This window comes from Bombus fervidus, chromosome 18 (genome assembly GCF_041682495.2).
Source record: "Bombus fervidus isolate BK054 chromosome 18, iyBomFerv1, whole genome shotgun sequence".
Taxonomy (NCBI): domain Eukaryota; kingdom Metazoa; phylum Arthropoda; class Insecta; order Hymenoptera; family Apidae; genus Bombus; species Bombus fervidus.
This window is the reverse complement of record NC_091534.1, coordinates 3,020,856-3,092,944: the sequence shown is the minus strand read 5'-3', so window position 1 is coordinate 3,092,944 and position 72,089 is coordinate 3,020,856. Positions and strand designations below refer to the sequence as shown.

The 72,089-nt window shown below is 40.4% G+C and overlaps 1 protein-coding gene across 1 annotated transcript; it reads right to left on the bottom strand.

The window, feature by feature from the left end:
• Positions 1-19,857: 19,857 nt before the first annotated feature.
• LOC139996361 (fatty acyl-CoA reductase 1-like) lies at positions 19,858-60,074 on the bottom strand. Its single transcript, XM_072020697.1, has 7 exons — positions 59,946-60,074; positions 58,359-58,630; positions 57,953-58,269; positions 57,606-57,853; positions 57,187-57,370; positions 27,238-27,421; positions 19,858-19,983 (listed from the first exon to the last, which is right to left on the bottom strand). The coding sequence occupies exons 2-6, from the start codon at positions 58,602-58,604 to the stop codon at positions 27,334-27,336; spliced, it is 1,083 nt and encodes a 360-aa protein (XP_071876798.1). The 5' UTR covers positions 58,605-58,630; positions 59,946-60,074; the 3' UTR covers positions 19,858-19,983; positions 27,238-27,333.
• Between the last annotated feature and the right edge of the window lie 12,015 nt (positions 60,075-72,089).

Sequence of the window (72,089 nt, the reverse complement as noted above, 5' to 3'; positions counted from 1 at the left end):
AAGGTGGTTTCAGAGAGCTTACTACGTAGGACAAACTTCGCATAACTTTGTAGAAAATATTAGTATTTTAATTGTAAAGTGTTAAGGACTATAATTATTCCGCAAAATAAAATAACATTTACTATTTGAGGAATAATACAAGAAGAATCAATTTCTGGTTGGGAATGTCTTTTATAGTCTTAGAATTGAAAGAATAGGGTATTCGTTCTAAGAACTTTGTGGGTTTAATGGGCCATGTTCAGATGATAAACTGACTAAAAAGACTTACTTTATAAACAATCGACGAAAACAAAAATTATGTTGTAATGTCGAAAATCTGAATTCCAGGTGATGTGTATTTTATAGGAAATTTTATTTAGGAATGTGAATTTTCATGAAAATGATGTAACGTTTTACAACAAAACTTAACGATATAATTCAGAGAGATTCAATTACCTAATTAAATACTTAAAATATAAAAAATTATATATAAAAACATACACAGTATGTACATATATTGGAATTGGAAGAATCAAAAACGTTTGTAATCACAAATTACAAAAATTAAAGAAAATTATACCAAGTAGTAAGAACTAAACATAGATTAGAAAATTATTTACTATTCAATAATTGAATATCGAATGATTGATGCATATGCTGAAACTTTCAAGGAACAGATTCTTCATGTACTTTATATCTTGTGTATAGCGGTGGACGTAAACAAGCACACGAGGTAAAGGAATATTTTAATTTAAAATGTTTCCAGAGTTGCTAATTTGAAATATTGCGCCTTCACCACCCCTTTTGAAGATATCGTATTCTATCGGAGACAGGAGATCAAAAGTAGTCACGAGACAAGATAATATCTCGCTAATAAATAGAAAAAAGGCAGCCTCTCTGTCGTAATACAATTTGCTATATCATTAAATACAGCAACTTTCGATCCACTTCTTTAGCTTTGTATCGACGTCATGGGATGCAAGAAATTGAATCATATTTTATTATTGAATTCAATTAGTATCGACAAAATACCTCGTTCTGCCAGATATTATTCCGTCATGAAACCCCGTAGATCATGAACAAATTAACCTCTTACGTAGGTATTGACCTACGTCATCGAGTACAAGGTCCTCTAATGGGGATTACATTAAGCTTTATGATGCCTCTTTACTAATGAAAAGGTTTGCTTGACTTTTACCCACAGCATACTCGCGGTTGTCCAGTCCTTTAATGCGTATGAAACGTTGACGAGTTTGGCAATTTTCATATGATAACCAAAATTTATTTTTAATACAATGTGCACCATTATGAATACATATATAAGGCATATGAGGTGTAGATATGTAGTGGTTAGTTGGGGTGATACTGCTACTGCTGGTGTAGATGTCGCTGCTGGGCTACTGCTGCTTTTCTTCTCATTTCCATATTGTGAAAGAAAAATCGGACTACGGTCGCCGGCATTTGAATCCGAGTCCCGAACGTTCGTAACCTAAGGTGCTAACCACTGCGCTGCTGTCACGTAAAATAAAAAAGAAAGGAAATCGAAAATGAAAAATAATAATAAAAAAAAGAGAACACTTATTTCTTAACACTTTGTTTACACTGATTACAATCTACTTCCGAACTCCAACCGTGACTTTCCAAGACTGATGCTCTTACAACTTGACTTTCGGTGGGATCCGATTCTTTTTCTTTGTCACCGCTCCATATCCCCACTATCCACGCGTTTGTAAAGCATCCGCGACATTTGCCACGCACCCCTTTTCTTCAACATTCGGCGAAAGGACCGATGGCACCTCGCTTCGGCGATATACATTGTCGTTGAGTACCGCCACATCTTTATTTCCGTCATCAGCGCATCGGTTCCGAAGCGCGGTCTGATCTCGTGGATGAAACGTGGAATTTTATTTATCAGTCGTATTGATAGGCTACCCATAAGGTTATATTAACGAATTAAAACATCAAAGATACAGCAGTTTGGAACTTCAAAATAGTGCTCCACCTTAGAAGGCTGTGGCATGTTTTTGAAATCATTCGATTCAGTAGTTTGCCTTCTTTCAAAAATAGGGAATGGGAGTCGAATTAATCGAAATGGTTAACAACTATTTCTGATAGCAGCAAAAAATTATTTTTTTTTAATATAACTCGAGAAATCTGAGATTCGACATCTAGAGCAACACATAATGGTTACGAAAACTGACGATTAACACCAGATCCTAACAATTGTCTTGCCAGTGACTATCGGAGCAATGGTTATCCCAAATCCTTTCCCTATCCAGTTTCCTTTCTAAAGTTCCTATCCCTGACCTTCGACATAGGGTTCTAGGCGTGGATGCTGACAATTTCAGGAAAGCGGAACATGTAAAAAATTCCACGTTTGCCGCGAAACGGAGCGGGACGGCGACGAGGGCTAAATACCCACACGGTGCGGGTTTGAACGCGAACTTCGCTGATTAATAACTCGCCGGACCTGCGTCAGCTGCTACTTAGACATGGACATGGATGGGTCCTGGCCGCGAGGCCGGCAGGAGGTGTCTTTGCTCGGAGCTGCGGTTACGGCTTTTCCTTTTTCTTTCCTCTAATCTTACCTCATTCCACCCTCCAAGCCCGCAGTGGCTGCGGATACGTTAGTGGATCACAGTATGGGAGTGCGATCTCGAGAAATCCGAGCCAAAAATACCGTACTGAATTGGTGATATCGCAGGCCGGGAGTCTCGCCTTCATCAGTCAGACCGCGAGGATGACAACGTTTATGAAAAATTCCTAGTCTTATGCTATGTGTTGTATAGGGTACTTTCCGGTCGATGACATTAGGGGTTAACTAATGGGTGTATCAGTCATTTATGGCCAACCTCAGGCTACTTGATGGTATTAGCCGTCGGCCGGCAAGCGACATTATTGGGCGCGTCGCGCTTTCCGCAGGAATTGGAGAATTACGAAAGCTTCTGCCAGGGGGAAGCCGAAAGACGCAATTGATGAATTCCACAAGAACTAAAAGTACAACCAGGGTTCGAAGTAGTGATGGCGACAGCAGCCATACGATAAGGGAGACGATAAGGACCAGAAATGAAGCGACCTCGGCGAAGGCGATATTTCGTTCTTCGATCCCGGGGCGCCGACAGAGGGAACTGCTGACATTGGTGTGCCCTGAGTCGGAGCCTCGCGGAGGCGAATATTATGGGAAAACGAAGAGACCCTCCCTCCGGTGACGTCGTTCTTCTCGACGATATTCAATGGAAACAAAAGGAAGGTCCTAGCCACCGCTTCGCAGCTGTCAGAAGAATTGGCCCTGCAAATGAGAGGCACCTCGCATAGCAGACATCGAAGCCGAGATGATCCGCTGCGCAGGGGAAATAGTAAGGATAGCAGCCAAATCTACGAACCTTAAAGGTATGAATATTAACACGTTGATGCCGGTGTGCGCTATCGACGGGTCACACGTGTCTGTCCCGAGGCGCGGCGGTGGGTCACACATGTATTTCACAAAATAGGTAGTATAAAATAGGTTTATATTATATAATCTCAACATTATTAGCAGACATACAATAGTAAAAACATAAGTTTGGCAGAGTGTCGGTTGGCGCTTACAACGATCACAATATGTTGTTACGTTTTTGGCTCTTTTCGCGGCATACTCTCTACCTTTTACTCTACAAATACGTTTATAATATTCTTTACAACGCCGATTCGTTTTGATACGACTGTAGGAAATGTGAATGTTTTTTGGGCAGTGCTATATTTTCACTTGGCATTTCTTCTCTCTGGAGATTCACTATATTTAAAAAATGATAAATAATTTCTTCGCGAAATTAAAAAATTTTCATTCTTTTAGTACCCCATTTTCCATGTACATATCTTGCATTTACGAGGCAAGTCCCGCATGTTAATTCTATTACAATTTTTTTATACCATTTTACGATTCTGCGCAAACTGCTATAATATGATGACACCTGATCTGATAGATCAACCCCCTTTTTAGCATCATTATAGAAAAAGACAGTTTCTGACTTTAATTTACTACTTTTCCCCTAAACAATAACATACCTGTGATTTCTTGAAGTAGCTAGCATAGATACTGGCCTTTTGTCAGACCATTTTAAAAATTTAACTCCACTTCGATTTTGAAGACTCATAAAACCACCCCGTTGCTGTTTCTGTCTTGCCTGCGGCTGTAGAAAATTTTTATTCATTTTTATAATGCCACAAATAAATGTGCTTTTTTGCACAAGTAACTCCGCCAAAGGGATACTAGTATAAAGGCTATCGTTAAACAGTACGCTGCCTTCAAATAATAATTCACCTTACAATGTCATTACTACATCATGCGCATGTGTTTTCACTATTCTGATTGAATTTTTTCCGGTATAAATATGAATGTTAGGGGTGTAACCGTCCGAAAGACACAGTTTATAAAATTTTATCCTATACTTATGCCGCTTGCCTGAAAGATATTGGCGAAAAATGAAGCGTCCTCTCCAGGGAACCACGTGTTGGTCAATTACAATATTTATATCATTCGCTGAGGTTGGCCTAGTGGGCACAAAGATGAGGGGAATGTTGATCCATGGAGTCATGCTAGTAGTATTTGGTGTCAAGGGGAGGGAGAATATATCTGGTCTCGCTGCGCGACTGGCACAAGTCCGATAACCGGCCATGGTGAGAGTGGTTACAGCCTTTAGGTGGATGGAGCTGAGGACGATCGGAATCGACGTTACTATCACCAAGGAAGACAAGGAAGGAGGACAGTCAGAAGACAACGTCGGTAAGTTAGATAGACAAGAAGATAAACGCAGATAAGAAAAACTGGAGTGGTAGCGGAAGGAACGGGATAGCCAAGAAATTGAGGAGGGCGTCCATAACTGAACAAGCGGGTGGACAGAGATCAGGGAGCTCAAGCCCTATCGCAGATGCATTTAAGAAGGAAAGAAAAAAGGAGAGAAACAAGAAGAAATAAAAGTGGAGAAAGAGTCTCTAGAGGATTTTCAAAAAGTAAGAAACAAAAGAGAGGTCTCCTTTACATGGGAAAATGGGAGATGCAGACGCAGCAAAAAAAGCAAGGAGAAATGCAAAAAGGTAAAGATGCAGAAAACAGACAAAGTGACAGACATTATGGTAGCAGTTAAGAAAGACACAGCGGAAGTAAAGAAAGATATTAGTACAGTAGGTCTTCGATTAAAAGAAATAACAGGAGAATGGAATAAAAAGCAATAAACACGAGGAAAGAGGCAGAAATAGAGATAAGGATACAAAAATTGGAAATTAAAAAGAACCAGAGAAGGATCTGTGGGAAAGATTAAATCAGATAGAGCAAAAAGAGGAAGCGCGCCTGTGAGAAGAGATAGAAGAAATAACATAATATTTAAGGAAATGATATGTCAATAGATGGAACGCCAAGGAAAAGAGTAAAAATAGCAATAAAGCAAAGTATGCAGGTCGAAACTGAAGACGTTGTGTTCTAGATAGGAAGAGAAAGCGGAGGCAGCATAATAATAAAATCAAAGAATTGGCAACAAAAGAAAGGAATGATGACGAAGGAAAATAGGATGAAGAGGCAAGGAAACAATTTACATTGGCAGTGACTAAATAAATAATTCAAGCTGGTGAAAGTAGAAATACAGAGGAAAGGAAAATAATTATATAAAATTCTAGATAATACTGCATAAAATCTGATGAATACTAATGTGTAGAGTAGAGATACGAAAAAAAAGACGGCGGAGAAGATGGAGAAAATTATCGGAAACGTAAAGAAAGAACGGGTGCTGATTGCCGAGGATTTGAAAATAAGGACACGAAAGATAGGTTTCTTCTGAAGCGAGGAAGAAGAGAAAGAGGAAACGAGAAAATCAAAAGATACTGTAGGATCTTATACTAAAATTAGTTTGTTTACAGTAAATGGATTGTACAGATGTTGATTAAACAGGAAACGATGCTTGTTTAACGTGAACTAAATGCAACAACGTACTATAATTAAGACAACTAGACATTTAATTTGTAACTCTTGTCACCACGGACGCTCTTTCTTACGCGAACCACACTCTCTCAACAACGCTAGCAACACTTTCTGACTTCTCAACTAACTCTGACTGGCTTCTTCATTGACACTGACTGTTAATTCGTCTTTCTCCCTTAGCATCGCTTTGTCTTTTCTCTTAGACCCATCACGCACGTGTTCCGCAACCGCTCGTAGCCAGGGTCACGTAGGTCTTTTCCACGAAACTAATCGATCGAAGGACCGACGATACATTGATGGGGACCTGTCGGCATTTCAGCTTTCTCGCGACATTGTTTATAGTTCGCCCGATATCTCTTAGACCTTTCGTCCACGATACTACAATACAGTAAAGGACACAGAAGGAATAAACCTGTTGGAAATGATGGAAGAGAACGGATGAGAAATTCTAGACGAAAATATGGACAGAAACGAAGTAGGAGATTACAATTTCATCGGCGAGAAAGACAGTTCAGTAACCGATTACGTAATAATAGGGCCAATGACACACCAAATTATAAGTGACGGAACAAAAGATAGAATAGAATCAGACCACTTACCGATGAGGGTGAAGAAATGTGGAAGAACTTGCTCGAAAATTCAAAGTGAAGAGCAATGGAAAGAAAGAAAGGTGTGGACGGGAGAAGGAGTAGAATAAACTTCGAGAAAGAAGAAACAAGCGAAATGATGGAAGAAATGATAGGAAAAATAAAAGAAGCGAAGAAAAGAAGAAGTAGGTTTGGAGGAGTGGTGTCAAAAAGAACATGGAAGCAAGGGAAGAGAGAAAGCACTGTTCTGGATTTGTACTTATTTCCCACCGACTAAATTTATCGGGAGAGCGTGCCCTGAAGGGTGAAGCCGGCACGACGGCTGGTGAACGAATGTCATAGAATAAAAAAAAAATTCGCCGACGGAAACTTATACCTTTTTCTCGTCCATAAAGCGATCGAGATCCTATCGCCAGAGAGGGAATTACTCTCTGTTACCGCATTGTTGCGATATATCTTACTATACGCAAATAAAAAATCTTCGATATTTATTTTACTCGCTCAAGAATGTCACATGCCCAGAAGCTGTAATAGCGTAGACGAAACATCCTGCATGCCACAGCTATCGAAAAAATAACCAGATAGTAATGGAATAGTCGCCTCTGATATACACCCGACGATAATCCTTCAGAGGGACTAAAACCTCAGTATAAAAACCCTACCAAATTAGTGCTCGATATCTTTTTCTGTTATAGCACTCTGAACCGACACTCTATTGGATTCGTATAATAAACTTTATTATCATATCTAAAGTTCAATTTCTCCATCGTAATTGTAAAACGTTCGAAATGCAACGCAAGAAATTGTCATGTAAACTTGAGACTTAGGTTATAAAAACAAGAAAGTTGAGACGTAACACAACTATTAACTTTCTTTCTATCAAACTTTATTATGAATTTAATGATTGAATTACAATTGAATATACACTGAGTTGACACGTATAAATCACAGTTTACTCCAACAACTTTATATAGAAGTTAGTTACGCTAGTGCGTATGTATAAGTTAAATACGCGACTGGTCTAAGGGAAGCGTGCACACGTGTGTCTAGTGCCCAGTGAAGTTCACAATAAGTGACGACCTTCTATCGAAAGTGAGTTGAAACAGAAACAAACCAAGTGTTCTCTAAACTTACTCGTGGAAAATCAAACACTTCAAACCTCTAATTCAAATCATAGCCTCTCGACTAGTTATTTCAATTTGAATTAACTAGCTCGAAGATGGCCCAAGTAACCAGATCAGGCCCTCACGAACAAAACTACAACCGCACCGTTCTACCTCCTCCGTGGCAAAAGGATAATATATTCCACCTTTCAAACCATACCAACAGCATCAAAAAACGTAAGCTTGATTCAGTCAAAAAAAAAATGTAAATACTAGTCAGAACGAACCGTCAACAAGACACATTATCACCCACATCAGAACCGCAATATTAGAATCTACAGACAACTCTATGAACGTAGTTGAAACATCAACAATTCGACACACACAAAAAAAAACCCTCCTCCCCCACCAATCTTCATTGATGACGTTATCGACATTCAAACAATGATAAAGTTCATCGAGAAAGATATTAACAAAGAGGATTACGTACTAAAAATTAAAAACAATCAGGTTAAAATCCTGTCAGCCAACCCAGACTCCTACTCAAAAATAACAAAGTGCAAAATGCAAACTTCTACACGTATCAACTGAAACAAGAAAGACCTTTTCGTGTGATACTAGGCAACATCCACCACTCAGCTAACTTAAATGAACAGAAACTTGAACTCTTAAATCACGGCCATGAAGTAACCAATATTAGCAATATAAGACACAGAATCACAAAAAAACTCGCTATCCGTATTCTTTATCGACCTAAAGCAAAAACCAAATAACAAGGAAGCCTATAATATCAATCGTTTAATGAACTCGGTAGTAAAAACTGAACCACCTTTTATAAAAAAAAAAGAGATGATTCAATGCAAAAGGTGCCAAAAGTACAGCCATGCGCAAAAATATTGCAACCACAATTACCGCTGCGTTAAATGTGCAGGTATTCACCCTACAGATCAGTGCACTAAATCTGCAGAAACCCCAGCGAAGTGCATCCTCTGCCTAGGAGAGCATCCTGCGAACTATAAAGGTTGCACAGTCTACAAGACCTTGTATAAAAATAAGAACCTAATCAGCAAAAATGCACTACCGCTTCAATCTCTTATGCACAGGTAGTTCAAGGAAATCAAAGCAGTCCGAAAGTCCACAGTGCTTAACCACAAATTAGCGTTCACAGTTCATAAGACATGAATAACTTCAACAGGCTTGAAAAATTAATCGTGAAACAAATAGAGCAAATTAATAACTTGCTATCATTGCTTACAATCATCGTGGACAAATTATCACTCTCCGACGCAAAATAAAACCAATGCGCATAGCTCTTTGGAATGCTAACGGTCTAGTTCAGCATAAATATGAACTAGAACTCTTCCTAAAACAGCAAGAAATTGACATAATGCTCATATCTGAAACTCATTTCACCGATAAAAATTATCTGGAAATAAATGGTTATAACTTGTACCATATCCAACATCCCATTGGAAAGGCCCACGGCGGCACCGGAATTATGATCAAGACCAGCATAAAACACTATGAGCTTCCATCATTCCAGAATGACTACCTCCAAACCACAAACGTAGCTATAGAAGATTGGCATGGTTCAATCACCACATCAGCAATATATTGTCCTCCTAGACATTCTATTTTCACAGAAAACTTCGATAAATTCCTCGAAGACCTAGGCAATAGATTCATAGCTGAAGGAGACCACAACGCTAAACATACGCAATAGGGTAGCAGACTTATCACAGTAAGAGGCAAAAACATTTTGAGATCCATAAACGCCAACAGACTTAACTACCTCAGTACAAACGAACCTACTTACTGGCCCACTGACACTAACAAACTATCTGACTTATTAGACTTTTTCATAACTAAAAACATCTCGCCAAGATACATCCAAATCAACTCTTCTGTGGAACTTTCTTCAGACCATTCACCCGTCATAGCAACAATTAATTCAACAATTATCGAAAACCAACCTAATGGCTTTATTCATAACCAACTCACAAACTGGCAGCTCTTTAGGGAAGTATTCAATCATTCAACATCAGCCTCAATATCCGTAAAAACAAACGAAGATATAGAAGCAGCCACGGAATATTTAAACACCAGCACAATAAACGCGATCCGTTCTTCTACCCCTACTAAGCATTTTGTTAATAAACATGAATAACCTCATTACGTAATAATAAAAGTGGCAGAAAAACGTAAACTTAGAAGAGTATGGCAGAGTCATAAAACGCCCGACGATAAGCGCAAGCTAAATAATGCAATAAGAAAACTCACTGAAACCCTTAGAAACTATAGAAACGACTGTTTTCAAAAATATCTTGTCAACCTATCTCCCACAACTGACTCTAACTACTCACTAGTTGGATGGAAGGCATCCAGGAAACTCTCTCGTCCTCCGCTAACAATTCCTCCAATTCGCTGTCCGCAAGGTGGATGAGCACGTAGCCCTACACAAAAAGCTAACTTGTTTGAAAACTACCTAACTAATGTCTTCAAACCGTATTGCTCCACTACTGCCGCCGAAATAACGGAATACTTGCGCTCTCCCTTCCAGGTGTCTCCTCCTATTGAAACTTTCTCATCTCTGGAAGTTATTGCATTAATACGTCGCCTAAACCCCAGGGAAGCATCGGGATATATCAGATAAGTAACAAAGATATCAAGGAGCTTCCCAAAAAAGGGATTGCTCTCATTACCTCTATTTTTAATGCAATGCTTCGCCTTGAATACTATCCTAAGTCCTGAAAAATATCATTAATTACCCTTATCCCTAAACCTGGAATGCCAATACACGAAACTAGCTCTTATCGCCCAATTAGTCTTCTACCCACTTTGTCCGAACTATTTGAGAAGATGCTAACGAAACGACTCCTTCCACTCTTAGAGGAAAGTTTTTTGTTGTAAACAATGCCGGATCATCAATTCAGCTTTCGGAAGCAACATTCTACGATAGAGAAAATTCATCGTCTAACTCATAAAATCAGAAGAGATTTAGAAAAGAAAAAATACTGCTCTGCGGTATTCCTGGACATTCAGCAGGCGTTCGACAAAGTGTGCCATGATGGACTTTTGTTCAAACTAAAGAAAATCTTATCACACACCTACTACTCTATCCTAAAATCTATATCTAACCAATAGGCTATTCATGGTTAAATACGTAGACGCCATAACCGCAACATTCTTAATAGAAGCTGGCATACACCAAAGCGGTGTCCTCGGACATCTGGTGTTCATCATCTACACTGCCAACTTACCAACCTCAATAGAAGTAACCACAGCGACATTTGCTGATGACACAGCATTATTAGCATCCCACTCAGACCCGATAATTGCCTCCTCATCACTCCAGTGTCACGTCAGTTCGAGATTATTTTACGTTCCGCACGTAAGGTGAGAGATTCGTACTCCAATTAATAACAGTTGATAGTTGTTTCACAATTTATTATAAAACTGACAGAGTAACGGTACAGAATGTCACAGTAACAGAACAGAAATAGGAATGGAATGGAATGGAATGGAATGTCGAGTGCTGACTTAAGAGGATTTTTATATCAAGGTTTTGGCTCCTGTGGAGGGGTTATCGCTGGATGCCGGCATGTGGATATGCCGTTACTGCCTAATTGTAGTTCTGATGGCTATGGTATGCGAACTGGTATGCAAAATATGATTATTCCAAGATCACCGTGACATCTCCCCCCTCCTTAGCTTCGCTTTGCTCCGCTAAAGCGTAGGGCTCTGGTAGGGCTTCCAAGTTGAATGATCCCCTCATCTTCGATGATATTTTGGAAGGTGACCGTCCTTGGTACTGTTGATGTTTCATCGATCCTGTTTACGCGAGCAGTAAGGCAGAGTATTTTGATACATACATTTTTAGGAATTACTCGACTTACAATGATTTTCAATTTGTAAAGGTACGAACGTCGATTCTTCCAATTTGAATACAGCAGTTGGACAAGTTTTGACTGACCGTTGATTATTAATTAATTTGACTTTACATTTAGGTGAACTGATTCTATTGAGGCTTGGTTGTGTTCTTTTACAAATGTGGATGATTGTCGTTCTTTTACAATATTTGTTTAAGTAGTGGCTATCGACAAAGGTGTATTGTTCTGAGTTAGTTAGTAGTCCGCGTTTGCTTCTGTAATGTAATAACAATTTCAGTTGATGCGTTGGGTTTTGGGGATTTCTATACTTGATTTTTAGATTGTTTATCTCTGGTATGTGAGCGCAGGGTGGTTTGCGTTGGCGGTCTATTAGCTCGATTACATGTTGTAATTTATTGGTTTAATAGATTGGGTCGCTAAGGTCCACTGTAAGGGTGGTATCTACTTGTTCATTGTACAAATAGCAATCATCTATGTGTTCTAAGAAAACGTTGGCATAATTTAATGGTCTTACTACTAGATCGCTTTGAATGTGTTCGAGAGTTAAAATTATTCATGTTATGGTCTTTTAAAGGTATGAGAACGAGATATTTGGTTAATTGGTCTTGGATAGATAGGATAAATTGGTTGCCTCGTCTGGTTTTGGTTAGGGGTCCGAATATGTCCATTGCGGTTTTATCATTAGGGTTAACGGGTGTGTCAGTTATTACGGGTTGCTCTTTGGCCCTAATACGGTTTAATTTTTCTCGTTGGTAGGTTTCGCAGTTTTGTATAAATTCTGTGACGTCCTGCTCTAGGTTTGTCCAGTGATGATGTTCTTGTATTCGTTTCACGGTGCGGTGTATACCTAAGTGTCCTACTATTTCGTTATGATTCTCGCGCAGTATAGTTTGTTTTTGTTCGTTATCGTAGTCTACTGGCGAATCTTGTCCAAATACCAGATTAATCTGAGGGAATCTGGTTGTTAGAAACCTTAACATGAGTTGAATGTTTACTTTTTCTAATGTGCCGAAGCTATTGTCATTTATTCCTATATGCAAGTGTCCAGTCTGGTTAATAAAGTGTTTAGTTGCAACCAGTGCTGTTCGTTAAAGTCTCCTAATTCGGTCTTTGTAATTTGTCTAAAGCGTGGTCTGTTAGGTTTTTGAATTATTGGAGTTGGGGTGATATTTGTTTTCCGGTCGATATATTCGTCGTAATAGTTCGGGTTTTCTAGATCGGATTGGATTTCTTCATTGGTGATAGGATACAATCGGGATAGAGCGTCTGTAGCTGTATTTTCCTTTCCCTTTCTGTATTCTATTTCATAATCATACTCCTCGAGTCTCAAGCGCCATCGCACGAGTCTCGATGAAGGATCCTTAACATTTGTTAACCATTTTAAAGCTTGATGATCGCTTTGAATCTTAAATTTTCTACCAAGTAAATGTTGCCTTAGTCTTTTGATTGACCATACTATTGCTAGTAACTCCTTTTCGGATGTGGAATAGTTTTTCTCAGGAGGGTTTAAGGTTCGGGATATGTAACATGTTTTTTCAAAGTCCGGGTATTGCAGTACAGGGGCTTCACAGAGTTTTTGTTTCAGTGTGTCAAATGCAAGCTGTTGTTTATCAGTCCAGTGGAATGGAGTGTCTTTCTTTATGAGGTCCGTCAGTGATTTCGCGATTTTGGAAAAATTGCGTATAAATTTCCTATAGTACCCAACGAGTCCTAAGAATGATCTTATGTGAGTCGCGGTTTTTGGTATTTTAAAATCCTTCACGGCCTGGATCTTTTCGGGGTTAGGCTTTACATCTTTACTACGTGTCCTAAATATTCTAGTTCTGGTTTTAAAAATTCGCATTTATCTGGTTGTATCTTTAACCCTAAATTTTGTAATCTGTCTAATACAATAGCTAGATTTCGGTTGTGTTCTTGGATGGTGCTTCCGAATATTATGATATCGTCTAAGTATACAAAGCAGTTATTTCCTACTAAGCCCCGTAGCGCGGTATCCATCATGCGTTGGAACGTTGCCGACGCATTTTTGAGTCCGAAGGACATGCGATTATAGTGAAAGTGACCTTGTGGAGTTGAAAACGCAGTATATTTTTTTGATTTTTGTTCCATAGGTAACTGGTGAAATCCAGATGAGAGGTCTAGAAAAATTTAGCCTTGCCTATTTGATCGAGTATCTCGTCCGCATTCGGTAAAGGATACGCGTCTTGGTCTGTTTGCTCGTTTAACTTCCGAAAGTCTATAACAATCCTCCACTTTTGTTTACCTGATGCGTCTAATTTTTTTGGAACTACCCAAATTGGTGCGTTATATGGACTGTCCGATGGATCTATGATGCGTTTGTTTAGTATGTCGTTGATTTGAGTCTCGATTTCCTTTTTATGACATTCGGGCGGTCTATAAGATTTGACGTTTATGGGCTTGTCTGTGAGTTAATCTATCGGGTTTTTCTATTTCGTTTGTAATGTGGCAGATTTGCTTATCAGAGTTGATAAAGCATACTGTGGTGGGCTTTCCTCCGATGTATTGTCCTATGTCCTAACGCCAACCCGACATATATATATATATATATATATATATATATGTATATATTATATATATGCTGAGACGTGGATTATTCACCGATCCCAACCACGATCGGGTCACGCCACCGTTCGCGCCTATGATCACGTATGCCACCTTCTTTATATTGATAAAATAACGGACCGAAGGCGAATCAACGTTTCTAGAACTTACTGCTTGATGACAACTATGGGCTTGTCGCTACATTGTATATATTTCGCCGGTCCTATAAGACGATCTGTCTGCGATACTGTAGTACCACGACGACGGTTAGCAACACGGCCTATAGTAAGCCTAACAGCTATTAAAAAGTTTCGTTTTGTTTTTATCATAAATGATAATTATATATAAACACCGATATGCTGAATCACGGATATAATAGGCGATTGCGATGTCGTAGGTAGCATTGATAATCATTTCCACGTAAACACCGCTGTCTTACAAACATTCTCGCTGAGGTTGCAATTTGACATTGCGCAAAGCACAGATTCATACAGCATCACAGCTTAACTCTACTCCTTTGGATCGGTAAATATCTGCAAGAAGAAAAACTTTATTTTACATTTTTGTGTTGTCTTCGCATGTAGAATAACCTTCTCTTAATTGTCCGCTCATACTTAATATTTAATTAATCAAATTGAGGTATATTTGACAAATTTTACGTAGAATTATCTCCTTTTCGATGGTGCTAGTTAGTTTTGTTAGTAGCAGTAGAATATAAGCAGAATATAAGTACATTACAAATAAAGTGAGTTCAGAAGCTAATGGAAGTTTAACATCTTTCCCGAGAGAACGATTGAGTTGGGACCCATGGTCACTTTCAGATTTATAATACTCGCGCTGAACAGAATACGATGCAATAAAAGAATTTCGTCTTGAACTTTAAGGTGAAAGTCAAGGTGCGGGTATTTTCTTTACAGTTCTTCACCGATTCGTATATGTAGAATGACGCTATGATGCTCGCGACAAATCATTTTCGAACACCAGGTACATTTTCAAAAGATGTAGCGAAATTAGTCCTTAATTATTATTTTCACTATTAAACTATTTAACCATTATACTATTGATATTATATGATTATACTATTATACCATTACTCTTATGTATTAGGTTTACTCAGAATTGAAAAATTCTTTGATATTTCGACATAAATAATATAGCATGCAATTTAAAAGTAAGAAGAAGTTGGCTTTTAAATCTTCAAATCGCCACGACCTACATAAAAAGAGTACATGCACCACATAATGTGGCGTTTCAAGTTATACAAATCATGCAGAAACACATTTTTTCATACGACACATACTTTACATGTTATTAGAAATATTCGAATTGCGTAGACCATCCTGTACATTGATATTTTGAATTCTCTGTACAGTAATTCGCGGATGCTCGTGTTCAGCCAACTCGCTGTTTATCGAATGTTTCTCAGTATATTGCAAGATATTTAATGTTTCGTATAACATACTTTGCAATAGTTACTCACTTATTATAATACGACTTATTATCGCAACAGTTTCTTTTACGCGGATACATATTCGACTATGTATCAGTTACGACCTCTCGGGTCTCCAATTAAGACTCTATAGATCTATTGCCGGAACTGTTTTTATTTAATAATTTCTCAATTTTTCTTAATGATCTTATCTGAATTATCTTAATCTTTTTGATCTTCTCGAGAAACAATTCTGATCGGTTTCTATATGTAAATTGTATTACAATTTAAATAGTAGGACAGTCCATAAATTTGGCTGTCGAGACCTTTCTTTTTAATATTTTTAAGGTTTAAGCCAATACTCCCTATCTTTTTGCGTACTCCCGCACAAAATATTTTATTTATCCAGTAACACATCTTCAATTCTGGCTAGGAAATTGTTATTTAACACATCATTTGTTATCGACTAATGTAGATTAAAATCGATTATTCACTTAACTCGAAACCCGCACTCGCGAAAATATATGAGAATAGCAGCAATGTAATGTGTACGCTTAAATGTTACTACAGTTAATTGTTACTACAGCTAAATGTTACCTATCTATGAAATGTTACTAGAAGTATAATTGAACGAAAACACGAAGCGATTTGGTTGTCGTCGAAGAAGTTTAAATTTGCCCTCGTAATAAGGAGAAGACGATCGCTGAAAAAGCAAGCCACGCCTTCTTGCCTAACGAATTTATGTCTCTGCGCGATCCCAAAGCAACGATGTAAGCAACCACACCCGGTACAAACATAGCTTTTTTGTTTCTTAAATAACTGATATACTGGTTTATGCTTACCTGGAACTTAATTACAATTGTAGCGGCACATGAGGTAGAGGACAAATCATGTTGTTGTTTTGCCTCAGAGTATCAAGATCATTAAGATACACGTAATGTAATAATAAATAAATTCCGGGCAACACAATGTCAGCGCTACATGCAACCGTCGAACGAAGACGATTTCAATTTTTCCGACTCTCCCCTGACCAATATAAATAAACTGACGCAACCGAAAAGAGTTCAGTTACAACCAGTTATCTATCAGTTATTAATCAGTGTCTACGAGTATCTACGAGTATCTATCGAGGATCTATCGAGTATTTATCAGCGATCTTATTTGGCGACTTATACACGGTACGAGCGTCTCAGCCAATCTTACCCGTATATTAAATTATTTATTTATTTTAAATATATTCGACGGTTTCAACAACGAGCAATCTCGTCTAATAAATCTCACGATCAAACATCCTCTACACAAGTCCTCTACACAATGCAATTTTTTGTAATTTAAAATTATTGTAGCGACAGTCGACAGGAAAGAACTTTCTAACGGCCTTGTTGACACAAAGTATACAATCATTGACAGACTATTTTCGACAGATCGACGAAACATAAGCAAGGTCGCGACGAAGCGTGTATGCCGACAGGCCTAATGAGCCACCGATATTCCTACGGTCCTTCCGCCAAATAGTTGGAACGCGTGTGTAGTGGGGATATTGAGAGGCGACAAAAAAGAAACGAAATGGATCAAGAGGACAGTTGAGTTGTGACCGAGAAGGTAAATTGATTAGTCGAAACCGAGAATCGTACGTAAATAGTTGAAAACAGGAATCGTGAATAAATTATCGCCCGCACAAGTCGCGTGTCTAGACCTGTAAGGAAGTCGTTAAACGTGTTAATGATATTCCATACTGTTAATCAATACGCCTAGTATTTCTTTGGCACTCTACACGGCCTACTAAATCACCTCATTACATTCAGCTGAAAGAGTTATCAGCGAAAAACAGTTAAATTGTTGGCATTCTTATAAATATCGGGTCCTTTTTTATATTTCGTTCAGCAATTTTTATTTTTAACGTATTAAAAATTTTCTTCTACACCGTACATGAAAATTTCTTAACGATCGCATTCCATAAATTGACCGCTAGTATCCAATTTTGGATCATCCTTTCGTAAATACAGCAAATGTAAAAATGAGGAACGAGGGAAGCAATTAAGATGTAATAAGAAACATCGCAGAATTCACACTTAGACAGAGCAGTCTAAAAAAAATACAAATTAATTTAAAACTCTACTGCAATACCCTAGTCCGTTCGAACTAATAGGCAGAGGACGAAAGTCCTTTTCCTTTTCCCGGTGATTTGTTCCGGCGATGACGTAATTATTTATAAATTGCAGAAATTAAAAAATTAATTTTTATATTTTTTATTTCATTGTTGTAACGTTGTTATAGTACGATTGTTGCGATTCTTATTATCAAAGCAATGATCAAAATGACACTTAAGATATAACATTCTGAGATGACAGTGAATACTGATATTAAATCTGTCGTCTAGAGATGCGTTCGACTCCCTATCATTCCAATATAAACAACTTTCGTTATTTGCCGCCAAGTTCGAAGAGATTCAGACACTACAGTACGACGGCTAAATTAATTATTATCATTTAAAACTGATCTGTCTAAATATGAATCCCGTGAGGTGTCTTATTGTATCTCAATTGACTTACTTCTTCTTTATTTACGTTACATACAATAATTATTGTAACATTTTTATTTTTTCTTCATTATACTTTAAATATTCTTCTTTGATAGCAATATACATTGAAATTAATATTCAATTTTTTATGTTATTTTATTTCTAGCGTCCCCACTCATCAGTATGCGATCTCGTGGGTAGGACTCGTACGCGACTAGAATAATCCCAAACTTAGAAACTTTTCGTACATTAAAATTATTTTACAAATATATTTGAAACAGTTTATTTTCGTATTCTAAGTTATTTCGTTTAATTAGGGTATATTGCGCTTGCCTAGGCGTTGACACGCGTCTGTTCTAGGTTGAGCTATCCACACTGTCGCCCGCACTACACGTAAAATAGATGCAAATATTTACACCTTGCATGGCACGAGCGAACTATCACTTGCGTGCGCTAGGTGTCGTAGGCACGTGACAATCCTTACACAGGTTATTATGCGACAGTTAATATTGTCGATTGGAATGATAGTTTTGAATAAAATTTTGTGTTCATAATTTTCCACACGTGATTATCGATTGTCGAAATGGTATTTATGGGCCTATAGTGTTTGACTACATTTATACAATTTTGAGGTACCGTTTCTATATGGCAGGTGCGCGTGGTTCACCGAGCTCCAGTAACCGAGTGGCATCCGCGAGGTCCTCCTCACACTTCCCATTTCCAGACACATGAAGCACTCTATGGGTTTCCGACCGATGGCTGCAATCCTTACAGTTGACCACCCGAGGGCAATCATGCCCTCCCGAACAAGTCTCTGCGCCATCGCCAATGGACACGCGTCCATGCAGACCCAAGGCCATTTTTCGAGGTCCAGATATCATCTATTGGTGATAAGGTGCAGCCACTCGTACCATGGCCAATGATATTGTCAATGGGATACGGTACTTTTGACGAGGACTCCTCGGGATCACATTCTCGTACTGCCAGTGGTTCCACATTTCCGCACTCAATCCGAAGGATTGGAAGGACAAATGAGGTAGGATTAGAGGAAAAAGAAAGGACGAGCTGCGACACCAGCTCCGAGCAGAAACTCCCTCCCAGCCCCGTGGTCAGGACTCGTCCTGTCGCAGTTTCGGCGGGATATTAACCAGCGAAAACGCTCCGCTACCTTACTCGGGAAAGGTAGACTCTTACGCTCGCGTTGCCTTCCTGAAATATCCACGCCCAGAAACTCACGTCGAACTCAAAAATAGGAATGTGAGAAAGGCAACTGGATAGGGAAAGGATTTGGGATAGCCACTGTTCCGTTAGCTCCTGGCAAGCCAGAGTTTACCAGGCCTTACCGAATTGGTCGAGGAATTGGCGCTTGGCACTGGTGGCCGTGAGGAGTGCAATGGCACACCAGCAACTTAGAGGTCCAAATATCAATAACGATCTAGGTGATTACTAAGGTCCTATCATTTATGAATTCTTTCGTTCTAATTTTAGGTTACTTGAATATATTTTGTTTGTACTTATATTGTTTTTGGTTCAAGGAGAAAAAAGTAACGCTCAAATAATCAGTACACAACGCATAATGTTATCCATAGTAAAATTATTATACCGGATATTTTGATGACCTGATGTATCCAGTACAACTTGAAATAACCGAAAATTTATGTATTTAAATTAGTACATATTTTTGTATATGAAGATACTTTTATACGCACGTTGATAACCGTTGTCAGGCTGTTGACTTAAAGTCTTGTTTCAGAATAAATTTTCTAATTCCCATCAGGTAAATTGCGACATACTTATCCCAATCCATATCCTCTAAATCTAGTTTGATCATATCGCTCGTTCAACATTTTTACCTTCCTCGCCAAGTTGGAAAAGTTATTCCTTTGGAAAGTCCATTCGTGCGTGGTGAAAACTGCTACCGATGTGAATACCTTAATGCCATTTTTGAAAAGTTTCATCATTCTGAAATATCATTTTTGACTATTATTATAGATGAAGACAGAGATTATCCCCGAAAGATTGTTCTTGTTGTTCAAAAATCGATTGAATACTCACTGTTACGTCGCGTGAGTCAGTACCTGCGACGTCCCTCATGGTCAGGCCTCCGAGGCCCGCACCTCGTCACACTGACCTGCAATAAACCCAAGGAACCACCATAGCCCACATCTGTTAGCAATAAAATTGTATTCTTTATACATATTTGGTCTATGAGTGGCCCCAAAAAAGGATCCTTGGGTTTATTGCATGCTCACGCTCATTACGGAGAAAGCGGAGGTTTGCCCAGCGAGATAGCCGGTTTTTCCCAAAGACATAAACACCCGTGAGTCATATTTGCCGAGGACTGTTCCCTCGTATTTGATTTATTAACATTGGTAATATCCAATGGGCATCGCGGATCGTTACCCTCACTTTTCTACCGAAAAGCGTAAATAACGAATCCGCGTTCCTAGTTCAGAAGGGCACACCCTCACCGAGCTTTCCTCCATAAGTGATATGCGACAAAAGTCAGTCAAGTTCTTGCCTCTCTAACAACCACGTCTAGCAACCTTCGAGTTCATCCACACGCTTTCCAAACACGGTCTGTAATCCAGTATAAATAAATACATATATAATATAACTGTGAAGTCCAGTTATATTCCAACCCAATCACCCTTTATTCTCCCACAAGAAATAAGGGGATCGTCCAATTCGTGGTGTCGATTCGTGCAATCGTAGCGGGAATTTACGACTCCCGTTGACGCGCTATAACGCGACTGTCTCCCCGCGACTGGACGAAAATACATGGTCCTTCGAGCCGGATTACAAACCAGTGCAAACGGATTACGTGCCAGTGGAAAGATCACTTATCAGTGAACACAGTTCCACGTGAAAACAACTCCATCACACGAGTGACCGTCGGAAGAAGAGCGCCTTCCTCGCTGATCACACGCGCGATCTCACGCCGCCCAGCGACGAGCAACTATTCACACCAGCGTCCATTGCATATCAACCAGGTGAGCTCACTGAATGGATTCAGACTCCACCAGGTCTCAATCCGAACGTATCACTAAGTTGCGCCGAAGACGAGGCGTCTTACTCGGCCGATTGAAACACGTGGATCGTCAGATCGATGAATGCGAGCAAGATGGCGACATCGATGAAGGCTTTATCACGTCTTGCCGTCAAACTGTCGACGAACTCGGCAGCAAGATAAACAATATCCAAGATGAGCTAGTCGAACTAGAGGATCCAGAGACTGAACGTGCCGAAACTACACAACACGAACTCATTCGCATTCGTGGACGAATCACGAAACTCGTGAAGCATTCACAGTCCGCAACCCATCCGGCACCAGCAAAACGCGACTCAGAAACCAATTCAGAGCTAATCGCCATCAAACTGCCAGAGATCCATTTGCCCACGTTCGATGGCACCATCGAAGAATGGAATTCCTTTCACGACACATTTGTATCCACCATAGATCGCAATGAGAAACTGACACCGGTTCAGAAATATCACTATCTGCGATCGTCCGTGACTGGCAAAGCAGCAAGAAGCTTACAATCGCTGGATATCACCGAGTCCAACTATGCCATCGCACTTAACACGCTTCGAGAAAAATTTGATTGCCACCGTCGGGTATGCCTGCGTCATTGGCATCTGATCCGTGACTATCCCAAGATATCGAAGGAAACACCAGATGCCATAGAGGATTTGCTTGAGACGGTACAAATTAATCTCAAGGCCTTAGAAAAATTAGGAGAGCCGGTCGCGTCGAATGTCGTATTGATCGATCTGATCACAATGAAGTTACCTTCTTCCACTGTAAGTAAGTGGCACCATACATTACCCGACAAAAAGATGCCCTCGTATACGCATCTAATAGAGTTTCTAACCGCACGGGCAAACGGTGACCAACCTAGTAATAAACCAAAGAAAATAAAAGAGTCGTCTTATCAACGCCCCAGACATCAATACGACTCGTCCCGAGGACAAACTTTTACCACCACCAAGAGGACGGGGACGTGTCGCATATGTCGAGGACCTCATGACATAAAGAATTGTCAACTCTTCAAGGCAAAACCCGCAAAGACACGCGTTGCACTGATAAAAGAAGCATCATTATGCACAAATTGCCTAGGCAAGGGACACACCATTACCCAATGCTCCGCCGGATCATGCCGTATATGTCGACGACGACACCATACTCTTCTCCACAGAGATGACATTCAAGTCAGTGGTAAGGTTGCAAACTCGCGATCATCTTGCAGTAGGTCACCGAGCGACCGATCCTTAAGTGAACGATCATCAAGTAGTAGATCACCGAGCGATCGAAGCTTAAGCGAACGATCATCAAACAGTCGATCGTCGAGCGATCGATCCTCTAGCAATCATTCATCGAACGGACGGTCCAATAAAGGCCGATCTCCAAATGGGTCACCGACACCTCGCTCTACCCACCGTTCAAAACGTACTATCGAGCCAAAGCAAAAATCTTCTCATCACCACAAGACACGCTCGTCACGACCTAACTCCATCGAATCGCACGGTTCAGCCAAAGAACAGCGATCCAAGAGGAAGTGACTAAAAACAGCAATAGGAACAGCGAACGAGGCACTAGATATATCTCCAAAGGCCCCCCAAAATCATGATCTGTTAGTTACCGCCCAGATCAACATCTTGAATCACAGGGCACATCCTATCCGAGCTAGGGCGTTACTGGACACCGGCTCTAGCATGAATTTCATGACTGAAGAATTCGCCCGCTCACTTTACCTCAAACAAAGGAGATGTTCGGTGCCAATCGGAACCCTAGATAATTGGACTACCATTGCGAAGTGACAAATCACGGCCACCCTTACTTCTGTAATGGCACATACTCAAGTACAATGAACTTTTTAGTAATACCCACTATATCGCCATCAATTCCGGACCAATCCACCGATCGATCGCTAATCAAAATACCTCGAAATCTAAGATTAGCTGATCCAGAATTCCATAAGTCACGCCCGATCGAAGTATTATTGAGCGCCGGACCAACTTTAGCATCACTATGCATCGGGCAAATCAAGCTAGGTCAAGCAAATCACTCCGAGTTATGTTTACAAAAAACTCGATTCGGTTGGGTCATCGGGGGGAGCCCAACCGCACAAGTGGCTACCTGCTCCTTTCATGCTAATACCACTGATTTGCAAGCAGATCTAGCACGTTTCTGGGAACTCGATGAAGGACCCTCCATCGCTCATTTGTCGGAATCAGAAAAAACATGTGAGGAGCATTTCCGTAATCACGCACAAAGGAAGGGCGATACGTCGTCGCCCTACCATTCAATGAGAGACTCGCTTCACTAGGAACATCGAAAGCCGTAGCCATGAATCGACTTACCTCGCTGCATCGTCGATTCCAACGCGATAAGCAATACGAAATAGCTTATCGCTCAGTCATCCGAGAGTATCTGGACCTGGGACACATGAGCAAGGTCACATCCACCAGTTCCTTAGATAAAGCATACTATTTGCCGCATCACGGCGTGATCAAGGAATCTAGCGATACCACTAAACTTCGGGTCGTGTTCGACGGCTCAGCACCCAGCACGACCGGAATTTCCTTAAATGACACTCTTCATACCGGTCCAAAGCTACAAGAGGATTTAGTCAGCATTCTGTTGAGATTTCGATCTCATCAATATGTCCTCACTGGTGACATCGAAAAGATGTACCGTCAAATCCTAGTGAGACCAGCGGATCGGAATTATCAGCATATTCTGTAGAGCAATCACAAAGGCGACGTCGAAACATATCGGCTCAATACCGTAACCTTCGGGTTATCGGCAGCACCGTACCTTGCCATACGGTGTCTGAAACAATTAGCAGATGACGAGGGCCATCGATTCCCACGCGCATCATCGATTTTAAGACGAGATTTCTACGTTGATGATGCCCTCACCGGAGCTGATACAAAGGAAGAAGTAGTATCTATAAGAAAGGAATTAACCAAACTACTGCGATCTGCCGGGTTGAATATAAGAGAGTGGGCGTCCAACGATCAAGACATACTACACGGATTATCTGAAATTGACAAAAATCGAAAACTGCAATTAGGTGAGTCTCCAACTCTGAAAACTCTTGGGGTTTTTTGGGATTCGCACGACGATGCTATCCTCTATTCGGTTGAATCCAAAATCAGCATATCACATATCACCAAGCGATCAATCAGTTCTGTGATTGCCAGAATATACGATCCGCTTGGATTGTTAGCGCCAGTAATAGTTCGAGCAAAAATTCTGCTCCAACGAGTATGGGCATTGAAGGTGGACTGGGACGAATCACTTCCATCAGATCTACATTCAGAATGGAAGCGATATTATTCACAATTATCATTATTAAACAACATTCGATTTCCCCGAAAGGCCATCATCAAGGCTTTCGTTAATATTGAACTTCACGGCTTCTGTGACGCCAGCGAGAAAGCATACGGAGCTTGTGTATACGTTCGCACGACCAATGGTGACGGAATCATCCAGACCACACTACTAACGGCGCGATCCAAAGTAGCCCCACTCAAAACTCAAACCATACCAAGGCTCGAGTTAAGCGGAGCACTACTCCTTACCTCGTTGATGTCCGTGGTAAAAAATTCATTAACGACAAGAATTTCACGAACCGTTTATTGGACGGACTCATCTATTGTGCTGCAGTGGATCAAATCCTCAGCACATACCCTAAAGACCTTCGTGGCAAACCGGGTATCAGAAATTCAAAGTAAAACCAACATCAACGACTGGCGACATGTGCCCACCAACAGCAATCCAGCAGATTTGATCTCCCGAGGTCAATCTCCTAAGGAGTTTTTAAAGCAGGATCTCTGGAAAACCGGACCGGAGTGGCTGAATCAGACCGAAGAGAGTTGGCCAAATTGGAGCCCTATAATGGCGGACGACATACCAGAACAGAAGGAGACCATCTGTTTAATGAGCAACACGATCGAACCTTCCCTTTTAGATCGATACTCTTCCTGGTCGAAACTCATCAGAGTCGTCGCTCGATGTCTTCGTTGGAAAAACAAACAAAATCGAGGGACACCGCTGACAGTAGATGAAATCAATTCATCCCACAGCAAGGTGATACACTTGATACAGAGTACCCATTTTTCAAGTGAAATTAGTCAGCTCCAGAAGAATCGGACCAACGAGGTCGGAGGGAAACTTCAAGGCTTAAATCCCTTCATCGACAAGAAAGGGATACTACGAGTCGGAGGAAGACTCAGAAACTCATCCATTCCCTTCGACCGAAAACACCAAATCATTTTACCGAAGGCCCCGATAAGCAAAATCATAATTCTTCACGAGCACACGAAGAATCATCACGCGGGCATGCAATCGACTTTATACGCTGTGAGACAACGCTATTGGCCTGTCGATGGTCGCAGTCAAGTATGGCGAACCATCAAAGAGTGCGTACGATGTTGCCGATCTAATCCACCTCCAGTAGAATACCTGATGGGAGATCTCCCAGAGGCGCGCATTACCGAGTCACGGCCTTTTACCAACGTCGGGACAGATTACTGCGGTCCCTTCTATGTCAAAGAAAGAAGACATCGCAATCGCAGCAAGGTCAAGGTTTACGTCGCCATCTTCATATGTCTAGCCACCAAAGCTGTACATATCGAATTGGTAAGTGACCTCACCACCGACGCTTTCCTAGCAGCTTTACGACGGTTTATATCCCGGCGAGGACATTGCGCGACAATACTCTCGGACAACGGCACCAACTTCGTCGGGGCTAACAGAGAATTGAAAGATCTCCAGGCCCTCTTCCAGTCAACCAAGCACAAAGAGGACACACAGAAATTTCTAACTGATAGACAAATACAATGGCGTTTTAATCCGCCCAACTACCACACTTCGGGGGTTTGTGGGAAGCTGCGGTAAAATCGTTCAAACGCCATCTCATCCGCGTCGTCGGCACGGATGTCTTAACGTACTAACATCTCAACACACTGGTCATTGAGATAGAAGCCATTCTGAACTCCCGTCCCATCACCCCAATTTCTTCCGATCCTAATGACCCACCTGTCATCACTCCTGGTCATTTTTTGATAGGAGAAGCCTTAACCACTCTAGGCGAAAGAGATTTCAAAGACGCTCCACCAAACCAATTATCCAGCTGGCAGCGGATCGTCCAGCTAAAACAACATTTTTGGAGCCGATGGCATCGCGAATATATCACTGAGTTAACCAAACGCAACAAATGGACCAAAGGCACTCATAGTATTCGCGAAGGCACCATCGTCCTAATCAGAGAGGGCAACATTCCTTCGATGCAGTGGCCCTTAGGCCGCGTAATCAAGACACATCCCGGAGCAGATGGGATAATCCGCACAGTCACAATTAAGACAGCCAACAACACCCTGGACCGCGGCGTCAAACGATTGGTTCCCCTGCCTTGTCAACCAGATACATAACCTTCAAGAATCTTGATCAGTATCCGATCAACGGGGGGAGTATGTTACGTCGCGTGAGTCAGTACCTGCGACGTCCCTCATGGTCAGGCCTCAGAGGCCCGCACCTCGTCACACTGACCTGCAATAAACCCAAGGAACCACCATAGCCCTCATCTGTTAGCAATAAAATTGTATTCTTTATACATATTTGGTCTATGAGTGGTCCCAAAAAAGGATCCTTGGGTTTATTGCATGCTCACACTCATTACGGAGAAAGCGGAGGTTTGCCCAGCGAGATAGCCGGTTTTTCCCAAAGACATAAACACCCGTGAGTCATATTTGCCGAGGACTGTTCCCTCGTATTTGATTTATTAACATTGGTAATATCCAATGGGCATCGCGGATCGTTACCCTCACTTTTCTACCGAAAAGCGTAAATAACGAATCCGCGTTCCTAGTTCAGAAGGGCACACCCTCACCGAGCTTTCCTCCATAAGTGATATGCGACAACAGTCAGTCAAGTTCTTGCCTCTCTAACAACCACGTCTAGCAACCTTCGGGTTCATCCACACGCTTTCCAAACACGGTCTGTAATCCAGTATAAATAAATACATATATAATATAACTGTGAAGTCCAGTTATATTCCAACCCAATCACCCTTTATTCTCCCACAAGAAATAAGGGGATCGTCCAATTCGTGGTGTCGATTCGTGCAATCGTAGCGGGAATTTACGACTCCCGTTGACGCGCTATAACGCGACTGTCTCCCCGCGACTGGACGAAAATACACTCACATTGATTTACTACCTCGAAGTCTTAAAAAGATATTACGACGAGCGGAGACAAAACATACGGAATTACACTCCGAACGTTGTAAATATATCTATTAGCTACGGCTGAACAACCGGGTACCATAGTGTATCGTTCAGTAGCATTTCTATGCTACATTTTACCATAGCATCTACCATCGGACCCCACCTTGTCAATTGAAACACTTACATTATTATTGATTACTAGAATTATACTTAAAGCAAAGTTCATCATACGAGTATCTCGGGAAATATTATGGTATTGAAATAAATATTCTATTGTATCGCTATTTTTCTAAACTAAACTTCAATAATCTGAATTTTTTGAGATACTATAACAATCGAATTACATTAGTTGATAAAAACTCGTAATAAATATTACTTAAAGGGGCATGCGTTACTCGTGCAGTTGTAAACTTTAACTTCACGATCACGATGTAGCGTAACATGCCATGCAGTACAAATTATCATATCGACTACAAAATCGACAGGCACTATATCCATCTCTCCTACTCCACATCACTGTTACACATCCTCTGCTGATTAGTAGAAAGGTACCTGGTAACATTAAATTGGTTTACAAATTATTTGTGATTTTTGATTACCAGAAATGTAGCACTAAATAGATTGGTAAGAATTCTCGTAATTGTGAGCAAAAACATGAACTATAATAATGATGATCTAGTCATTTATCCTCTCACAAACAAATCAATTAAGCCCACTCTTAGGAAATGTAAGGAGTATTGAACAATTACTATTGGAAAAGATCTATGAAAATACCTGTTAATGCATACGGTTAAGATATACGGGCTGATATAATAAAGACTGTTTGCCAATCTAAAGGGCTTTAGTTAACCAGATCCTAAGATTTGTAACGGTTCCTCAGGCTATCTGAACATACACTGCGAATGATGCGTCGGCATCTGGCGACCATCTCACCCAAAGAATGGGGTCTGTGTGTGGCCGCTGGAATGTTTCATTGTCAAGTGCCGGTACGGCCAATTCTTTAAAGGAAAGCTATATAACTTCATATCTCTGTTAGGTGGAACGTTCATCCCGTGGCCGTGGCTACACTCGGCGACCGGTCGTCGCCTCGAGCCCAAGCTCATTGTCTCAAGTTTCGAATGGCTGTGTTTGGGTTATTTCGTGAATGCTATTGAGGTTTTTCCAAGTAATTCCAACGGGTGGCCCCGTTGTCCTTTCATCTCCGACATATATATATATATAAGTGTATATATATGTGAAGAGAGATGAATGTGAGAAGAGATGTGAGATGAAAGGACACCGGGCCCTCCCCGTTGGAATTACTTGGAAAACCCCAATACTGCAGCATTTACAAAATAACCCAACACAAACGTTCGAAACTTGAGATAATGAGCTTAGGCTCGAGGCGACAACTGGTCGCTGAGCGTAGCCGCGGTCACGGGATGAACGTTCCACCTAACAGAGATATGGAGTTGCATAGCTCTCCTTTAAAGAATTGGCCGTATCGACACTTAACAGTAAACATTCCAACGGCCCCCATGGCTTGCCACACACAGACCCCATTCTTCGGGCACGATGATCGCCAGATGTCGATGCATCATTCATAGTATATGTTCAGCTAGCCTGAGGACCCGCTACAAATCTTAGGATTTAGTTAACTAAGGTCCTTCAAATTGACAAACGGTCTTTACTTTATCAGCCCGTAAATCTGTCACTTATTGCGGGAAGATACGGGAGATCTGCTTTCCTCACGTACGACGCTTCCCGCTAGGAACTCTCTCTCAAGGGCGACTAGCATCCTTTTCTAACCGCCAACATAGAGATTAACCAATTAACAGCAACGTCCATTTCCCTCACCCTTCGAGCGGAGGCTTTCCTCGACGAATCCGATGATTTCCCATCATAGTTTTCCTCTGCAGCGTTATTGTGACGGAAAGTCATTCCTTTCTTACAATTTCATTAGCTAGTTACCCAGTGATTGTACGATCAGTGGATAATCCACGTCTCAATAAAGAGTTAGTCAAGCGATCCTTGTATCGCGAGGAGTAAGTCGAGTCGGACTTAGACTTTGGAGCAAAGTGTATCTGTTATCTCATTGACCATGGATTCGTCATATCGAACCTAAAGTCATTATTATTAGCGTGTAGTTACCGTGGCCACTTGTCCATCTTGTAACATCTATACCTGTGTTAGTAAACGCTACCTCGATTGTGCGACAACGACGAATAATCCAGGTGAAGATTCATAACACGCCCCTAACCCAAGTCCTAACGATAACCTGACATATATATATTGTTTTGTATATATGTGTAATTTGTTTTTATATTATCATGCTTATGTATGTTATGTTGCATTTTATTCTACGTCATTTAGTTTCGTAATTTGTTTCCTGCTTGATCTTTACAATACCAAAACTTTTATAGCACAAGTTTTTGTGTTATAGAGATTTGATACATTTATATATAGCATATAAGTAAAGAAATCAACTAACAGCAATTTTGTAACAATACTGAACATAAAGCCCTTTTAACTCACAAATGTCTATGAAACGATGTTTATATTGTCATTCGAAGAGATATTTTGACGCAGTATCTAAGTAATTAAAAAGTATAATTATAAGCAATGTAATAAATATAACAAGAGAAATATATTTTATGAGGATGTAGAGTATTTTGCTTAAATTTAATAAAATAATTGCGTAAATACATACTCTTTCTACTACCATTTCATGGTTTCTTTTAGATATTTCAGTTTATTTACAAATACAAGGGATCCTAAAATGTAAAATGCCTAAAATATCTTGCATGGTTAATAGTGTCATCGCGGAGCATATTTTCAATTTTCATAAACGCGAGAATCGAAGCAAGTCCTAACAATAATTTATGAAAGACCGTCCCTAAACTCAATTTTTGAGAAAAATTAACCGATGTCTCACACAACTATCACGCGAAGGCGAATGTTCCGATTACTTCTATTAACTGGTTGTAAATTATTAAAAAATCAAAATAATGAACCATTTCACTGTGTAGAATGAAATGTAAAATACAAATATATTGAGCACTAACCATTGCGCTATTGTCACACACTCAAGAAAACCATCCGCTTAGTAACCAGATAGACCGAACACCCTGCATGCCGCATCTGTTGAAACAATAGACTAACGAGACCCCCTCCAAAGGGACTAGGTCCTTGGTAGAGGGACCTTCCCAAACCAGCGTAAAAACAGTCTGTCGTAGCATTTCGAAGCTATCTGTTGTAACCGTCACTCTGTTGGATTTCTGCAATAAATCTAATCTTTGCGTAACAAGTTCTATTTCCTTCACCCTATTCGTGAAAGAATCATATCGTTCGTGCCGCGGCGCGAGGACATCATCGGCGATCTGTTAATTTCGCGATCTTTTGTGTCTCTGACGTGACAAATTGGCGATCCTGCCAGGATCCATTCATCGCATCAAGAGGAAACTTCAAAGGGAAGTCTACGGATTTTACAGCGAAGGACCACGGTCACCTCTTTGATCAAAAGAAGGATCTACGAAGAATTTCGGTAAGTTGGCTTTCGCATATTATCGAAATCCTAAACCCGAAATACGTTCCGAAGATAGTGACTCTTCCGAAAATATCGCGTCTATCAAGATGAATCCAACAGACATGAGTACGGCAAAGCAGAGTGAATTAATTATGACTATACTCGAACAACTTCAGAATCTGACTCACGAGTTCAGAAACTTTAAAAGTAATACGGATCAAAGTATTAACAATATAAAAGAATTCGCGGAAACTTGTGATAGAAGTCGGGTCAAAGAAATACGAGGCCTTGCAAAAGCTATGGAACTAAGGTACGACACCGAAACTGACCAACCGCTCACGAGCACGCCTTTAGCAACCGGTGTTGACCAAATGACAGACGACGAAACCGACGAACCAAATGTTTCACGAAGACAACGAAGTAATCACGTTACGACTAGACAAAGAAACGACCACAACGAAGACCAAGGGCTTGACGCAGACAAGGCCATACAAACTATCGAGACACTACGGGGTCGAGATGACGTAGGCGTTGAAGATTTCATCTCATCGGTCCGCAAAGCAAGAGCCAGATGTAAGGCAAGTGACAGAGAGCTATTATTAGACCTTATATTGATCCAAAGAAGTACCGATGATGCAAAAAGAAATATACGGTATCTAAAAATTGACTCGTTCGAAAACTTGTATTCATGCTTGAGACAACATGTGTTAACACCAACAACTATCAGCAATTGTAGGGACAAACTAAAGAATTTAAAACAAGGGGCAACAGAAAGTGTACAATCTTTCAATTCTAGATTCCGACAACAGCTCAATGAACTGAATTACGCAGTTCAAAACGAAAATCGTACACCAACCGAACGACGCATAGCTATAGATATTGAAGAACGCGAGGCGCTTAAAACATATTTACTCAACCTACGACATGAAATAGGACAGATGGTAGTGGTTAGCGACCCGAAAAATCTGAATCTTGCCCAACAACTAGCCGCTGATAGAGAACAATGTCTACGGGAAGCGAATCGTGTCGCCAACCGCCCAAGGAACCAATCTTACAACACCATACCAGCACCCAAGCAAAATATTACCGATCCACGACTGCAAACTTTTGCTCGGTCATCTGGCCGACCATTAGACCATTTTTTTTTTTTTTTGCTCTTTCAGAGAAGGATTGTCTAGTTTTACGCGCGTACTGTTCGGACCTGAGCCTGATGTACCTTTTTTGGCTGAGGGGTCCGTCTGGTTCGGTGGTTCACGGTCGACTGGGCGGTAGCCACTGCGCTGCCGTCGAGTGTCAATTGCCGTTTGGTGTCAAGTGGTGGTATTTGCTGTCGAGTGCCGCCACAGCTCTACTGTATACAAGGTGTTTGATTGCAGATTTTTCAAGCTAAAGTAGAATGAAAACCGAGAAAAAAAAATTGCGCTTTGTTTTTTACACGAATACGTCTATATCGTCGTTTGTTTTTAGACGAATTGAGACTGATGTTGTATGATTGATGATTTCCCTAAAGTGTTGCCCGTTGGTGAGTTGGTTGTGAATAAAGCCATTAGGCAGATGTTACGACCGTTCGCGGAGAGACGCGATCGCGAGGAGGCACGCAAACTGGAGTCATAAATTCCCGTTACCATTAAACAATCGACGCCACGAACTGATCGATCCCTTTATTTCTGTTACGATGATAGGGGTGGTTAGATTGAGTTTACACTGTGTTAATACGTGTATAATAGCGTTTATTCCAGCAGCTTTGTAAAGATGAACAGTTTCACTGATGCGTCGGTACAAGATAAGTAAGAAACCCGTCACAGACGGTTTGGCTACTCTAATGACGAGAAAGAAGTAGTACTTTGATTTAAGGGTAGAACCCGTTACAGACTTGTTGACTGTTCTAATGACGAAAAGAAAGTAGTACGAAAGTGATGATGCTGTGTCGGAGGAGAGCTAGTGAAGGGTGTGTCTAGCGCTCGGGACCATCGGATTTGATAATGACATTTTTGGTCGGGAAAGTGAGGGTAGTAGACATTGTTTCTGATTGGCTATTAAGACTGTTGGTGGACTAGGAAGGGTCTTAGCCGCCCAACTATAGAAAGTTGGTAGTAGGAAGCATCGCACGTGAGAAAAAGTAACTTTCCCATGTTTTCCCGTAACAAACCATAAACCTTAGAATACGCTTCAGTAAAAAGATCTTTGTTCGATCTGAAAGACTTTAGCTAAAATTTTCTGATACTTATGGTCGGTCCTTGAGAATCTTGAGGGTACGCAATAAGGATGTGCGGACATCCGCTTGCCATCCTGCCCGCTGTGTGCGGCCTGGTCTAGGTAGAGAGAAAGAGAGTGTTAGATTTGAAATAATTGTTGAGTTAATTATTGCTATTACGGATGAAGAATCTGAAGACAGTTGCACAGAAGATTTGATTTGGACATATCTTGGCGAGATGTTTTTGGTTATGAAGAAGTCTAATAAGTCAGGTAGTTTGTTATTGTCAGTGGGTCACTAAGTGGATTCGTTTGTACTAAGGTAGTTAAGTCTGTTGGTGTCTATACTGTTCAGTAGATTTTTACCTCTTGCTGTAATAAGTCTGCTGCCCCAATGGGTATGTTTGGCGTTGTAATCTCCTCCTGCTATGAATTTATTGCCGAAGTCTTCGAGGAAGTTATCGAAGTCTCCTTTAGAGACAGAGTGTCTAGGAGGACAGTATACTGTTGAAGTGGTGATTGCACCATGCCAATCTTCTATTGCTACGTTTGTGGCTTGGAGGTATTCCTTCTGGAATGGTGGAAGCTCATAATGTTTTATGCTGGTTTTTATGATAATTCCGGTGCCGCCGTGGGCTTCTCCGCTGGAGTGTTGGGTATGATAGAAGTTATAACCATTTATTTTAAGTCATTTTTATCGGTGAAGTGAGTTTCAGTTATGAGCATTACGTCAATTTGTTGTTGTTTTAAGAAGAATTCTAGTTCTCTGCATAACCTCCTCGCAGTAGGTGCGGACAGCGTTAAACTCCTGGGGCCCTCAGAGCTTGGCCTCAACGACCGCTTCCGGAGCTAACCTCTCGCCGATGTCGAGCTGCAGGACGCGCCGCGGTTCCGCCCGCGCTGGACAAAACTCTAGGGTGTGCTGCGCCGTGTCCTCCTGTTCCCCGCAGTGGTGACAGTTGGACGTCACCTCCCGCCCGATCTTCAGCAGGTACTCACCGAAGACCCCGTGTCCGGTGAGCATGTGTCGTCCTGAAGGTGAGCGGAACCCCGCCTTGATCTCTCCAAGCCTTCCAATTGGGAAGCACGGCGCGGACGGCTCGGTGTGGCCGCCTGGCGTCCTCCTCCGTCAGCTGGGAGCGCCACCGCTCCACCAATCTACATAGATGCCCAGATAATAGACCCCCTCATCGAACTGCTAAACATCACGACAGGCAAAGAAAACTACAACATCAAACAACTAAAACGGGACCAGGTAAAAATGTTAACCAACACCCCAGAAACCTACAGAAAAGTGGTAAAAAGTGCTAACCAACACCCCAGAAACTTACAGAAAAGTGGTAAAAATGCTAAAAGGAAAAAACGCCGGGTACCATACTTACCAGCTTAAAACTGATAAAAGTTACAAAGCAGTAATCAGAGGATTACACCCAAAGGCAAATACAAGTAACATATGTGAGGAACTAGCCAAAATCGGACATCAGGTAAGATCACTAAATAACATAACCAGATATGACACTAAACAACCACTACCGCTATTTCTAATAGAACTTGAACCTAAAAACAACAACAAGGAAATTTTCAAAAAAAATTCTGAACACAATAATTACAGTTGAACCACCCAGACACAAAAAAGACATATCACAATGTATGCGGTGTCAACAATATGGTGTCAACACATACAAAAAACTACTGCGACAGAAACCCGGTGTGTGACAAATGCGCAGAAAAACATCTAACAATAAACAACTGCCCATACACGGGAAAAATAAATGATGTAAATGGCTACAATTGCAGTGGAAACCACCTAGCTAGCTACAAAGGCTGTACAGTCAGAAAACAACTTCAATGTAAACTGTCTCCACCGCTTCGAAGCAGGACATACAATAACTATCACACACAACAGGACAGCGCAGAAACTGAGACATCAACAAACGTACAGCACGTAATGAATATCAACCACAATAATACCAACACCTCTAGTAGCCGAAGCTACGCGCAAGTAACCAAACAAATAACACCCTTAGACAACCAAAACCAGAGCAATAACATTAACGACGCTACAGAAATCAAAGAACTACTAAAGCAATCCATCAAAAACACTGAAATGCTAACAAAAAAGATAAGCGAACAAAATGCAGTCCTCAGACAGCAAACGCAACAAATCACAGCCATGTTGCAACTACTTACAAACATGTTAAGCAAAAAATAAAAATGGACATGCTTAAAATAGTAGCCTGGAACTCTAACGGCCTACAACAAAGGGTCCTAGAAACTAAAACATTCCTGTATCACAACATCGATATATTATTCGTATCAGAAACGCACTTCACTACAAAAAGTTACATAAAAATACCGCACTACACCATATATGATACCAAGCATCCCTCAGGAAAAGCACACGGAGGGACCGCAGTAATAATAAGAAACGACATTAAACATCACCTACACAGCCAAGTTAGTAAAGAATATTTACAAGCAACCACCGTTACTGTACAATCTAGCAGCAATCATTTACAGTTGTCAGCAGTATATGTACCACCGAGACACAAAATTACACACAAATGTGGCAAGAGTACTTTCAACAATTAGGCGACAAGTATATCGCAGCGGGAGACTACAACTCCAAGCACACACTATGAGGATCAAGAATCACTACACCTCGAGGTAGAGCCCTGGTAAAATACATAAAAAAAAAAAAAAAAAAAAATAACCTCAATCTATTATCCACAGGAAGACCGACATACTGGCCGACAGACCTGAGCAAAATCCCTGACCTACTTGAGTTTGCAGTTACAAAGGGACTAAATGGAAATAAAATAAATATAGCACTCAGCCTCGAGCTTAGCTCCGACCATACACCCATAATAATTACATACAGAAACAAGCCAATACTTTACAACAACTCAGAGACACTATGCAATAAATCCACCAAATGGCAAACATTCAAAGAAATAATAATCAACTGCAACATCCCACTGAAAACACCTGAACACATCGAACAAGCAGTAACAACACGTACAAAAACTATACAAGAAGCAGCAAGGGCAACCACTTTACCTGAATCAACCATTAGACAAACAAAAATAATTCCGCCAGACATCCTCGAAAAAATTAGAGAAAAAAGAAAAGCGAAAGCAAAATGGCAAAAACGCAGAACAAGAGAAAACATAAAACACCTAAACAAACTTGCAAAGGAAATAAAAAACAAAATAAAAGAACACAATAACAACGAGTTCACAAAGTTCATATAGTCACTATCTGCACTCGAGAACTACAACTACTCACTATGAAAAGCCACAAAAAAAATAAAGAAGACAATAAAATTAGCCGCAGCAATCAGAAAAGCAGACAACACATGGGCAAGAAGCAACGAAGAGCAAGCTGAAGAATTTTCCAACCACCTATGCAACACATTTACACCACATAACATCAATAACAGCAACCTCAATTGTCATACGGACGAGGATGCGCCAACCACTAGTTCCGCAACTGACAAGCAATACACCATACCTAAAAGAACAACATAAGAAATTAGAAACATAATGGAAAAAACAAAAAACAATAAAACACCAGGAATCGATCTAATCAATGGTAAAATCTTGAAAAACCTTCCTCCAAAAGCGATAAGACTTATAACAGTAATTCACAACGCAATAATAAGAATAGGCTACTTTCCTAAACCATGGAAAATAGACCAGATCATAATGTTACCTAAACCAGGCAAAGATCCACACCAAACATCATCCTATAGACCAATTTCACTACTTCCCGCGCTCTTCACAATACTAGAAAAAGTAATATACGCCCGATTAAAAACAATAATAGACAAGGAAAAATTAATACCAGACCACCAATTCGGATTCAGAAACAAACATTCCACTATAGAGCACATGCACAGGCTTGTCAACGAAATAATAACAACATTAGAAAACAAACAATATTGCACTCTTCAAGGACATAGAAAAAGCTTTCGATAAAATAAACCACGAAAGACTACTACAAACAATCAAGAAACAATTCCCGGAGCAAATATACCAATTAATAAAATCATATCTAAGCAACAGAACCTTCGTAATAAAAATCAAAGACACATACTCAGAAGTCAAAGACATCAAGGCAGGGGTCCCGCAAGGAAGCGTCTTAGGACCAATACTATACACACTCTACACGGCCAACATACCAACAACTACAAATAGCAAAATACTGACAATTGCGGACGACACAGCTGGACTAGCCAGGCACACTAACCCAGTAACAGCAGTCGCAATATTACAAAAACATATCACAAAAATAGAAAAGTGGCTACACGCTAAACAAATCAAAGCTAACCCTAATAAATGCAACCATATCACATTCACACTACGAAAACAGATACCACCAAACATCTTCCTGAATGGCACGCAAATAATACAAACTAGGCAAGTCAAATACCTAGGACTACACATAGATACACAACTCACATGGAAACAGCATATCAAATCAATAATAGACAAAATACAGACAGCAAGGAGATAAATGCACTGGCTAACAAATCGAAAATCCAAATTAAGCACCGGAAACAAATTAAGAATATACAAAACAATCATAAAACCAATCTGGACCTACGGAATCCCGCTATGGGGAACAACAGCAATGAGCTATATAACCAAAATTCAAACAATGCAAGCAAAAATACTCAGAACCATAGTAAACGCCCCATGGTACGTTAGAAACGAGGACATTCGGAAAGACCTGGGAATACCAACGGTCAAAGAGGAGATTAACAGACTTGCAAGTAGGTACAGAGAAACAACAGCAACGCACCCGAACCGGCTGGCAGCGGAAACGATCAACACAACAAGCATTGAAAGAAGATTAAAAAGGAAACACCTAACAGATCTCATAAAGAACATAACCTAGCAAACACGAAGATGGTACCCCACTGGGGGTAACTACCCACATGCTATATTTTTATTTTTTATATTTTTTTATTCACTAAGATATAAAATTTTACCAAATGTCCTTCTGGACAAATTGCAAAAATTCAAATAAATAAATAAAAAAAAAAAGAAAGAAAAAGCTAAACCAAAGATTTCAAATAAAGGAAGGCGTGTTAAGAAAACCGTAATATCGTTTATTGTATTTGCGTCGGGAAATAACTGTATCAACTGAAATACAAACTACAGAATATTCTGTCATAAAGTAAGCGCAATAAAGTGCAACGCAGTTAAAGTAGAATAAAATTAAAGTGTAATATACAAGTATAGTTCTAGTAATTGCGGTCTATCAACAACTTTTTAATTTACTTTTTCAATTTCACTTTGTTCGAAAATGCTCCTTTCTCGACGATCCTTCGGTATCCCATGCAATCGTAGATTTTAATTAGCATTAACGACAGAAGCATCGATCTTCAATGAATAATTAATGAGAGATTATTACTGGACATCCACGTTTGTAACACTTAAAGACTGCGATCTGACGTCAGAGAAGAAGTGGGACGCCCTAGTTTTGCTAAGACTGATTATTTTATTAACCAATCTGACGTGTTACAAAATTATACTAGCTGGCATATATCTTGTAACAATGCATCGCGTAAATAACGATTGCTAACTAATTCGATACGTTAAAAATTTGCTGAAAATTTGTATCTTATCAGGAATTTTAATTCGCAATTCTTTGTACGTTATCATTAATCATTGCAATTATTTTCACATGCAATTAGTGTAAAACTAGATTAGTTATTCGGAATATTTATTCTGGACTTAAATATATAATTACATATATAAACAATGTTCGTATTGTAACACTGTAACGTAAAAACTTTGTCTTTATTTTTGTGAAAAAGATCATTGAAATATTATATGCATAGTGTGAAATATAAATACGTATATATTCATTAAACTATTTTATTTTCGTGGTACATGTTTCATTTTGGTATGTTTTATAAAAATATTTTGAATTAATGTAATTTTTTATATTCTACAAAGTAATATCATAATTAGCAAAAATAGCTGTTCTTCTCAAACAAAATAAGATTGAAAACATTAAAAAAACAGATATCTACAGATATATATACATTATTATTATTATATACTTATTATATATGTAATAAATATAAATATGTAAATACATAAAATATAGATTTCATTTCTAAACAAAACATTTCTAAAGTTTCGATATTTTTTATTTCAACTTTAACCCTTTGGTGAAGACTCGTAAGCGATTATTTAAAGTATTTCTTGCAAATATAACCATGCGACCTTGTACAGTAAACACTGCGAACATTACCTCAAAACATTGAGATTCTTGAATTACTCTTTAAGCCGTACATCGACTGTGCAGCGGGGGCAATTGTATCGTCCATCGCCTTTTATAGTCTTCGTTGAATCATTTCACTTTGTTACGTAACTTTTCGTTTCATTTATATCTTTCAACAAATACATCGTTGTGCAATTATATTTCAGTGAAATAACCAGTATTGAATATACGATACACGAATTCTCCACGATCATTTTATGAAACCGAGAGAGATAAAGAAATTCACGGCTTTACAACATAAAACAAATTAAAATACACATTCTATAATTTAAAATATATTACATTAAAATTCCTTTTTTAAAATCTGTATCGATGTTTAACATTTTTTCAAGAAATAGATGTCATTTGCTCTAATTATACCGAATAATCAGAATTCTATCATTTCGGAAAACATCAAATTTTCTCTTTTTGAGGTCTATACGTTTGTATAAAGCTTTATCGAAATATATTGCCCTGTATCTCTCTACTACTACTCGACAATATATATCCATATGTATCCATTTTATGTAACTATGAATCTTCAACGTTTTCTATAATAAAAAAGCAAGTGCAAATTAGTCATCGTGTTATCGTTCAGGCTATCTTGTTCTTCTTCCAAGAAATCTGAAAATCCGTGTGGACGTATACAAAACAGGATGCAAATCCTGCTACGGGTAGAGCTTTAGATATCTCAGAGTTCACGAAATTGTTATAAATCTGTTTCAGGGATATAGAATGCACGTTGTCTACCAAAACGCGTATGTTACAGGTTGGAAAGTTTGTAAAGTGGTAAATGTGCACAGCACGTTTACCTCTGATATCACAGAGTAATATTAGATGATGTAATCATTCAAATAGATATGTCACTTTTACGCTTCTTGTATGACTTGAGACAGTTGAGACACACGATGAAATTTAATGGTGCAGGCATACACAGAATATGCATAGTATTCATATGAATAGTCTTTTTCACAGTACCATCAGAAACTTTATTTTACATAATCGATCTTTTACAATTACATAATTCTGTTGAATCAAAAAGCGTTTAAAACGTAAGAAACATCTGAAACGGAGGTCTACGACTTGCCGATCGTAACAGCTTCCATCAACATTTCGTTCATCCAATACTTTTTCAATAATTGTTGGATTGTGTTTCTGTATAATTACCGTGTAGAAGTCTAACGCGAGCAATTGAATACGCAAATAGAGGTCCTCTAGCATCCATTATGTAATTCCTGTTATTTGTCACCGAGATTCGACAGTTCGATTCATGACGATGCTGCGTGCGTGAATAATATGGAAAAAGAAGGAAAACATCAGGCCAGAAACATTACCGTGAGCATTTCTTTGTTTTGTTTTTTCCTTAGAAACATCGCGTTAACGATATGTAAACAGGAATTCACTAAAGTCCGATATTCTGTTTCATATTCTTCTAATTCTGTCTATATGAGACTAGACTAGATAGATTATGACCAGACCGTGGATATTTATATAAATTCGTAGCTTTATTTAACACTATTACAGAAATACAATTAAAGAAATTGAACTTGAACAGAAATTTCTTTCATTCAATAAAATCATAACTTATTTATTACGTTAATCCTTAACGATATAACAAAAACTTTACTTTCAATATTTTCGATATCTTTGCACAGTATTCTATGCAATCTGTTTATTGCTACACTTTTAAATTTCCCATAAATGTACAATCTATTTATAACTCATAGTAATGGTTCAGTTTAAATTACGTTTGTAGAATACGCATTACACTTGTCACCAGAAAGTCATCGACATCAACATAGGGCCACCGATGTTAATGCTTTCTCACTAGTGGTCACATTGATTGTTTGTTTGAATAAATATAACTTCCAACACAACTTTTCCTATCCCAGTATCTAAGGTATAGGTCTTGCTAGGTAAGCCTTACTGAAGAGAACACTTTGCTCCCTCTCCTTTCCCCTTTTCTCTCCTACATCCCACTGCTTTTTCAAGTTGTTGTGTTTAGTATTTAGAACTCAACAGCTGTGGACCATACATATGGTAGGCAAGAAGAAGGGTTAACGCAGAAAGACAGCAGCGGGGTGATTACGCGCCGGAGAATGTATATTGTGTCGCTACGAACTGGTTTTGGTTTGTAAATATACATTCTCCAGTTTCTTGGAGAACGCCCTTTGGGAGAATCACAGTATATATATGGCTGTGACTGTAACAAGTAGTGCTCTAAGTTAGTAGTTAGTTAGTTAGTTTCTGTGCCTACATAAGGGCAAAAACTTATCGCTTAGTTTAAAAAGGCTAATCTTTACGCCAATAGTATTGTAAAATGGCCCACCGCTGTAGGTCTCTGACTTACGCGCCATTTTACTGGAACATTGTGATCACGAGCCAAAGTAAGATAAGCTAAGACTGATAGAATTAAACTACTAACCCCAATAGTATCCCTCCGTATCTTTCATAGCGACACTAGAACATACGGAGTAGGCCGTTCCAATGGAAAACGCGCTAGAGAGGGTACAAGTGCCGAGCCTTAGATGCACAAGTCCTGCCGCGAAGAGGGAGACACCCAGGATTTCTCTATGACTTCCCTCCCTCTTCCTCCTCTCCTATATGTCCAAGCCATGAGCCTGCTAGGTAAACCTTACTGATGAGTCCGCTAGCAGGCTCTGGACGAAACACTTTTTTTTTCTTCTTCTTTCTTCCGTCATATGTATAATTTTATTTTTTCCATTTTATATTTTAGGCATAGAGAGTGTATATGTTCGACAACAACTTGAAGATCCCCGGTAAAGATACGTTGACTGTTCTTCTTATATTGGAGAATCCAGTGTAGAGATGCTGACTGGTGTATAGGCGGAGATCGAGTCCAGAGATGCGGCGACTGTTCTGTAGTCGATGAACCAATCTGAGATGTTGACTGTAGTAATGTCAGGTGTGGTAGTAGTTCTCTTAGATAGCGCGCTAGCCGGTATAGTTGTGGTGGTGATGCGTGTTACTGCTTCTGTGTAGAGTCAGACGCAAGGTTGGTTGGTTCTGCTGCGGGTTGTCGCTGGGTGTCGCTGCTGGGACACTGCTGCATTTTTCTCCTCATTTTTGATGCCGTGGAAGAAAAATCGGACTCCGGTCGACGGGATTTGATTTCGGGTCCCGAACGTTGATAACCTAAGGCGCTACCACTGCGCTGCCGTCGTCCGACACTACTTAGTGTCGAGTGGTGGTATTTTGCTGTCGAGTACCGCCACATGTAGATCCAGTCTAGAGATGTCGACTGATCAGTAGTTGTAGTTCCAGTAAAGACCGTTCTCGTGTTATTACGGAAGAAAGCTCGATATGGGTGTGCTTTTTGAACGAAGAACGCGGATTCGTTGTTCACACTTTTTGTTAGGAAAGCGAGGGTGACGATTATATAATTATATATCATTCTTTTCTTGAATTAAAATTCGAACTGAAATACTGAATAAATGTTCAAAATTTTGATTTCAATGAAAATATCACAATTCAATCAAATAAAATTTTCGATCACAATATAAAATGTATAAAATTTAAATTAAATTGTAATGTCGAGAGTGTAATTTTCATACTGGTAAAAAGGCATATATATACATATATACAAACAGTCAATCAACAATTTGTCAATTTTTGAAAATATGACACTTTGTTATAAAAAGTTTAATACCTGTTCTTTGTAGCTTATAACCTTTTAAACAATACTATGTCATAAATGAATGTTTTGATTCTGGAATAGTAGGTAGAACTTGCTCGGTGTAACGGTAATAGATGAGTCAATCGAATGAAAGTTAGCAGCACAAAAGATCATTTCTATTAATTAACACGCAAGACTGTTATCATTTGTACTCTATTGTACTGCAACACAATACTTTTTGTAATACAGTAGTTTCTCAGATAAAAATAGCTGAAAATGGTGCATCTTAAAAGATCTTTTCCAAGTAAAATATTAAATAAAATACTTTTTCCTATTTATTAAAACATATAAAATCTTTTTAGAAAACGAAATCTTTTATAAGAAAAAATTCTTCTATAAGTAAATTTTTATATAAGTAAATTCATGCATTGTTAATAGCATAAATTGTAAACCCAGAACTTCTTCTATATAGGATGAATTAATATAAAATAAAATATTAATAACATTTGAAAATGGATAAGATTCATTTGTAAAAGAGGTTGCTCCTTTCTACATATTTGAATTAAATACTTATTACCGCTATATAGTATGCTGCTTAACAAATATTTTCAAAAATCATACTTCTTAACTACCTTACGAAAAATAGTTATTTACATTTAAATCTTTAAAAACTAAACAGTGGAATAATGAGTAAAGTTTGCATAAATGCAATATTGTTGAAAAAGGTACATAAAGTAACTTGCATATTGTTTCATCAAGAAACAAAAATTGTACAGTCGATATTTGATCGCCTGTTCCTCATAAGAGACCGTCACCCCCACAACTAGGACCAAGTTCCTTTCAATGGGTCCTCGTATTCCCTTTGACACACCATGAAGTTCGACGGTTGAGTAGTGCGATCTAAACCGAATTCAATTGTCCATGAAACAATACTAATGATTCGTAAAACAATAACGAAACCTTTTTATTTCTGATTCTTTTTAAATGAAACTTTCACTTGACACATTTTCCCGATTAAAATGAGACCAAGCACGATGTAGTTTAAATCTCATTTCCATGCATGTACATATATTTAATTGACGAAAGAAAGTAAGTTAACATCATTAAATAAGCAAATATGCTTCAAATTACATATATCGTGTTTGGTTCTGTTTTAATCAGAAACGCTTCGCTATTACCCTGATAAAAGGTTCGTTTAACGAGATATGGAAAAAGAAAAAGTGCTTTGTTGCATTAACATTATCCAATCGATATGTTCCTTTTCGTCAAGCCCACTTTCGGATCTCTCTCTCTCTCTCTCTCTCTCTCTCTCTCTCTCTCTCTCACTCGGACAGTCCTTTATATCCGGAAAAAAGGCGAGTCACATCTGTAATATACATACAATCAAGTGATCTACACTCTACGCGACAATTCATCGTCAGGGAATCGTGATTTTCGATCAACTGCGTATAGTATAGAGACAATACTGTATTACATCAAAAGATATTTTGCAGAAATCCAAGAAAAATTTCCACGATTTAAAAATGTCAATGTTTACTATAAATAGATACCCTAACTTCCTCAAAATAATATTTTAGTAAAGTTGATTTATTAAAGTTTTATATACATCAAAATAATAATATTAATAATAATAATAAAAAGAAAAATATTCACGAAAAATATATTACGCATATTCTTAAAATTATCTCCTATAACTACAATGTTAAAAAATTCAAGGAGAATTCAATAATGATAAAAGTAACTGAAATAAAAGTAACTAAAAAAAGATTATAAATGAAACATTGTTGTGTTAGCGGAACGTTACACCTTAATAAACTAAATATACACATTTAGTATCATATCACTCTTCGTATTCATCCAAGACACCAAAGCCTACTTACTTAATATGGTGTGGATAGTCGATACGCTCCGTGTTGAATTTTCCTTTGTCTGGATATTTTCGTTTCTATTCGTCAATCATTACATTCTATTACAATCACGGAGGAAGCAGATTTTTGCAAGAGATAAAACGTAGATTGAAACATAGTTCTGTAAGTTTCTAGTGAACGAAGCATGTCAGTAAGTGGTTGTATTTCAAGCACGAACATGCAAATGATAAATTTAACGAGTATCGTAAATTTTTGCAAGAAATGGAAACAATACGACAGATTGACGGTGCATTGAAATAATAATAATTGGAACGATAACACTTTCATTGTCGAAATAAGAAAGGATACTATTTCCTCGTTGACAAAAGCCCTATTCTTTCTGTTACGCCACGAGGCTCTGCAGAGATCGTATTTCCAACCGTCGCTCGCGGTCCTCCAGCGTCGCAGATACATCCTCTTATCTGCCCGATGAAAAATATACATTGTATCGATGAGCGCATATTTGTCACCAAATAACGAGTTCTGGAACCGTCGATCTCGGACCGTTATTTTCTAACGAAGAAGTCGGCCTACGTGATCATCGGCGCGTGCGATGGCGTGATCCGAGCATATGGGGGGTCGTCTCCCCGAAAGACAAAGAATCGGTCTAAGGAAGTCAGTCTCAATCGAACACTCTAACCGATCAGTCTCATTCGAAATCTGTAACCGAGGAGTCCATTTTCGTCGTCCGAACAGTCAATAAGTCTACCACGGTTCTACCTTCAAATCAATCCGTTTGTAAAGTCTAACTATCTCATCGAGAGATATCGTCAAATCGGGTCACATTTTCTGTAACGCATAAACTGTACTCATCGTCAAATCCTTGTGACGCTCATAATATTGTGTAACCCATTGTTGAATATAGACATCATATTAACCTGTTAACACAGTGTTAATTTCAATTAACCACCCCTGTTATCCTAACCGAAACACGGGGAACGACTATTTCGCGGCGTCGATTAGCCGAATCGTAGCGAGAATTTACGCCTCTCGCTGACGCATTTGGTAATTACATAAATCTTCTTTATTTGTTTGTATTGAAATCGTAGCCGCTTCTAAGAAAACTCTACATCTGGTCTTTAGTTTTCTCAAGCACTGAAGCCATCGACAGCGCATAGACAAAAGACTACGTGGAAGGCAAACCATAAACGGTACACATGCAACGTTGGCTTCAGGGTTTTTCTGTTATAGGGTAACACTGCTAGCGTGCGGATCTGGACCAGGTCATATTGTATTCCAAACTTTGTACTTACACTTTAATATACAACATATATATTTTTTCTACCTTACAATTTATCCACGCGTTCCTTTGTATTCACATACATCCAATAATCTTAACAGTTTGTGTATTATTGTTATTGCCATAATTCAAGTAAATGTTATTCTGTTAGCAAAATGTAACTTTGCGCATTTATATCTATAGGGAACAAGATGGAAAATAAGCAGTTAACTTTCATTTCTTAAAAAATTCTGTTCGTACTTATATGTCCGTTTAAGAAAATATCTGTTCCTGTGGAGTTGTTATGGAAAGAAATGTTATCCGTAGGAACTTCTTTAAAAAATGTTCTCGATGAATAGATATTGTTACGACCGTTCGCAGAGAGATGCGATCGCGAGGAAAACACGTCAGCGAAAGGCGTAAATTCTCGCTATGATTCGTATAATCGACGCCGCGAATTAGTCGTTCCCCTGTTTCGGTTAAGATAACAGAGGTGGTTCAATGAATTTATCACTGTATTAACAGGTTAATATAACTTGTATATTTAACAATAAATTGTATAATAATAAAAGCGTCACAAATTATTTAGCGATGGATACAGTTAATGTGTTACAGAAATTCGACCCGACTTTACGATATCTCTCGATGAATTCGTTAAACTAAGCGACTTTACTTTCAATCGTCAGACCTCTCGATGTATGTCGTTTGAATCTTCAAATGAGACTGATTGCCCTCCGATAATTTCTTTGTCTTCTCGGAGAGACGACCCCCACTACGTTCGGTTCACGCCACCGTTCGCGCCTATGATCACGTATGCCACCTTCTTTGTGTGAATGAAATAACGGACCGAAATCGATGTTTCTGGAACTCGCTGCTTGGTAACAACTATGCGCTTGTCACGGATCGAATTTCTGCGTGGCATGTGTTACGCCAGATGCGACGGTCCTTGCGAGGTTCCTCATGGTCTGGGCGCCAAAACCGACACATTGTTACACTGACCCGCAACAAACCTAAGGAGATACCATAAACCGAATCTGTTCAGTTTCATTTCTCTTCACATAAATATTTTCGGTTTACGGGTAGTCCTTATGTTTGTTGTACGCTCTTACTTATTACGGAGAAAGCGGGTGCCTGGCGAGATAACAGGCTTTTCCCATGAACAAGGATGCCCACGAGCCACATCTGCTTTTCTTTGTCCTCACAGTTTCATTTATTAACCAATGGGCATCGCGGATCGTTACCCTCACTTTGCTACCGAAAAGCGTGGACGACGAATCCGCGTTCTAAGATCAAAAGGGCACACCCACACCGAGCTTTCCTCCTTGATGGTACGAGACAGGTCCGGACAGTTCTTCTTGCGATCTTTTGTAACAAAAAACCTAACTGTGACAAATAAACTCGATTTTATACTGAACCTTTTGTATTCACTTTAAAAATTACGCGACAAAGACGACGAAGGCGAGGCAGGGATAATTATGCCTACGTAGAAATACTTAAGTCTCGTAAGCACCGACTGATTATACCCACGTATAATAACGGCGATACTTTTTTTTTTTTTTTTTTTTTTTTATTTTATCGTGGGGAAATCCTCATGGACACTCGGCGCTGCGTAGCAACGACCGTGTAGTGTCGGACTCCTACCGACTAAAACCCCACGGTGGTCATCCCGACGTTCGGAGGTGCACCCGGGGTCTCTTGCGAATCACTACCGAGTGCAGCCTCGTCGTCTATCTCCCTGCCGTTGTAGTTGTCTAGGGAGGCATCCCGGCTTGAGTTGGGAAGCTAGGGGGAACCACTCCTCCTAGCGCCACGTCCCCTAGTCTGGCGCACCCGGGGCAGCGACGGTGGCGCCGCGCCCCTGCGTCGTACGGAGCCCCTGCGACGTTGATGCGATGATCTACTGGGATCGGCTCTTCTCTTCCGGTCCCTCTCTGCCCGCTCCTTTCTCTGCATAACCTCCTCGCAGTAGGCGCGGACAGCGTTAAACTCCCGGGGCCCTCGGCGCATGGCCTCAACGACCGCTTCCGGAGCCAACCTCTCGCCGATGTCGAGCTGCAGGACGCGCCGCGGTTCCGCCCACGCTGAACAGAACTCCAGCGTGTGCTGTGCCGTGTCCTCCGCTTCCCCGCAGTGGTGACAGGTGGACGTCACCTCCCGCCCGATCTTCAGCAGGTACTCACCGAAGACCCCGTGTCCGGCGAGCATCTGTGTCGTCCTGAAGGTGAGCGGAACCCCGCCTTGATCTCTCCAAGCCTCCCAATTGGGAAGCACGGCGCGGACGGCTCGGTGTGGCCGCCTGGCGTCCTCCTCCATCAGCTGGGAGCGCCACCGCTCCCAGATCTCCAGCTTTGCCTCTTCCCGGACGTTCGAGGCCGAGAGGCCGCCCAGCGACAGCGCCACCGTCGAAGGCGGTGCCCTCAGGTGTTCATGCACCCGACAGAACTCGAGGGCCCGCAGCTCGAACGGGGGGGACGCCGCCAGCACTGTCGCCGACTCGTAGGATATTGTTCGATATCCTCTGGCTATTCGGATAGCGATCGTCCTTTGCAGTCTCCTCACCAGGGTACGACTGCGACGGTTGGCCATCAGGTCTTGGGCCCACACCGGTGCCCCATAGAGGACCCGGGACCGGATCACTCCCTCGTAGAGTCGGCGGACTCCCGACCCTGCTCCGCCTATATTCGGAAGAAGGCCGCACAAGGCGTTGGCTGCAGCCGTCACCCTCGGGACCAGGAGCTCGAAATGTGGTCCGAACGTCCACCGGCTGTCGATGGTGAGGCCCAGGTACCTCATACGACACTTCACCGGCACCGCTTCGCCATTTATGGCCACGGACAAACCATCGGGAGGGGATCCCCTGCGGCGGCGGTCGAAGAACCATAGGGCCTCCGACTTGGCCGGCGACACGTTCAATCCCAGTCGCTGAATAGCGTGCACCGCGCATGCCACAGCGTCTTCCGCGAGAATCACGGTCTCACTCCACCACCGTCCCCCGGCTAGTACCAAGGTATCGTCGGCGTAACAGACCAAGCCCGTGCCCGGGGGCATCGGGCATCGAAGGACGGAGTCGTAGGCCGTGATCCACAAGATTGGTCCCAACACCGAACCCTGCGGGACGCCGCGCTCCACGCGCCTTCTCTCTTCCCCGTTCTTCCCAGTGAAGGTGATCCACCTATCGTTTAGGTAGGCTCCGATGACCTCAACCAGGTACGCCGGCACCTCGAAATGTCGCAGAGCCTCCATTATCCTCGCCCAGGGGATAGAGTTGAAGGCATTGCTGACGTCCAGGGAGACCGCTACCGCCGTTCCGTAGCGGGAAACCATGTCCTCCGCCATGCTCCTCACCCGCTTCACAGCATCCACCGTGGAGCGACCCCGGCGAAAGCCGTACTGACTGTCGTGCCATCCGGGAACCCGCCCCGAGATATGGGCCTCCAGACGGGCGGCGATCACCCTCTCGAGGAGCTTCCCGATCTCGTCCAGCAGGCATATCGGCTTGTACGCTGACGGCGACTCCGGCGGACGACCCTCCTTTCGCAGCAGGACCAATCTCGCCATCCGCCATATCCGCGGGTAGATGCCCTCCCTCAGGCATCGGGTAAACAGATGCCGCACGCGAGGGGCCACCACCTCCATCGTCTCCGCCCAGACTCGGCCCGGAACTCCGTCCGGACCCGGTGCCACATCCCGGGACGCCATCTTCTTAGTCGCCGCGAGAAGCTCCTCCTGAGTGACCTGCAGCTCCTCGCTCCGCTCCGTCGACGTCGTTGCCACCGCTGCTGTTGACGACGTCTCGCCCCCGCCGGAGGAGAGGGACGATCCCGACCGCCCCGCGTCGCTGTCCTGCCGCGGAAACAGCGTCCCGATGACCCTGGCCAGCAGTACCGGATCCATGTTGGTGGTCAGCGAGGGGGCCGCGGGTCGCAACTTCTTCGTTACCACCTTGTACGGCCGCCCCCACGGGTCTGACTCAACCGCCTCGATCAGCTCCTTCCAAGACCGAGCCTTCGCGATCTTGATCTCCCGCTGCAGAGTTCGTCTCGCCTCTCTGTAGACCCCGTAGCAGCGGGAGATCTCCTCCTCGTCGCGCGTCCTTCTACGGCGACGGGCCCTCAGGAATCTTCTGCGTGCCCGTACGCAGCTCGCCCGCAATTCCGCTATCTCCGGCGTCCACCAGTGAACGCTGCGGTTGCGTCCACCGCCCGGGACGGAGCGCGGCATCGAGGCGTCGCACGCCGCGTTCATGTATTCTTGGAGGATCTCCGCCTCTTCGTCGACGCTTCCCAGACTGGTCGTCCCTTGGGCGTCCCAGCTCCACGCCGAGACGATGGCTGCCGCCCGCAACATCTCCCTGTCCCGCTCCTTCAGGCGCCATCTGGGTGGTTGCGGGCCGGAGCGGCTCGCACCACCTCGGGCGACTTGGTTGTTATTTTCGTCCACGTCCTCCGAGACCACCTCCATAAGTATGTAGAGGTGATCGGACAAGGTCTCGACTCCCTCGGCCACTCTCCAGTCACGGATCCTCGGGTACAGCTTCGAGGTGGCCCACGTGATGTCGACCACGGAGGACCCCCTCCACGCCACGCAGGTGCTCGCCGTACCCTTGTTTACCAGCAGGAGTCCGAGTCCCGCAGCCCAGTCTGTCAGCCATCTTCCTCTGGCGTTCGTCGCGGAGTTCCCCCACTGCGTCGAGTGAGCGTTGAAGTCCCCGAGGACCAGCACCTGACGGGGAAAGCACCTTTTGACGCATTCCCCGACATCGTCCAGAAAGTCCCCGAACGCGGCCAGGCCGCTGTTGGGGGAGACGTAGACCGCCACCACCGCTATTCCTGCCCATTCGACCGCGACATAGCCGCTGCCACGGTCAAGCAGGGCGCCAAAGGCGCCCAGGGTCGGCGTCCAAGTTATGGCCGTCAGTCCGTCCAAATCCCCGATCCAGTTGGGAGCGTCAGGGACGCGATACGGCTCGGCCACTGTCGCGAGGGCGACCTCTCCCTCCCGGATAGTCTGGAGGAGCAGGTCATGCGCCCTTCTCGATCTGCCCAGGTTGCATTGGAGGAGACGGTTAAAATCCCTCAATCACCTCCATGGCCTCCTCCCGGCCATCTGCCGCTGAATGTTCGACGGTGCTCCCCTCTTGCGTTACCTCCGCGGTCGGTTCACGGATCGGTGGCTTCCTCTTAGTTCTCGGCGGAGCACATGCCGCCCCGCACATCCTGTGGTTGGCTGGCGCCCCCAGCGACTCGCATAACGGGCACTTGGGCGCGGAGGCGGGACACCCCCTGGCACGATGCCCGCTACCGCCACACCTGTAGCACAGATGCCCGCGATCCACGTTGGACGTGCAGGTTGCCCGCATGTGCCCCAGCTCCAGGCATTTAAAGCACTGCAAGGGTCTCTTCGGGATAGCCGTGACCTTCGCCGTGGACCATCCCAGAGCTACTTTCCCGTCCCGGGCTAATTTCCGGGCTCCAGCCACTGGGCACCTTACCCATGCAGTCCCAAGGCCGTATCTGGTGGTGCGGATCTCTCCGACCCGCACTTCCGCACTGCCGCATCCCGCCGCTGAGGCCAGCGCCTGCCGCAGCTCCTCCTTAGCGATCGAGATGTCTATCCCGGCCACCCTCAGCTCCGCCGTCCTGTTCGGGGCCGCTACTCTCACCGCGGCCGGATCCAGCACCTCGGCCAGACGCGTCGCCAATCGCGACGCCTTTCCTCTGTCTCTGTCGCCTGGGAGCCGGATAATTATACCCCCGGTCATCGACTTCCTCATTCCGAGGGATTCGACGCCGATCTCCGCAAGCGGGACCTTCTGTCGCGCCGTCGCGATAACATCGGCGTATGAAGTCTTAACCCCCTCGTTGATAGTCAACGTCACCGCGGACGTACGCGGTGCGCGGGGGAGCCCGGCCGTTTTTGTCGCCTGCGCCGTTCCTTTTTTAGCCACCAGTGCGACGCCCGTCTTCCGTACGCCCGTTACTCGCGACGAAGGAGCAGCGGGCATTCTCTCTTTTTTCTCCTCCTTCCTTGCGGCCCTTTTCTTCCGCTGCCGTCTTTCCACCACCCTCCATTCGCCACCCTCCTGCTCCCTCGGGAGCATTGTGGCTTGGGTGACGCGTGGGACAGCGGGTTGGTCCGCCTTGCGCCGAGGTTCGGGGCTGCGCGGTCTTCGGCCCCCGAACCGTTCCTCGATGGCCCTCATGATGGAGGGACCGAGTTCGCCCATCTTTTTCTCTAGGGCGTCCAGACGCGCGCCTTCTTGTTTCCCCTCCCGCGGAGGGTGGCCGGGCTCAATAGCCCGACCGTTGCACCGCGGGCACTCGTGGGTGCGAGCGGCCAGCCTCGTTATCTCTTTACGCAAGGCCGCGTTTTCCTCCTCCAACGCGGTCAGCCTTGCTTCCGCGATCTTGGCGGCCGTGGAGCTACCGCTGTGGACCACCTCAGCCCTCTGTAGGTTAAGCTCCCTCCATGCGGCGGCGACGTAGGCCGCCGCGTTTGTTAAGTCCTTGACACTTGCTCCCTTCAGGTTCGGCGCTGTCGTCGCCACCCGCAAGATCTTAGACACCTGCCTGGTGAACTCGGCGCTCATGTCGGCCGCCGAGCTCCTCCGTATGTCCAGCGCCAAATCCACAGAAATCTCCGGGGTCAGCGTCATCATGCGCCTTCTCTTCCCCCCGGAGACGATCGATCCCAGGGATGACCGAGACGCGGAAGAGGCGACCGAATCCCCGTCATCGGACCTCGTCCGCGCTCTTAGCTCCCTTACCGGCGCGAGGCCCGTTACCGCGGCCGGTGCGAGGAAGACGCCGTCCGCCCCGCCCGTGGTTCTCCGCGATGCTCTTGTTATTCTTCTCGGAGGTTCCTTATGAATCTCCGTACTATTGCCTCCCGCCTCACCAGACGTGAAAACACATCCGGGGGCCTGGCGGTCCACCCCCGAACAGCCGTGGTCGTGAGATGACGACGCAGGTGAGCCCACTTGACTACCCACCGCTGCGCCGGTACTGGGGTATCCCTCCCCTGCACCGTAAACCATTTTCGCTTTTTGGTCGCAATCCATGATGTTTGTCATTGTTGTCGCCGCGGTCATCAACAAAGTCCGTCCTGGTGCCACTCACTCTTTCGCACCCTGTCCCGGTCAAAGCCGGTGCAGGGTGTCGGGGGGCCCCACAAGAAGGTGAGGTGAGTGGTCTTGACAGGCATGGGCCCACCAACTTCTCCGAAACTCTCCGCATCGGATCGGCAAAATTGACGGGCGCCAGAGGCACCGACCAGCTGCCACCCGACTGTAAGAGAGCATCAGATCTATCGGGGTTTCCCGGGACGTGGTCCTACGGCCCGAAAACCCATGCCCGCCTCATGCTCCCCCATAATAACGGCGATACTGCGAAGTCATTCGCCGTAAATTCTTTTCCGTCACTGGAGGCATGTGACAGGATATCCGATAAGACGAATCTATTTAGAAAAGATACTGTAATTACATATTTTATTATTGATTAATTGATTTATTTATTTATCTATATTTGTTAAGGTATGGAGAGAAATTGGAGAGCTATTGCAAATAACTTTACTAGAATATTTCATATAACTTTGCTCACTACATGGTTACTCACCGGAGTCCTAAGGCACGAGATTTCACACTGCGCATCGTTCTTTTTTTCTCAAGGGAGGCCTAGGCCATCATGCGACTCTCCCTGACATACTAGGGAGGGGATACATATGAGGTGCTGTTAAACGTATTAGTTCTTAAAGAGACGAGTGGAAATTTGTAATTATAATCAATTATATTAAAAACGCGTCAGGTACAAGTACGGAGATAGTCTAGGTAGGTTGTATCTGTCGCTCGTACGACCCTCACTTTCCTACCGAAAAGTGTAAATAACGAATCCGCGTTCTTAGTTCAAAAAGGCACACCCACACCGAGCTTTCCTCTGTAATAACAAGAGATGGATATTCACTGTTGCTAAGTCCTCTCATTGGTGCAGCCACCTCCTGTTGCTACAACCTTCGTACAGTCATCTCTATTAGTCCTCTCGTCGGTGCCGTCAACTCAACTGTTGCTACAACCTTAGTTAGTTAACACTGAGGCGAATCAAAGAAAGTTCATCATCACATTCGTCAACACGAAAGGAGTCTCAGATCATACTCATTTGTAAGTTCATCAAACGAAGATTCTTCAACACATTCCCCAACACGAAAGTCTCAGATCGTACTCATTCGTAGTTTGTCATTCCCTACATAACATTGTATCACACTGAAGTTGTTGGTTCTTTTAAATATATTATATAATCTGTTAAGATCAGAGTTATATTCACCCATATTATCCCACAAGAAATAAGGGATTGATCGATTCGTGGCGTCGATTAATCAAATTGTAACGGGAATTTACGACTCCCATTGGCGCGCTTCTTCGAGATCGCGTCTCCCCGCGAACGGTCGAAAGTTCAGATTTATTCGAAATTTTGTGCGAACCTTCTCTATACATCCCTCTGTCGCTTAGCAGATTAAAGTCAAAAATTTTAATTTTTAACTATTTTTAAAAAATTTGAAATTGTTGGAAAAAAGTGAAAACATTTTTTTTCAAACTTTTTTTACTTCTTCTTTCTTTTTTTGACTTGAGTTTTTTGTTCCAGATGACCAGAAGGGTTGGAACCATGCACGCCAGGACATTCCTTTTTTTGGACCCCTCACTTTACGAACCCATAACTTTCCGAGTTTTTAATTCCTTTTAGTTTTTTATGTATTCTTATAATATAAATAAACGAATGATAAAAAATGGATAGTAAAAATATTGTTTGTTTTCTTTTTACGGATGTCGAAGAAACGCCGAAAGTTCGTGCCTGTAGACTAGAATACCCACTTAAAGAGATGACTGATTTAAAGATGGAGAACTAATGAAGAGATATTGACTGATCTGAAGACGATGAACCAGTCCAGTTTGGTGACGATGCTATCGCAGAGGAAAACTATTGCTGGGTGTTAGTCGCCCCACTGGTCACTTATGCGTAAAAATGATCGTTGAACATGGAAAAAATCGAAACGAGAGAAAAACGAGATGTTACGGAAGGTCATTAGGAACGAAATGTATGTCTTTGAAACTCGTGAGAAGTTGAATGTCAATGCTAAGACGCAGGTACGAAAAGCAGGATTTTCGCATATGGAAAGAAATATAATGTTTTTACAGAAAAATGTTCAGATTGACAAATGTAAATTTTAGGAAAATCTGCAAAATAAGACGTATGAGGTTAGAAACCCTTCATATGATTATTTGCAAAAGAATAAAAATCGTTAAAATATGCTTTCTCTCATTCGTACGTTATTCGACATTCGCAACGATAAAAGGAGTGCGCTAATGAATTCAAGCAAACGCATTTCGAAATTTTGTGAAACTCTTTGTTTAGAAATTGTGTAAGTTATTGATTGATTGTGAATATAAATACACATATCCTTTCTAAGCAATGTCATAAATGAATTTATTTAGGAATAACACGAATGAAAAGACAAAATGAAACGGATAATGAGCCCCTTCTTCGTAAAATTCTATTTATATTGTTTTTGCTTAAAGGAGAAAAAGGTAACGTTCAAATAGTCAGTACAGAAAACATAATATTATCCAGAGCAAAATTATTATACCGCATATTTTGGTGATCTGATGTATCCAGAACAGCCTGAAATAATCGAAAATATATGTATTTATATTAGTTCCTATTTTTTTATGCGAAGATACTTTTATACGCACCTTGATAACCGTTGTTGGGCTATTGAGATAAAATCTTCTTTCAGAATAAATTTCTTAATTCCCATCAGGTAAATTGCAACATACTTCTCCCAATTCATATCCCGTAAATCTAGTTTGACTATATCGCTGTCGTTTAACATTTTTACTTTCCTCGCTAAGTCGGAACAGTAATCCCTATGGAAAGTCCATTCGCGCGTGGTGAAAGGTACTAACGATGCGAACAGCTTATTGCCATTTCTGAGAAGTTTTATCATTCTGAAATATAATTTTTAATTATTATTATAGATGAAAACAGAGATTATCTCACAAAGAATATTCTCGTTGTTCGAAGAACGATAGAATACTCACATTGGTTTACTACCTCGGAGTCTTAAAAATATATCTATAACGAACGCAAGAAAAAGACGCGGAATTACACTCCGAACGTTCCAAATATATCTATTAGCTATGACTGGACAATCCGGGTACCATAGCGTATTGTTCAGTGGGGTTTCTATGCTACATTTTACCATAGCATCTATCATCTGACCAAACCTTGTCAATTGAAATATTTACATTATTACAATTGTTACGCCACGAGGCTTTTTAGAGATCGTATTTCCAACCGTCGCTCGCGGTCCTCCAGCGTCGCAGATATACCCTCTTATGTGCCCGACGGAAAACATACATTGTATCGACGAACGCATACTTGTCACCAAGCAACGAGTTCTGGAACCGTCGATCTCGGACCGTTATTTTATAAACGAAGAAGTCGGCCTGCGTGATCATCGGCGCGTGCGGTGGCGTGATCCGAGCATATGGGGGGGTCGTCTCCCCGAAAGACAAAGAATCGAAATCTGTAACCGATCAGTCTCATTCGACAACTCTAACCGAACAGTCGCACCTGAACAGTCTCATTATAAAATTCACACCGCATACATAAAAAATCGAATCGATTTGCTATAAACATTAACTGTATCTATCACGAAACAATTCGTGGCGCTTCTATTATAATTTAACTTATTGTTAAAAATATATGTTATATTAACCTGTTAACACAGTGTTAATTTCAATTAACCACCCCTGTTATCCTAATCGAAACACGGGGAACGACTATTTCGCGGCGTCGATTAGCCGAATCGTAGCGAGAATTTACGCCTCTCGCTGACGCGTTTTCCTCGCGACCGCGTCTCTCCGCGAACGGTCGTAACAACAATTAATGGAATTACACTTAAAAGCAAAGTTTATTATCATCTAAGTATCTCGGGAAATATTATGTAATTTAAATAAATAATACGTTATATCACTATTTTCCTATATTTTTATATTATTTATAAATTGAAGTATTGGTAACACAAGTGGACTTTTGTATTCTACATTTGTTTGCGCTTTCATTGTCCACGTTATTTAAATAAACTGAAACTTTTGGAATGATCTAACAATCGAATCACAATAAATGAAAAATATTACTTAAAGGGGCATGCGTTACTCGTGCAGTTGTATACTTTAACTTCGTGCTCAGGATGTAGCGTGACATGCCATGCAGTACATATCATCGTATCGACTACGAAATCGACGGGCACTAAATCCACTCTTGCATCTTTCTTACCCGGTATCACTGTTGCACATCCTTTGCTGATTAGCAGAAAGACACCTGGTGATTAAATTGGTTTAGAAATTATTTGTGATTTTTGATTACCAGAAATGTAGCGCTAAATAGATTGGTAAGAATTCTCGTAATTGTGAGCAACAACAAACTTGAACTATAATAATGATGATCTAGTGTAAAGCCTCACATTTAGCCTCTCACAAACTAACCGATTAACTTCATTTTTGTGAAATGTAAGGAGTATTGAACAATTACTATTGGAAAGGATCTATGAAAATACCTGTTAATGCAGAAATATTCTGTATCCAACCAGGACATGGTTCTTCCAAAGAGGCGCCAATTATGCTTGGCCGCACTATCGCAACTGGCAGATCTTTGCACTTGTTTACTACAATCTGCTCTGCTAAATTCTTACTGAATGTGTAAGTGTTTGGATAAGTTTTTAAAATTATTTTTTCCATTTCGTTGATGGTCGTTTTGTTGAATTTATCACACACGTCGATCACCTCCGAAGGACTCAAGCTCGTGCTGCAAAGTCAATAATAAGTGAACATATTCTTCACGATATAATTATAAATGTAATATTTCTAAACCACGAAACAGCGTCCGCATATAACTTATCCTTACGTATAAACTTTTTCCTCGATCTCATGTAGATTCGCATTACTGTAAGCTGTGCTCACGTGCACGAAGCTAATTGGATGCCTTAGTTCGTTCCAAAGTTCTATGACACGAGCAATACTTTTCGTATTCTCATTAACAGCCACATGTAACGGCTCGTTGAATCTCACAGTGGCCGCGACGTGAAACACTATGTTTACTTTCTCTAACAACAGATTTCTAACTTCTCGCGAAAGTCCTAAATTGGGCATACTCACATCACCTTTAACGGGATAGACTCTGCTGAAAAGTGAGGGGTTCTTTGCTTTATTGCCATCATAAATCTGAAAACGAAAATTCCAGAAATGGAAGTTAATCAATTTGGCTCCTGACAGGCCTAAACATTGAAAGAAACAAGAATATATTTACGAACGGGATCATCCATGATCTTCTTAAATCGTTGTTCTATCGTTTCGTTCGTTTTTGGACGAATTAGAATATAAATGGCAGCGATGCGTGGACATACGCGCATCAGTTTTACCAGAAGACCTATTCCCACGAAACCAGTTGCTCCAGTCACAAGAATCCCTCTACCGGCGTAGAATTCCTCGAGAGAGTTCGTTTTATTCAATCCTTTATTGGTCCCATTTTCGTTCGTTTTTTTCTTGATTGTATCCATGATTTAGGGTCGTCTCACTTTCAGTTCTAATATTTGCCATAGATTCCAGACAAACAGTATTTAGAAAAAGTAAAAGAATTGTGTGACTTAACAGCCCAGAGGATATGGAATCCATAGATATTTAAAGGGGCTGTCAGTCACTCTTAATCTGTATTTGAATAAATGAAGTTTCATATGAAAGTGATTGTTCCCACATTCGAACAATCTTGTTCCTCTGTTAGTTGTGATACCGAAGACTTTCCTGTATTTCAGATTATCTGGTTGAAATTTGATTGCCACAGGAATTTGATGAATGTGATAATATAAATGAGAACAGCGATCAATGAAATCGACCAGAGTATAACTCGTTTACATGTTATATGTCATATATTATATCTATATTTTTATTATAATTTTCATGTATCCTGTAATTTTATTATGTACGTATGTATGTATTTTTTATTATATATTATATGTGTCATTCTATATATAAGTTGTTTTGAATATATGTGTAATATGTTTTTATATTATCATGTCTATGTCTGTTACGTTACTTTATGTTCTACGTCATTTAGTTTTATAATTTGTTTTCTGCCTGATCTTTACAATACCCAGCCTTTTACAACACAAGTTGTTGTGATATAGAGATTTGATACATTTATATATAGTATACAAGTGAAGAAATTTATTAGAATCAACTACCCACAATTATTCGAAGAGACATTTTGAGACGGCATTTAAATAATTAACAAATATAATTCGAAGGAATGTTACAAATATAACAAGAGAAATATATTTTATCGGGATGTAGAGTGTTTTGCTGAAATTTAATACAATAATTGCGTAAATACATACTCCCTCTACTACCATTTCATCGTTTGTTTTGTATGTAATCCATATTACGTATATATACTTCAATTTGTTTACTAAAAACAAGCTATCTTACCATTTAAAATGTAAAACGCATAAAATATCTCGCATGGTTAATGTTGTCACTGCGGAGCGTATTTCAATTTTTATAAACGCGAGAGTCGAAGCAAACCCTAATAATACGTGATAAAAAAACCGATCCTCAACTCAATTTTTGCCAAAAAATAACGGGTCTCTCGTGCAAGTGTGTTACGAAGGCGAATGTTCCGATTACACTCTACTGACTGGTTGTAAATTATTGCAAAATCAAAATAGAGAGCCATTTTATTGCGTAAAATGTAAAGTACAAAATACTTGACTATTCAAAAACTTCATTTAAACTGTAGTAATTAATGACCCGATGATATTTCTGATACATATGATATTGATCATAATGAAAGACATGAATGAAAAACACAATTAAATATAGAATAACAAGGAATCGCCTGTTACCTGATGTTATTTCCACTGCGTATTTTTTACCAAACATCGAACAAAAATGCGACTTCACGATAGTAAACACTGACACGTCTGTCACAGTACTGTAACGATATTCGATGCGATACTCCTCTAGATACTCATACTTATAATAACATCACCCTACTACTCAAATTAGATAATGTCATGCATGAATGATTCTATTAACGTTTTTCATTTCCAAACCAAGGAAGAAATAGCCTTGAATGGTCTTTAAACATAAGATATAGACTGCAGCTGACTCTTTATCATTGATTGCTTCTACAATTGCATTTTCATGACATTTTCATTGCACATCACATTTTATAGCTTAAGAAGAAGTTGAAAATAATTGAATTGCAAATTTCATCTCATATAACGAACGATCTTTTTTGCTGAGGTAAAGAACACCAACACACAATTGGCGAAGAAAATATTCATACAGTTTTTACCTATAACAAAAATTAGAATTATGATTGTAGCGGCACATGAGTTAGAGGATAATTCAAATAATGTTGTTGTTTTGCCCCAGAGTATCAAGATCGTTAGGATACACGTAATGTAAGAATAAATAAACTCCGAGCAAAACAATGTCGCCGCTACGTGCAACCGTCGAACAAAGACGAATTTGAATTTTCCGATTCTCCCCCCAACAGTATAAACAAGCGGACGCGATTGCAAGGAAATGAGTTACAGTCAGTTGTCGATCAGTTATAAACCACTTATCAACGAATTATCAGCGATCTAATTAACGAGTCATTAGCGATGCTATTTTATTACTTATACACTGTCTTAGCGAATCGGTTAGTACGAATTACCTGCATACTGATTTATCATTTTAAATATATTCGACGGTTTCAACAACGAGCAGTCTCGTCTATTAAACCTCACCGACCAACCATCCTCTACACATAAACCTCTACATGATAGAACATCGTATAGTAAGAGATTTTTAGCAAATGAAAAATATATACATATTCTTACAAATCTGCAAACTAATTTTCAAAAAAAGAAAGAGAAAAAGATTCGATATCAGTTCCTGTTGTGAAAATATTAATATCTAGCTAATGGTAAAAAAGATATGTGTAACATATATTCGTGCAATTAGTGCTTCGTAGTATAAGATTTATTTGAAACACAATTTCATCCTGATGTAAGAAAATCCAAAGCTTAATACCACTAATACATTAGCGTGGATTTTGTATCATGTTTGGAAACACTTAGGAACAGCCCTGCTACATGAGCATTATTGAAAATTTATAAATAAATTAAATACAAATATAAATAGAGGTATCGATTCAGCATATTTCATCATGAAATCTTTTAAAGAAGGCCTTCTTAGAAAAATGGAAAAATATTTTAAGTATAGTACTCATCAATTTGATCAGTTCAATGCCACGATGTTTGCAAGACGTAAAGGAATCAAAAGAAAACTTTACTAGCAGGAATAGGTCGTGGTTGGGCAGACTCCGATTTTAATAAAACTTGAGACGTAAACGTAAAATTAGCAAATATAATGCACATGTATTGATGGTAGCACATAATTCCATTCTGGATTAAATCTTTCAAATTATTGCATGTGGTTTTGCGCGAGTTGAATTCCTGGCATTTATTGTTAAGGAGGTACTGCATTGCTCATATAGTCCAAAAGCATAATTACAGCTTAGGTAGCATCCAATGGCAAAAATTTTACCGTGTTGCATACATATTTGGAGTGCATGAACGCGACAAATTTTATAAAATTGTAAGTTTTGTCTTCTATTCGCCGATGATTGATTGAACGACATATTTTATATAAACACATTGGCAAATATGCATGATCGAAGGCGACGATTAATCTGTTCTACTTTAGGAATGTGTAACGGATTTGATACGAATTCAAATGTCGTAATAATAATTTCTCGACACAAAGTAGTTCTCTTTGTCGTTGAAAATCGTTCTGTTGTTCAACCTTTTCTGCATGTAAATCTTCTGTTATACCTGTATTCTGATATACCTACAATTTTCTGCTGCTTCGTCGATAGTAGGTTACTTCTCTTAGTAAAAGTAAATGCAAATGTGCGCACAAAGGTAAACACAAGCATATAAATATAAACATATTGCGAATAAAGTCAATTTAAGTAGTATTAAAATTTTGACATTTTTTATCCACAGAAGTTTTTGAACAAATTATTTTTTTCAAATCTTCAGTATATCGATCCGAATGATTCTCTTTACACTTACTCTCGTACGTGCTAATCTATTTCGCAATATTTTAATAAATTTTATGAACGATAAATCTGAGCGACTTAAGGGGTAAAAAAACATCGGCCAGTTAAAAGTTAAAATCGGCCGAAATGTCACTGTGCGTAAGCAAATCTAATTACACGAACGAAAGTAGATTGGCTCAAACAGCGGGCTAGACAGTGACCATTAAATCGAACGATAGATGGGCAGCAGCTTATCCCGTACAAGTCGTAATGAAGAAGACTATGACGTTCGGAGACATAAACTATCCTACACGACGTTCCCTATGAAAAATCATCGATTATGCTTACTCATTAAAATCCATAACAGCATAACGTAAATCGCTTTATGGTATTTTCGAATAGAGGGGATTAGTGTCTACTCTAATCCTTTACATTAATAAATAATTAATAAACAAAAGCAAATATAAGCAATATTTGCGCAAATTCTACTTACCGTGGGAAAAATTTGCGTACCGCGAATGTGCAGACTGTTTAGAGAAAAATCGTAATGAAAATGTTCAGAGAAAAGACTACACGTGCATTAAGTATCCTTGAACTGCTACTGAGTGTGGCCGTACGTTGTTTTGCATAAATCAGAAACGATTTTCATACAAACTACTGATCACTAAATATTACAATATCCACACACATGCATATGAAATAAGAAATCAGGAAACACGAAAAAAACTGCAAAAATATTATTTAATCTTATACTCGAAGAATTCATTAAGATATCGTTTTATAGAGTAACGCGTAATAATAAATGTTAATGTATAGCTAAATGAAAAATTATATGTATCGCACTGAATAGTTCTTTTAAAATTTTCGCTTTTGTTTCCGAAATGATACTATCCTTGGAAGGCAGTTTTAACCATTTTTAAACACATCTGCTGAGCAGCCTATTCGTTTTTTCAATAGACATAACCGAAGAAACACCTCAGATAACGTGTCTATTCCTGACCAGTTTCGAAAGGATCATACTCAAAGAAGTAAATGCGTTGGCGAAGGATATTGTAAATTTTTTTTCTGGAAGAAATCTCCACTACTACCTTGTTATGTAACATGTTTTAGTGACTTTAGAAATTCGGGCCTCTTGAATTGAAAAATGAAGCCAAACATGTCACAGTTTTTATTTCTGATTGTCGTCTTATTTTGGTCTCAAATATGTGCCCTTACAAGCAGTAGATAAGCAGACGCACTATTCAGATACAAAGTTGCTATGGGCATGCATATACAGGCAAGACTCAATGTTGTAGTAGCAGCAATTATTTAACTAAATATCTCGGAAACTAAGAGCGAGCGGCGATTATATGTATCGGAAAATCTTTCTCGGAATGTTGAATTTTACAACAAATTTAGATATCATCAAAATCGGCAGTACAGCCTTGCTTATGAATATTTACAGAATATTGTTGTATCTTATAAAGCTGCAAATTTTTCTAATTTGTTTGCGTAAGCAACACCATACGTCATTCTTCATTTTAAAATTCATTATTTATTATATATTCCATTTCTGTTTCTATAGTTCAACAATATAAGAAAAATATTTGCAGCCGAAGAACGATTTCCGTACGTTACTTTACTACATACAGTATGATAATTATGCTATAAAATGTCGTTACTTATACCAACTTATACTTACAAATACAGGATAAATTATTCTGTTCTAAACTCTTCTATGTTTTTGACTTCTTCATTAATGTATAAACGTTAGTAATGAAAAGAGTTAATATGCATATCTATATCATTGACTTGCACATACACATATTATAGAGTCCTGTTCGAGCTGCCAAGCTAAACATACATTAGAAACTGTGCTCCAGTGAAAGTCCAACAAGCTGTGAATTTAGGTGAGCAAAACAACAACAATCACTGCCAAATGTTGAAACTCCAAAATGCAACAAGTGTTGCTTTAAATGACGACACGACTGAATACTTTGTGATGGTCAAATATATTTAAAATCGTTCTAAGTACAGAGTTCATCGTCGTTCGCTCATTGCTACTAATTGTCGTTCGTACAGTGCCACTCGACATACAGATATTACGTAATGATTATTGAATACTCAGAGAGCATGTCCGTTTATTTATACTGATCGGGGAAGTACCAGATACTTTAAAATAGGCTCCAGTTGACGGTTGCACATAGCGGCTATATTATTTAGTCCGGAACTTGTTTATCATTACGTTTCGTACGTCGAGACGGTGTCAATGCTCTGAGGCAAAACAACAATTGAGTCACGTTCGATTCGCATCGTCATATGACTATCTGTGCCGCTACACCACCAATCCATTAAAGGTATGTGTTACGACCGTTCGCGGAGAGACGCGTTCGCGAGGAAAACGCGTCAGCGAGAGGCGTAAATTCTCGCTACGATTCGTATAATCGACGCCGCGAATTAGTCGTTCCCCTTGTTTCGATTAAGATAACAGGGGTGGTTAAATGAAATTAACACTGTGTTAACAGGTTAATATAGCATGTATTTTTAACAATAAATTAAATTATAATAGAAGCGTCACAAATTGTTTCGTGATAGGTACAGTTGATGTTTTACAGAGATTCGACTCGATTTTTTATGTATGCGGTGTGAATTCTATAATGAGACTGTTCAGATACGACTGTGCAGTTACAGTTGTCGAATGAGACACATCGGTTACAGATTTCGAATGCGACTGATCGGTTAGAGTGTTCGATTGAGACTGACTTCCTTAGACCGATTCTTTGTCTTTCGGGGAGACGACCCCCCATATGCTCGAATCACGCCATCGCACGCGCCCATGATAACACAGGCCGACTTCTCCGTTAGAAAATAACGGTCCGAGATCGACGGTTCCAGAACTCGTTACTTGGTGACAAATATGCGCTCGTCGATACAATGTATATTTTTCGTCGGGCAGATAAGAGGATGTATCTGCGACGCTGGAGGACCACGAGCGACGGTTGGAAATACGATCTCTGCAGAGCCTCGTGGCGTAACAGTATGGAAATGTTAGGAAAAATGGTAAGTTTTTTTTTTTTTTTTTTTTTTATTTGTTTTATTAAATTTTTACAATTTGTCCAGAAGGACATTTGGTAAAATGTTATAGCTTAGAGAATAAAAGAATAAAAAAAAAATAAAAAATAAAAATAAATAGAAATAAATAAAATATAGCATGTGGATGGTTACCCCCAGCGGGGTTCCATCTTCTAGGTTTCCTATTGCATCTCTATTTCGAGGTCTGCGGGATGCTTCCTCTTCAGTCTTCTTTCTATTTTGGTTTTATTTGTTTCAGCAGCCAGCTGGTTTGGGTGTGCTGCAAGTCTTTCTTTGTACTTTTTTGCGTATCTAGCGATTTCCTCTTTGACTGTTGGAATTTTTAGATCTTTTCGTAGGTCTTCATTTCTGACGTACCATGGAGCGTTAACTATTGTCCTTAAGATTTTTGCTTGCTCTATTTCTATTTTGCTTATGTGACTCATTGCTGCCGTCCCCCATAATGGGACTCCGTATGTCCAGATTGGTTTGATTATTGTTTTGTATATATTTAGTTTATTCATTGTGCTTAATTTAGATTTTCTATTGATTAACCAGTACATCTGCTTCCTTTTTGCACTTATTCTGTTTATTATTGATTTTATATGGTGCTTCCATGTAAGGCGTGTGTCTAAATTTATTCCCAGATATTTGACTTGCTTTGATTGTGCTATGTGGGCGCCGTTCAGTTGAATATCTGGTGTTTTTCCTTTTCTAAGTGTAAATGTTATGTGGTTGCACTTGCTGGTGTTCACTTTTATTTGTTTGTTTTGTAGCCATTTTTCTATTTTTGTAGTGTGTTCTTGTAGTAGTGCGGCGGCCGTTTCTAGATTTGCATGCCTCACTAGTATGGCCGTATCGTCCGCAAACGTCAGTGTTTTACTGTTGACAGTTGTTGGTATATCTGCCGTGTATAGTGTGTATAATATTGGTCCTAAGACACTTCCTTGCGGTACTCCTGCCTTGATGTCCTTAATTTCAGAGTATGCATCATTTATTTTTACTACAAAGGTTCTGTTGTTTAAGTAGGATTTGAGTAGTTTGTAGATTTGTTCTGGAAATTGCTTTTTGATTGTTTGAAGAAGTTTTTCATGGTTAACTTTGTCGAATGCTTTTTCGATATCCATAAAGAGTGCTGTGCAGTATTGTTTTGTTTCAAGCGACTGTAAGATTTCGTTGACGAGTCTATGCAATTGTTCTATTGTGGAGTGTTTATTCCTGAATCCAAATTGATGGTTCGGTATTAGTTTTTCTTTTTCTATTGTTGGTTTTAAGCGGTTATATATTATTTTCTCTAGTAATTTGGAAAACGCAGGTAGTAATGATATCGGCCTGTAGGATGCAGTTAAATGTGGGTTTTTGTTTGGTTTGGGTAACATCACTATCTGTGCTATTTTCCATAGTGTAGGAAAGTACTGTATTCTTAGAATTGCGTTAAATATTATCGTTGTTAGTCTTATTGCCTTTGGGGGAAGGTTTTTTAAGATTTTCCCATTGATCAAGTCAAATCCTGGTGCTTTACTTGTCTTTGTTGCCTCAATTAAGTTTGTAACTTCTTGCGCTGTTGTGCTGAGTATGGTGCAGCGTTTATCAGTTGTGTTGCTGGCATTTTCCACTTCTTCATTTGTTTGCCATCCAGGGATGCTGTTATCAATTTCATACGGCGAAAATATATTTTGTAGGTGCTTTGAGAATTCTTCTGCCTGTTCTTCGTTGGTTCTGGCCCATGTGTTGTCCATTTTTCTGATTGCTGGGATTGTTTTTACTGTTTTCTTAATTTTGTTAGTGACTTTCCATAGGGAGTAGTCGGTATTCTCATGCGCGGATAGTGATTCGATGAATTTTGAGAATTCGTTATTATGATGTTCCCTTATTTTATTCTTTAGTTCCTTTGCAAGTTTATTTAGGTTTTTCTTGTTTTCTCGTGTTCTCTGTTTTTGCCATTTTGCTTTCGCTTTTCTTTTTTCCCTGATTTTGTCTAGGATGTCCTGCGGAATAATTTTTGATTGCCTGCTATTTGTTTCATAGGTGGTGGTTGCCCACGCTGCTTCCTGTATTATTTCTGTCAAAGTTGCTACTGCCTGCTCAATGTGTTCAGGTGTTTTCAACGGGATATTGCAGTTGATTTTGTTTTCGATCAGTTCTTTGAAAGTTTGCCAGTTGGTGGTTTTATTGCAAAGCGACTCTGACTTGTTATAAAGTAGTGGTTTGCTTGTATATTCTATTATAATTGGTGTATGGTCGGAGTTAAGCTCGAGGCTGGTTGTTATTTTTAATTTGCTTACATTTAGCCCTTTTGTTACTGCAAAATCCAACAGGTCAGGTATTTTATTGGGGTCTGTCGGCCAGTACGTTGGTTTTCCTGTAGATAGTACGTTGAGGTTGCTGCTTCTAATGTATTTTTCCAATGTTCTACCTCTCGGTGTGCTAATTCTCGAACCCCATAATGTGTGCTTTGCATTAAAGTCTCCTGCTGCTATATATTTGTCGCCTAAGGATTGGAAGTACTCTTCCCATTTTTTAAGTGTCATTTTGTGTCTCGGAGGTGCATATACTGCTGACATCTGGAAGTAATTGTCATTGGTTTGTATTGTGACAGTGGTTGCTTGTAGGTGTTCTTGATTTGTTTGACTATGTAAGTGATGCTTGATGTCATTTTTTATTATTACTGCAGTTCCTCCATGTGCTTTACCTGAGGGATGTTTGGTATCGTATATGGTGTAGTACGGTATTTTTATGTAGTTTTTTAGGGTGAAATGTGTTTCTGAGACAAGTAGTATATCAATATTATTTTTATACAAAAATATTTTAGTTTCGTGGGCTCGCTGTTGCAAGCCATTGGAGTTCCAGACTGCTATTTTCAAAATGTCCATCTCTATTTTTTACTTAGCAAGTTAGTAAGTAGTTGTAACATGATTGTTGTTTGTTGTGCTTGTTGTCTTAGTATTGTGTTTAGATCACTTACCATTTTTCCTAACATTTCCATACCTTTAATGGATTGTTTGAGCATTTCTTTGATGTCTGTAACGTCTTCGATGTTATTGTTTTCATTCTGATTGATTGCAAGCGTTGGTTTGCTAATGTTTTTAGTTACTTGTGCGTAGCTTCGTTTACCTTGGGGATCTATGTTTCTGCTTATAGCGTCTAGTTCCTGTTGTGCTTTCAATGTTGTTTCGTTATCCGTTATACTTTGTTGTGGTTGATGGTCATTGTGTGATCTGTTGCGAAGTGGAGGAAACAGTTTACGTTGTATTTGTTTCCTTATTTCACATCCTTTGTAGCTGGCTGGGTGGTTTCCGTTACAATTATAGCATTTAACTTGTTCTATTTTTCCTGTGTATGGGCAGTGTATTGTTAGGTGATTTTTTGCACATTTAACACATGCCGGGCTTCTGTTGCAATAATTTTTTGTGTGTCCGTATTGTTGACACCGCATGCATTGTGGTATATCTTTTTTGTAGCGTGGTGGTTCCACTGTTACAATTGTATTTAGTATTTTTTTGATTTCATAGATTTCCTTGTTATTGGTTCTGGGTTCCAGTTCTATTAAGAATAGTGGCAATGGTTGCTTCGTATCGTATCTTGTCATATTGTTTATTGCTCTTGTTTCATGGCCAATTTTTCCTAATTCTTCACTTAATTTTTTTGTGTTAGTTTTTGGATGTAAACCTCTTATAACTATTTTATAGCTCCTTTCTGTTTTGAGTTGGTACGTGTGGTATATAGCATTTTTTTCCTTTAGTTCATTTATCACTTTCCTATAAACTTCTGGGGTGTTTGTTTGAATTTTTACTTGTTCTAATTTTGTTTGTTTTATTGTGTAGTTATCCTTCCCGACTACATTGTTTAGTCGATCAATAAGCGGGTCTATTATTTGGGCCTCAACAAATATTGGTGGTGGTTTTGATATGTAAGGTGTTTTAGTTGTGGTTTTGCTTGTCGGGTCATTGTCTATTTCTTCCGTTAGTGAGCTGAAGGAGTTTCTTAAAGGTAATTCTTGCAGCCATCGCTGCTTTCCTGTATCTGGGTTTCCTGCAGCATTTGTGTCTGGAATTATTTTACGTTTTTTGCTAGTCTTTGCTAGCTTCCAGTTTTCGTCCTGGTAACTTATTTTGTTATCTTGTCTGCACTCCTCCTGTCTCCGCTGCTCTTCCATTTCTTCTATTTCCATATCATTTTGGTTGTTATGATTTTGCTGTTGTTGCTGTAAGCCTGGTAAATCTGATGACCCTTTTATGTAATATTTTTCTCCATTGGTTGCAATCTTGATCGTTGATATCTGTTGTTGCATTGTTTGTCGCTAACACTATTCGTAGCACTTCTCTGAATCACTTGACTGGAGCACACGTTTGCCTACGCACATCTGTTCGCCTCGGTTGCCCGAGCGAGACTGAAAAAAAAAAAAAATGGTAAGTGAGCTAAACACAATACTAAGACAACAAGTACAACAAACAACAGTCATGTTACAACTACTCAAAAACCTGCTAAGTAAAAAATAGAGATGGACATATTGAAAATAGCAGCCTGGAACTCCAATGGCTTGCAACAGCGAGCCCACGAAACTAAAATATTTTTGCATAAACAATATTGATATACTACTTGTCTCAGAAACACATTTCACCAAACATCCCTCAGGTAAAGCACATGGAGGAACTGCAGTAATAATAAAAAATGACATCAAGCATCACTTACTCAGTAAAACAAATCAAGAACACCTACAAGCAACCACTGTCACAATACAAACCAATGACAATTACTTCCAGATGTCAGCAGTATATGTACCTCCGAGACACAAAATGACACTAAAAAAATGGGAAGAGTACTTCCAATCCTTAGGCGACAAATATATAGCGGCAGGAGACTTTAATGCAAAGCACACATTATGGGGTTCGAGAATTAACACGCCGAGAGGTAGAACATAAGAAAAATACATTAGAAGCAGCAACCTCAACGTACTATCTACAGGAAAACCAACGTACTGGCCGACAGACCCCAATAAAATACCTGACCTGTTGGATTTTGCAGTAACAAAAGGGCTAAATGTAAGCAAATTAAAAATAACAACCAGCCTCGAGCTTAACTCCGACCATACACCAATTATAATAGAATATACAAGCAAACCACTACTTTATAACAAGCCAGAGTCGATTTGCAATAAAACCACCAATTGGCAAACTTTCAAAGAGCTAATCGAAAACAAAATCAACTGCAATATCCCGTTGAAAACACCTGAACACATTGAGCAGGCAGTAGCAACTTTGACAGAAATAATACAGGAAGCAGCGTAGGCAACCACCACATATGAAACACATAGCAGGCAATCAAAAATTATTCCGCAGAACATCCTAGACAAAATCAGGGAAAAAAGAAAAGCGAAAGCAAAATGGCAAAAACAGAGAACACGAGAAAACAAGAAAAATCTAAATAAACTTTCAAAGGAACTAAAGAATAAAATAAGGGAACATCATAATAACGAATTCTCAAAATTCATCGAATCACTATCCGCGCATGAGAATACCAACTACTCCCTATGGAAAGTCACTAACACAATTAAGAAAACAATACAAACAATCTCAGCAATCAGAAAAATGGACAACACATGGGCCAGAACCAACGAAGAGCAGGCAGAAGAATTCTCAAAGCACCTACAAAATATATTTTCGCCGTATGAAATTAATAACAGCATCCCTGGATGGCAAACAAATGAAGAAGTGGAAAATGCTAGCAACACAACTGATAAACGCTGCACCATACTCAGCACAACAGTGCAAGAAGTTACAAACTTAATTGAGGCAACAAAGACAAGTAAAGCACCAGGATTTGACTTGATCAATGGGAAAATCTTAAAAAACCTTCCCCCAAAGGCAATAAGACTAACAACGATAATATTTAACGCAATTCTAAGAATGCAGTACTTTCCTACACTATGGAAAATAGCACAGATAGTAATGTTACCCAAACCAGACAAAATCCCACATCTAACTGCATCCTACAGGCCGATATCATTACTACCTGTGTATTCCAAGTTATTAGAGTAAATAATATATAACCGCTTAAAACCAACAATAGAAAAAGAAAAACTAATAAACCGAACCATCAATTTGGATTCAGAAATAAACACTCCACAATAGAACAAATGCATAGACTCGTCAATGAAATCTTACAGTCGCTTGAAACAAAACAATACTGCACAGCACTCTTTATGGATATCGAAAAAGCATTCGACAAAGTTAGCCATGAAAAACTTCTTCAAACAATCAAAAAGCAATTTCCAGAACAAATCTACAAACTACTCAAATCTTAGTTAAACAACAGAATCTTTGTAGTAAAAATAAATGATGCATACTCTGAAATTAAGGATATCAAGGCAGGAGTTCCGCAAGGAAGCGTCTTAGGACCAATATTATACACACTATACACGGCAGACATACCAACAACTGTCAACAGTAAAACACTGACGTTTGCGGACGATACGGCCATACTAGTGAGGCATACAAATCCAGAAACGGCCGCCGCACTACTACAAGAACACATTACAAAAATAGAAAAATGGCTGCATAACAAACAAATAAAAGCGAACACTAGCAAGTGCAATCACATAACATTTACACTTAGAAAAGGAAAAACACCAGATATCCAACTGAACGGCGCCCACATAGCACAAACAAAGCAAGTCAAATATCTAGGAATACATTTAGACACATACCTTACATGGAAGCACCATATAAAATCAATAATAAACAGAATAAGAGCAAAAAGGAAGCAGATGTACTGGTTAATCAATAGAAAATCTAAATTAAGCATAATGAATAAACTAAATATATACAAAACAATAATCAAACCAATCTGGACATACGGAGTCCCATTATGGGGGACGGCAGCAATGAGTCACATAAGCAAA

Bases quoted from the DNA above. Each gene is read 5' to 3' on its own strand.
- LOC139996361 (XM_072020697.1), bottom strand. From the start codon at position 58,604: ATGGATACAATCAAGAAAAAAACGAACGAAAATGGGACCAATAAAGGA. The intron at 57,854-57,952 runs GTAAGGATAAGT...TTGACTTTGCAG, and splicing joins ATCGAGGAAAAAGTTTATAC to CACGAGCTTGAGTCCTTCGG. The intron at 57,371-57,605 runs GTATTTTCATAG...TTTAATCACCAG, and splicing joins GAATATTTCTGCATTAACAG to GTGTCTTTCTGCTAATCAGC.